Source organism: Carica papaya, chromosome 2 (genome assembly GCF_054855325.1).
Source record: "Carica papaya isolate Zhongbai chromosome 2, ASM5485532v1, whole genome shotgun sequence".
In the NCBI taxonomy this organism is placed as follows: Eukaryota; Viridiplantae; Streptophyta; class Magnoliopsida; order Brassicales; family Caricaceae; genus Carica; species Carica papaya.
In genome coordinates, this window is record NC_142310.1 from 23,365,046 (window position 1) to 23,430,136 (window position 65,091).

Here is a 65,091-nt window from a genome sequence, read left to right on the forward strand (position 1 = left end):
TTTAATTTTAATTTTTTATTATATTAAAAATAATTAAAAATTAAAATTCTTTTCTACGTATAACATAAATGACATTTAGCGACAATGACTAATATACATATTGTTTGAAATAGATTGACAAAAAAATAAAATATTAGTACAATGACTAATTCGAATAGTGTAAAAACTAACTTAGTGTATATATATTATTCTACATCATATTTCTACACTATTATTATTTTATTAAACAAATTCGATTACTTTAAAAGTTTATTTCAAAATTTTGGAAATAAAAAAGTTCAAATAAAAATAATAAATTAAAAATTTAAAAGTTAACAAAGAAAACAAAAAGAGAAATCTCCTTAAAAGAAGAAACTACAACCGGATAAAGGTTATAAAACTTTAAACTTGCTAGGGTTTAAGAAATCCTAGCAAGGGTTCTTCTTTTTTTAACCTAATATTATTATCTCTTAATTTTTTTACTAGACATCATATAAATAATTTAGTTTGTTATCTTTTTAAAAAGAGTTTTTTTTTTTCTTTTTTCGTAAGTTGAAACACATAAACATAACCCTTATCAGTAAGATTGAAGTTTACATTACATGTGAATTTAATCTTTATGATTCAAACATGCTTTGTCTGTTTGAATAGTTTTAGAGAGAGGTCAATTTAAGTTCTTGTATCAAAGTTTTGGATACCCATGTGCATTTGAGTTATTAGTTCTCACGCGTTTGAGGATTAAATTTTAAGTTTAGTTCATTAAAATTCTCTAATTGATTATTATAATAGATGTGTGGTTCACTTGCTTCAAGATCAATACCCCTAATCGTCTGTGACTAAAAAACTTATGGTGAGAAATATGGTAGTTATTATTATTATTATTTTTATCGAGGAAAAAAAATATGGACTTTATTAAACAATTTAAACTTTATATTATAATTAAATGATTAAGATAATGATCTTAATCTTCCTTTATGATTAAGTTAGAGGTTACCATATCTACATAACAAATGTGTAACGACCCCAGAAATTTAAAATGAAATATGTGTATTAAAAATGTCAAATGCGGAAGCGAAGTCAAAATTTCGATTAACATCCCTTACACTAAAACCAAAAACGTGCTCAAAATATAAAAGATCAAACTAACTAAAAGAGAAACTCGAAAGTAAAAGCTATGAATATGACTATGGAGTCTTTAGGCGTCCCCTTCGTCCTGTGGAACGGGCTCGGGAACAATGTCTTTCTGATCTGAAATGATTAAATAAGGAATGAACTACACTAGCCCGTAAAGACATCACGATATCTCACCGTCACAGAGGTAAAGGTGGGTAGAAAACACAAAAAGACCAATGGAGCATAATTTACAACAAATCCTTTTATCAATAATAAAACATTTACCATCCACTTACCTCGGTGAAATTCATAAAACAATATACGAAAGTAATAACATTATCATCATCATGAAATCATATAAACTGTATAACATAATACTTATCACGCCTTTTGTAATTCAATCATTACACAACATATTTTTCCTCTTTTACCAACCTACTAGTATCCGGGGGGATCCATAGGGGTCCCGCTACCCGTGAACCTTTAACATTTACAACCTGATTCCAGGGCCGTCCCCATACCCCGACCGGTATGGGCGCCAAAACTATAAACCTCAATACCCCGTACGGTATGAGGGTGAAACGGGCCGTCCCCATACCCCGTCCAGTATGGGCGCCAAAACACATAAGGTCTCCATACCCCGTCCGATATGAGAAACCATAATCCCGGTAGGGTTCCCTACGGACCCGGTCCGTCCACCATCTCCCAGGATATCTAGTCAGGCTGATCACATTATACAATTATCAATTTACATAACCTTTCATTCCTATTTTCCTCAGTCAGCATCATCAATTCACACACAAACAAACAAAACAATAATTTATGCCAAACAAGACAACATACAGCATCGGTTACTCAGTCATTCAACCCATAATCAATAAAACAGTAAAATATGCACATGAAACTATGAAATGAAAACATCAGACCTCATACTGCATTAAAAACTATAAAATAGGCCAAATAACAGTTAACCGACAAACACACTAGACTCGGGCTCCATTAGCGACCTTAAGCAATTTCACACATTCGTTGATTCAAGAAATACCGTTTTATCATTATTGAACTTTAGTACCGTGATAGGAAATAGGGTGAGGGGTCCTTACCCGTTTTGGGGTTCGAACACAGCTTCACAATGCGCCTACAGGTTGTCCATAATTTTCCCTAAATTTTTTCCGGGGAATTGAAACGCACTACTGGTACCTGCACGTGTTCCAAAAAATCCCAAATTAGACCCAGGGCCCCTTTCGGCCAATATCGCAATTCCGGCACGGCGGCTCCGCTGTGCTCCAGCGACGGCGCCGCCGCTTGCGGCGGCGATTCGCCTCGGATTGACCGTTTTCGGCCGAATTTGGCCACACTTACATCGGTCCCTGTGATAAAACAACCCTAGGGCCCTTGAGGGGCCAAAAAATTACGAAAAACTGAAGCTTACCGGCGGCGGTGCTCTCGGGTGCGGTGGCTCTCCGGCGAGGTTCGTGTTTTGGTGATTCGGCTCCGATCAACCTGTAGAGAAAAGAATGGTGATCACGGTGATATAAAAATTGCATCAAACGGAGGCCGGGAAGGGCCTCATCGGAGGCAAAAATCGAGGAGGGGTGCGGCAGCGCCGCTGGGTTTCGACCGTGTTTTCCGACCGTTTGGCCGGGATTTTGGCTCCGATTTGGCCACAGGGGAACTCAGCGTGGAAAAACGAGTCGGGGGTATGAAATTTACCTCGATCGGCAGTCGGAAATCTCCCCGATGCGGCGGCGGGTGGCCGTGGCCGGCTCCTCCGGCGTTTGGTTCGTCTTCTCCGGCGAGGGCAGGCGGCTAGGGTTTTTGTGGTCAGGTGTGGGGGTTCTATTTATACCTTTTTGCCTTTTGATCTCAACCGTCCGTTTTTTATTGAATCTGGGCCGTCCGTGCGCGTGCATCTGGGCCGTCCGTGCGATTGCATCTGGACTGTCCGTGTGCACGCTTGATCTGGGCCGTTCGATCCGCGCGCACGCGGATCGCCCACGTGGCCCGTTCCCTCGACGTGGTCTTGCCACGCGGCAGGTCCTGGTTGGCCAGGGCTGCTGACTGGGCCGCTGACGTGACGCTCTCTTTTTTTTTTTTATAAATTAAACTAAATAAAATTAATATTAACAAAAAATGCCCAAATTGTTTGGGCGTTACAAAAGGTGATCTCTCATTATTCATGTAACTTCATGAATTTGTTTTTCATATTGAAATAGTATTCAAGAAGATGGTTGACAACACAATGATACTTGAATAGTTTAAATAATCAATTGATTTGTTTTTTTTTTTTTTTTTTGGCACTGTATTTTTAAGAGTTCTGATTATAATTTGAAGAGACTTTCCAATATTATTAAAATTTATGAATTAAAAGATAAATATACATTTTTTCTGGAAGTTCATATCTAGTAAATTTTAAAAGATGTCATAAGAGAGACTATTGTTACAACCTTTATGGAATTGATGATGGCTTGTTATTGCTTGATTAGGAAAGGAGATTAAAGGTAGAGATTTTTACAAGGGGACTAAATTCTTCCAACGTACTTGCCAATCTCTAAGTTATAAATCAGAGTCATAAATTCTTCAATATCCACCTTTAAGATTTGAAATCTTTCTCATTCAGTACTAAACAAAAAAAAAAAAAATTTCAAAATGCACCGTTTTAAGAAAATAGATTAGGTTCAGAAAACTGGATTTATAATTTTTTTTAAAAAAAATAGAAAATGTTTAAATTGAATTAGATTTAAATATTTTTGTAAATGACGGATTTAGATAATAAATTTTATTTTATTTTCTTTCAAAACTTAAACAAAACAAAAATTACATTAGATAAAATAAATGTATTATAAGGAGCATAACAATTTAATTACTTCAAGATGATGAAACAAAATTATTCTCACCAAATAATTATTTTTTTTTATCTTTTTATTTTACATCAAATAATTATTTTTTTCTTAATTTTTTCAAATTTTTAATTTGCATATTAACTTTTTTATTTCAGGACTTTTATTGAAAAAGGTAGAATTATTTTTATTTTATTACATCTTATAATTTTAGTAATTCAACTTTTCATTAACATTCTTATAAATCGATAATTAATAATTAACATACTATTCATTATTCATAAAATAATATTATTATCGTTCATAAATTAATCTTAATGAAATTTAAATATTATTATTATTGTTCTCTGCTGATAAAACAAAAACCTAGATTTCTGTGTAAGAAGAGACTGTAATTCCCCTGTATAAGAAATAAACTGAATACTGCAGAGAACGATATACTACGAGAATGATGAGAAATTGGGGATTAATCTGTCGTCTTCATCATCATCGTGCTTCATGTCTACGTTCAGTTTCCTCTTCCTATCATTTCACTGAAGCTCGAAAGTCACCTCCAATCGCTGTCTCATCCACCAATGGAACCCCCGAAAGGCCCTTCTCCACTGTTTCATCTTTTTCCAGCTCCCTACAATTTCATCCCTCCAATCTTTCTCCTCAGTGCCCTAGAACTTTCAGCTCTTCCTCAGCAGGTGCTCGACTCTTTTTCGTCTCTCTTTTTAACTGTTTGCTGTGTTTTATAATCGCGGCTGATGTTTTTTCGTTTCGGGTTTTGCTATTCTGTTCTCTTTCGTCTCATTTCCGATCGTTCTTGAGTCATTTTGCATTACCTTCGTTTTCTAGATGTTAAAGAAACCAATGCTGCTATCAATAGTTTATTGGAAGCTGATAATTTTATTTCAGGTCCATCCAACATTGTTCTTGTTAAATCAGAAGAAGATATGAATACTTCACTTAGCAAAGCTCAAGGTGCCTGTTCTTTTGTACGCATTTTTCACATTATTATTAAAATTTTCTTTTAGTGGTTTTCAATATATCTTTTTGCTTACTTTATTTTCTTCTTAAATTCAAAATCACTGTAACAGATGGATCTCTGCCAGCAATTTTCTATTTCACTGCTGTTTGGTGCGGACCTTGTAAGTTTTTGTTATTATTTCCTTGAACTATCATTTGCTTCATCGTTGCATGCCATCTTAAAGAAATTATTGTAGTGGTTTAAAGAAGAATCTTTTTAATAACCTTATGTTTTTTTCTTTTGAAAACTTTTTAGTAACCTATGTTATGATGACGTTCCCCAGGCAGGTTCATAGCACCAGTAATTGAAGAACTCAGTGCGAGATATCCTCCAGTAACGATATTTAAGATCGATATTGATGAGGTATGGGATCATGATGTAAACCCTGATCATTTAAGCTCCAGTTCACTGTGATTTTGTTTCTCCAAAAACATCTAAATATTACATGATCACCTTTTATATTATTATGCTTTGGATATAAAGGCCCAGTTTTGATTGCAAATAAAAAATTTGTGGATTAATTATTTGTTTATTCTCAATGTTATTTTGTTGGAAATTTTAACTGTCTTCAATTGAAAGCAGTATTGTGAAAGGAAAAAAATTGGAACATGAAATTTCTATTGCATGTCTTTTAGTTTTATATGCAAAGTATGATATCGTATGATTTCTTAGAAACTTCAAAACCTATTTCTGTGGAACACACTCATTGCTTATAAGTGGGGTGGGCTTTAAATTCTTTGGGTATTCTTGGATGTATGATAGGTTCTAGTCAGAAGCCAATGGAAATTATAAAGAAATTCTCTTAGGGTGAGAATAAACTACAAGTTTTTATTCAAAAATTGTCTTCCCCATTGCTGTTCATCAGCAGTTTTAAATACACAAAAAATATAACTGATGGTTCCTACTTTTCAGCAACTAAGATAATGGGAAAAGAACATGAATTTCAAAATGGAATAATGGCTTCAACTGCTTGCTTATCTAGGCTACTGCAATGGCTGGTCTACTGCTGCAGATACTTTAGGTTCCTCTTGGCTTTCGGTGGGGACATCATAGTGTAACATTACCTCCCCCTTTTTCAGGAACCTTGTTCTCAAGGTTCAGATAGCCAAATTTTTCTTACAACTCTGCTGCCAGTTTCTTTAATTCGTCCATAACCTAATCCATGGTGGGTCTAATTTCTGAACCCTCCTGTTGTAGTGCAAGACTGCTGCATGTCGTCCCTTTTCTGGATCCCTCGCCTCTCACTTCAGTTCTTCTGTTTCATTCTCTTCTGTTTCTCCCTCGTTTTGCCAACCTTTTTTTTTGCTTTTCCGATCCTCTCCCTCAGTTTCGTTCTTCATGTATTTGTCTACAAGCCAAGGCACTTGTGAGCGGCTCTTAAAACCACCAAAAGTTGTTTCTTTCCAAACGCGCTCAGTTACCAACTGGAAAGGATGAGTTGATATCTCCTGACCAGATGCTGCAACCCCCACAATAATAGAGGTCCCCCATTCCTTGTGACAACAGCCTAAAGCAGCTCTCATTACAGAGACATATCCAATACACACAAAGTTGTAGCCAATCCCACCATCAATGAGATCATCAAGAGCCTGCTGAATTGGTTTGTCATGATCTTTTGGATTCACAAATTCTGTGACTTTGAAATCGTTTGCTCTATCAAACTTCTCGCTGTTAATATCTATACCAATGATCCTTGAAGGTCCTGCTGCTTTTGCACCCTTTGCAACAACAAAAATTAAATTGTTGGGATTTTTTCAGGTGGAGAAAAAATTAAATTTCCATTGACTTCACTTCTTCAAAATTAACAACTTAAAGTGTCTTTAAATCCAAATTTTTTAAAAATAATCTACCACTATTTAAAAGATAAATACAAATCAAATTTTCTAAAAGATAAACTCCTACTAATAACATAATTTTTAAAAAATAAATATGTTCTAAATTTAACTAAAAATAAATTCTATTTGAATTCAAACTAATAAATAAAATAAATTATAATTTCTACATTTATCTTCAACACTCTCTCTTAATATAGAAATTATAATCACCAAATTTATTTTGTTGAAGCACTTTTCTCCAATATTTCTTGTTTGATATTCATATTCCGAATCACTTTTTTTCAATTGTTGATGTTCTTCTCACCAATCTCTGATTATTGATGCACTTCTCATCAATTTTCAAATATTTATTGCTCTTCTCATCAAAATCTTTTGTAGCATTTCTTTCCAAATTTTAAAAAAGAGTTTCTTCTTCTTTTTCCACAACATTTGCTTGCTCATTCTTCAACCTGTAAATTTTTTGTATATACCTAAATATTTTACAATAAAAATATTATGATTTACCTTTAGGCCAATAATTTTTTTCATCATGATTGTTTTTCTTGCATACTCTACATGGTGGAAATTTTTTTCTCTTTGATATTGACGAAGACTTGTTTGACATCTTAGCAATGAAGACTCCCTTCATAGTTTTTTTTTCTTCTTTTCCTCATTGTTCTTATCTTTACATTATTTTTTCATATACTCAACCAATGAAGTCTCTGATACCACTTGTTAGGATCTTTTCAGGTGAAGAAAAAATTAAATTTTCATTAACTTCACTCCTACAAAATTAACAATTTAAAGTGCATTTAAATAGGTTTACATCAAATTTAAATTTTCTAAAAATAATCTATTATTATTTAAGAGATAAATATAAATTAAATATCTTAAAAGATAAACTCCCACTAATAACATAATTTTTAAAAGATAAACGTGTTCTAAATCTAAGTAAAGATAAATTTTATTTGAATTCAAACTAATAAATAAAATAAATTATAATTTCGATATTTATCTTTAGTAGATTTGTCATGATCTTTTGGATTCACAAATTCCATGACTCTGAAATCCTTTGCTCTATCAAACTTCTCGCTGTCAATATCTATACCAATGATCCTTGAAGGTCCTGCTGCTTTTGCACCCTTTGCAACAACAAGACCAACAATCTCCATTTGGGCATCATCAAAACTCGCAGAAACTGTTCAGAAATAACATCCCTTTCATCCATATACTATCAATCTGGAGGTTACCATCTTCACCAGTGCCTCCCTCTCCATGTGCAAGAGGTCTCCACATATCTCCCGCAAAAGGAAATGTTTTTGCATTGGAGTAGAAAGGTGGTTGGCCCCCGTCGCTTTTCTTTGTGCCATCATCGCGGTTCAATCGCGTCTGGCCCGGTCTGCCTGGGGCATTGCATGTGGATCCTCTCTATTCAACACCAAAGCGTTGGAAAACTGTCGGAGGGTGTCCTCAAACTGATGGAATTTGTCAGCAAAACCCATCTTTATTATGCTCAAACTGTTCTATACCCCTCCCAAACTGATTTTCAAGTTTTCTATTCTTTCTTTTTTGGTAGTAATAACTCTGATACTAATTGATAGGTCCAAATCAGAAGCCAATAGAAATTTGTAAAGAAATTCTCTTAGGGTGAGAATGAACCACAAGTTTTTTATTCAAAAATTGCCTTCCCCATTTCTGTTCATCGACATTTTTAAATACACAAAAAATATAACTGATGGTTCCTACTTTTCAGTAACTAAGATAATGGAAAACGAACATGAACTTAAACATGGGTTAATGGCTTCAATTGCTTGCTTACCGAGTCTATCGCAATGGCTGGTTCTACTGCTGCAGATACTTTGGGTTCCTCTTGGCTTTCAGTGGGGACATCGTAGTGTAACAATGCATGAGCTGCAAGTAGTACGGTGGTTATTCAGGACACGATTTGAGGGTCCAGTTCTGTCTAATCAGTTTATTATGAGTGATTCCATATTCAAATAGTCTTATGAATGTTTGAAATTGTTTATCGATATGTCAATACATTTGTTTATGGTATTACAAAGATCTAAATTCTAAATTAACCTTTTAAATGAAATATTTTTTTTATTGTTAATGTAAATAATTAGATGATTGCATGATTTTTGGGCTGGTCTTGAGACAGATCACTTTTAAGGTGGGCTGGTTGATGGATTTTAGTTTTGATAGAGTGAAAACAGAAACAAAATTCACCTTAATCAATGATGTATCTGAGTGATGAAAAACAGTTCACATGCTTAATCTTGCAGCTTATTGGATCAAGTGTTTAGCTGGCTTGCTGGGTAACAAATTCTAGTTTCTGAGCTTCAAACTAAATATATAAAGCTTCTTCCTAGATCACTCAGTTAAGGTTAAGCAATTTCTACTGTATAAATGTGCATGTTCATTTGACTATACATTTTTCAAATAGTTTCCTCCTAAAATTATGATTTAATTTGTGAGCTTAAAAGTAGTTGGGTTAATATAAATAGTTGTAGAAAAGATCTTCAAGAGCTAATCTCAATACGTGTATCTGCAGGAGAGCCTCCAAAGCGGTTTGAGGAGGTTAAACATTACCTCAGTGGTAATTTTTTTGATCCTTCTTTTGTTTTTATGATTTTATTTTTACTGTAACATCACTAGGAAACAGAATGTTTTGTTGTCTGTGTATTCTTTTTTCTTTCTCTTAATCTTAATTGGTGTTGTCAATTTGTATTTCTCCAATTGCTCCTTATATTTGAACTTTTTTCGTTTGACAAGTTTCTGAAATGGATGGTGCTATATCCTCCTAGGTTCACGTTTCTTTGGATCATGAAATCATGAACTGAAAGCAAATTGTCAAACCATTTTTTTACATGATTACATGCCAATTTCTTTGTAGTTTTTACTGTTTGGTTGACAGTTGTTTAGTTAATAATTGTGCAAAGTTGATTGCAATGATCGCGGCTATTCAAAATTGTGGTCCACATTTATATTTTGATAAAAGGTTTTCGCTCACTCTAGGTTTACGGCCACGCAAAGTTTATATTTTGTTTCAAGTTTAGTGCCCATACTAATTTGGGTTTGAACCAAGAACTCTCACAAACTAAAGCTCTAAAGTGGGGAAGAATATATTTAGGGCCAGAGACTGCTAATTGGTAAAGGAAGACGAAGGTCGATATCTAATATTTATGCTTGTGCTTGAGAGAGTGGGGCATACCTAGAGCCACATGTCTAATGCAGAACATGTTTGAATTGATTTTTTTTTTCTCTAATTTATGGTCTTGGTTGTCTTATGCTGCAGCCAACATTCCATTTCTATCAAGGTGGGAAAAAGGCAACTGAAGTTATTGGTGCTGATGCTGCACGTTTGAGGGATACAATGGAGCAGCTCTACAAGTAATTCTTAACTGGTTTACTTTGCACGTGACTATTTCATCTGTTTCCTGAGTATCACAGCAAATTGGTTGGGGTATCCATTTACAAATTAGTATTGGGGGTTTCATATGGTTGACGAGGTGTCTTGTTAAATACCTCTTTCTATATTTGATTCCAACTTTTATATTCTGTTAGGAACTAAATAGTATACAATCACTTTGTTTTGAGACAAATCTTTTTTCTTTCAAGGAAAAAATAAAATTGTTTTGCTGTACTGGGGCTAACTTACCACTTGAAGGATTCACCATGCATGGGCTTCTGTTTGTCTGAAATGGCAGTACACACCTGGACCCATCTTTTCGCTGTTTGACTCAAACGTAGTAATGGCATAAAGTAGGATTAGGAATATAGTAGCTATTGATGGAATAAGGTTAGAATGTAAATAGTAATTTGTTCTTTTTTTCTTTTTTTTTTTTTTTATTAAAGCTGGGTGAATTACTAATAGTTAAGTAGAAATGAAAATTGAACTCCAAAAAATTGAAGGTAGGGGTGAAAATGTCAAGTGATGAAGACCAAATTAAATATTTATCAATCACATCTGCTATGTGAGTGGTTATGTGACGTTTAAATAGATATCATAGTTGCCTAAGTAGAAGCTCTTAACAACGTGAAAACAAATTATTTGAAAGCTTCTACGTAGAAGTGTGCGCCTACACTAAATGTTTTGGTTTTTTCTTTTTTGTTTGAAGAATATTCTATCTATTTTGAACTTGTTAAGTGAGCTCAATATATGGCCTTACAAATGGACTGAATTTGATGTTTTTTTGACGAGTAAGAACCAATTTTGTTGTTTCAAGTCAAGTGACTCTGGACTTAATGAAGAGCTCCCACATCCCATGCTCGCGATGGGACTTCTGAAAAGTAAATCAATTCTATGCCCACTTCCCCCTTTTTTTTTTTTGTCAGTGGTCTGATCCAGTACTTTTATAGGTCCTTTTCATATTGCCTTTAGGCTATTGACCTGCTTTTATAGGTGATGAGGAAGCATTCATGCTGCCAAGCTAAGGGGTTGACATTGGGCTTCACAATCATTTTCTTGCTTTTCGTTTTCCAGGAAGGGTTGAATAGACGGGAGCTGGTTACTGAGACCTGATTGATGGCACTTTATTTTGCTGAACTTGTAACCAAGTTAATAGACAAATAATTAACGCAGTGAAAGAAAATAAGTTGGTTGGTGCGTTTTGGGCGGGGGAGCCATTAGAGAATTAATTGCCTTGCCTTGAGCTTCACTCACTCTGTATTCTATATGTTAAGCATGCGGCATGTGGAATTCATATGCATTAGCTCTTGAGTTCCCTTGGCACTATCTTGTGAATGTTTTAATCTACCTTTTTTTTTTTTTTCTGTAAGCTATCTTTTTCAGTCGTCTCTGTTGAATCCGGCGGGTATTTCCTGGTTTTAGACCCATACTCAGAGTTAACGAAACTCAAGTGTGTATTTGATTTTGGAGTTAAAGACTTCTTTTTATTTTCATAATATACAGAAAACTTTTAAATATTTAAACAGTTTTAACTATTTAACGAATGGTTTGAATTGAGTTTTTAAATCTTAAGACTTCAAAAGAAATTTTCCAATCTCTTCTTTTATTTACTGTTCAGCCAAAGATAATTTTCTATTTTTGTGTAAATTTTTTTATCAATTTATATAGGAAATATAATATAAATTAATTCTCAAAGTTTTTAGAGTATGAACATGAGATAACAATGAGGTTACTTTCTGATTATGTATGAAATGTGAATGAGTATATAATATCAGGTAATGATGAGCCAGCAAATAAAGTAAAGAGGGAAGAAAAGAGAACGTATACTCCTCGGATAGGTGGGGGGGGGGGGGGGGGGGGTGGGTTTGGCCGCATCATTTGTGCTTATATTCTCTTTTTTAAGTCAATCATTTGAGATTTAATTGTTTTCTTCAAAGTATTACATATGTTTAATTGTTCACAATATCCAACTCATTACTCATTCGTGTTTTTTGAAATATTATTCATTTATTTATCAAGATGTCAATTTCACCTTTCACTCGCGTTCCTTCGAATAGTATTGTCTGTTTATTAAGATATCAAACTCACTTTTTATTTACATTCCTTTAAACACTAAAATTTTCAAATATTTCATCACACATTTCTTGCAATGTTGTAAAAAATATATATATAATGTTTACAACGTTTTCCTCTCAAATAGTATATTTACAAATGATAAGCACACTTAGGACTCAATAGTAAATTAAGAGAATAAGATTTTTTCTTCTATTTTTTGAAATTGATTTTCTTCTATATTGTAAAATATGTAAGAATGAATTATTTAAATGTATAAAAGTCAAATATAGCATTGGAAGTCTTTTTTGTGAATTAAATTTGACATTTAAAAGAGTTAAAATCATATTATTTAAAAATTCAAAATTTTCTATGTGACATGATGTAAAGTCCCAAAATCTTGGGTAAAATAAATTTAAATTAAAGATGCAGAAGCGTATAATAATGTTAAGGTTTACATTCCTTACATATAAATTAGAATGCCCAATAGGGTTACAGAAAATGTTTCTTTTATAGCGGTTCATAAAAAAAAATAAATAAACGTATGAAAATAGTAAATAAATGTTGTAGAGAGGTTAACCTCCAGTACCTCTTGATAGGATTCGGGGGACACCTATCACAGCCCTTCTGCTGGTTAGGATCTGGATCTGGATCTTGATCTTCTTAATCTGAAATACTTAATAGGGGTGAGCTACACTAACTCAATAAGAGTATCACACTACTCACCGATACAGAAACTGAAGGTTGGTAAAAAAAATATAAAACGACTAATGGAGTTCTTAATTAAAATAAGTTTATTTATCATAAGAAAAACCATTTATTGCATACGTATCATTATGAAATTTTCAAAATCGACCTATAAAGACAATAACTCAAATAACATTATGATTTCATATACAAGTGAAAGAGAACAATAACTTTTTCTTTTATCTATTTACTGGTACATCTAGGGGTACATAGGGATATCCCTCTACGCGTGAACTCAACATCTAAACTCATCAATTAACCGGTCGTTCTCATACTTCGTCTGGTATGAGCACAAAAAATGTCATCCCTCGATACCCCGTCTACTATGAAGGTGAACCAGGCCGTCTCTATACTCTGTCCGATATGAGCACCAAAAATGTCATCTTTCGATACCCCGTCCGGTATGAGGGTGAATGCCCGCATCTCCATATCCTGTCTGGTATAAGCGCCAAAAATACCATCATTCGATACCCCATTCGATATGAAGTAACGTTCACGATAGGGTTCTCTATGTATCCAATTCGTCCACTATCCTCCAAAATATTCAATAAGACAACTATTTATTAATTCACATAATCAAGCAATTTTTCATTCATATATTAATTTCACATTTTACAAATCAACCGTAAATCATGCAAAATAAGCGATGTATGCATTAAGGAAATACAACTGAATTATTTAACTGTTTCAATATATTATCATGTATTTAAGCTATACAAGTAAATAATCAGTTAAACAAGACAAATAAATAACTAACTGATTTCGGCTCCATTAGTGACCTGTAATTATTCTCAAAAAAAATTAAATTTAATAAAATATCATATTATTGATTATTAAGCTTCAATTTCATAACAGAAAATAGGGTGAGGAATTCTTACTTGAATCGGTGTCTAAAACACCGTATTCTCTACCGCGCCTCCTGACGGTTCATGAATTTCTTAATTTTTTCTATGGAGATTAAACACGTTCTACGTACTTAAAAAAAATACCCCAAAAATTCAAAATCGGTATTAAAAATTTATTTCGGCTAATTTTGGAATTCCGGCACAGCGGTGCTGCCGTGATCCGAAGACAACACCGTCGCTCATGGTGGTGGTCTGCCTCTGCTTGGCCATTTTCGGCCAGTCTAGATTGGTTTCGGCTGACTTTACACATATTCCTGCGAAAAAACACATTAGAGAGCCTCGGTTGGTCGAAAAAAATTAGAAAACTGAAACCTACCGGTGGTGGGGTTTCCGGGTGCAGTGGCTCCGCGGACTCTCCCTTACGGCTGAGATTCCTTTTTCGGTCAACCTGCAGAAAACATAACGGTAAACACAACGGTAGAAAACTCACACAAAACGGAACCGAAAATGGGCTCATCAAAGGAGGTTGTGGGTTTTAGGCCAAGACGGTCCCGCCGAGCTTTACCCGCAGTTTTTGACTCACCCGCCGTTCGTTTTACTCCGATATAACCACATGGGTGCTCAGAATCAAATTCTGAGCAGGTAGAAGAATTTTTTATCTTTTTTGATGGTCAGATGTGGCTCCGGTGTCGTAGCGATTGGCGGTCGACTTCCTTCTCCGGCGAGAGGGGCTGGCGGCTAAGGCTTGGGTTCCGTGTGATGCAAAATATTTATACCCATCCTGCATTAATTTAGGCTGTCTATCGCGATCAATCTCATCCATCCTAAAAAGCTTAAGGAGGAACGAATCTGAACCGTTCATTGCTATTAATCTCGACCGTCCGATTGCACCTAAGGTGAAAACGGATACAGGTCGTTCACACGCACGGGATCGATCCTAGGCCATCCGATCGCAAGGCGTGCGGATTGCCAGTGTGGCCTTCCGCGTGGTGCCGATGTCAGCGCGTCTGGCCACGCAGTGCGCTCCAGTTCGTCGAGACTGCTGACTGGGCAGTGTTACGTGGCCGAACTTTCTCTCTTTATATTTTGACTGCCGATTTTTAATTTTTCTTTCAAAAACATTCTCCAAACTCAAATTTTCACCCATTCTTCCCAAAGCTATTTTCAATTTCGTCTCTAATTCATTTTTTCTCAAAAATTTAATCAAATTAAAATAAAATAAATTTTTTTAGTTATTATATATATATATATTCTATAATCTGTAAAATTATCTCAATCCAATATTCGAGTTTGGGTATTACACATGATCTTGTAGATCAATTTTATAATAGTTTTTCTAATTTCAAAATCATAATTTATTATACTTATTCATCATCTCTCTTGCGTAATTCACATACCTTTAATCTTGTAAAGAACATTCTCAAAAATCCTATACATCAACCCCCACCATTAAATAACCATCACCTAGTTCATACACAAACAACCAACATCCTAGAGCATCACTACTTTCAGCCTTTGTACTTTCTAGGTCAATTTTTGCACACCTCAATGACAAAAAAAGATTAGCAAATGTCTTAGTTGAACTTCTTAAGAACAACTATAATGTGTTAATTGATATATGACGCTAAATTTATATTTACAACATGACATAAGTATTCATCTTAGTAATCGAGTCAAAGAAGTGTCATTAGACAATTGTGCTATCAAATTAGGTGCATATGATAGTTATTTTTCTCTTTTATTACTCTTGTAATTATTAAAAGTACATTACAATATCATCAATATATACGTGAACATCGTGGTGTTATTTGCTTCTATAAGTTTGTACAAAAAGAAAAGTTGAAGAGTAATTAGTCTTTGCGCAAGTATATAATTAAATATTTAATATTTCTTTTATTATTTTGTTTTACTAACTTAATAACAATTATAATACATTAAAAGAATATAAAATATGGAGTTTTGAAGTTATATATTATATATAATAATTGAAGTAATAAAAGAAGAGGGGAGGAGGGTCAAAGGGTAGAAGAATGGTCAAACATTAGTACAATGATAGGCTGTAGAATATCAGATGTTGGGGTCCATCTCTATCTCCTCCTATTCCTTTCATTTCATCCAATTTGTAAAAATCCCACAAACATAAAAACAAAAACTTATTTCTCTTTTATTTATTGTCTGACCAACCATTTCCTGTCATTCATTTATGCTCACACACATATACATATACATATACATATATATATATGTATAGGAGATAATATTTGTACTCATCCTCCTTCCAAATGTGTGTGTATATATATATGTATAACCTCAATCATTCAATACCAACCCTCTTTTCTAAAAAAACTATACTATTCTTTGTAAATTTATTTCAATGGTAAATTTAAGTGGACAGACATCGCATAATCCTACTACTACTGTTATTGTTATAAACTTTTAAATATATGTATATGTATATGTACATAGGGTATTATTAGCATTGGAAATCAAAATGGAGGAGACAATGCAAAAGAGGGTTCCAAGTATCCAATGGTCACAAGGTGGTAATAACAAGCCGCCAGAAGAGAGGGAAAAAAAAAAATTATGTCAATGGCGGTGATTCTGAAACTTGAAAAAGCTGCACTGCTGCAGCAAATTGTGAATTCATCATCTTTTTTTAAATATAAAACTAATAAAATTACAATAATAATAATAATTTAAGATATATATATATATATATATTTTTTTTTTTTTAAAAAAAAAAAAAAAGAAAGAAGAAAAGATTGCAACAATATTAGTAATTGTTGAGCATGTCAACTCTTCCGCCATGTTGAGACTTTTTAACCCCTCTTTTTTTTTTCCAAGAGAAATTTTTATGTGGTAAATTATGAAGTATTGTAAATTAATTAATATTAGAAATTATATTGTAATTTAATGGTCTATAAAAGATATTGGATCTATATAGAATTCAAGTCATACATAATCAGTCTAATAAATGTATATAAAAGTAATATTAATCTCGTAATATTAAAATGATCTCTTTACAAGAATGTATTTTTAAATTCTAATAAACTTTTTTAATGTAATAAAAAATATATATATAACTCGTATAGTATAGTGTTATTAACAACAATATTTTATGATATTAAATATCCTTAAAGAAATAGTATATTGTCTACTAATATCTTATATTAAACACTTCTTAAAAAAAAAATTAAATATATTATATTAATCTTATAACAAAAAATTATTATAAACCATAGTAGTAGTAGAAAATAAGTTTATGTATTGCTATCACATTTTCATTGCATAATTTTTAAATATTTTTCTATTCATATGCGAACAATAAAATAAACAAACAACAAAGTTATTGAAAATAATAATTAAACTATATATTTTAAATAAGATTATTACTGTAGTATTTATCATATCTAATTGAGTTATAGACTTTGTTACTAATAATTATATTTAAAAGATTTTCTTTGCTTATCAAATGTATGAAAAAAATTAAAATAATGTTAGAGTATAAAAGCTGTTGTTCTAGCTTTAGATTAACTTATTTTAAGGTGAAATCATATATATTTTTTTTAGCAAATTAGATTTTCATCTCATATGATTTGATTTATTAAAGTTCAAATTGTACGGTCTTTTTGTGATAATTTATTATTTGTGGGTTCTTTTATAATTTGGTACAGAATCTTTTTTTAAAGGTTATATATATATATATATATGTGTGTGTGTGTTATGATTCCAAACTAAATAATGATGGAGAACAGTGTATTAAAATGAAGAAGAAGAAGAAGAAGAGTGTCTTATAGGGAGAGAGAGAGGGGGGGGGGGGGGGGGGGGGGGAGGTCCCATTTTTAGTGTCAAATTGAAGGTCCCATTTCCGGTAAGTGTGTCTGGGAAAAAAAACCATATTGTTCCCCGAACCTCCCACACTTGTATTAAACTTCATCACCAGTTTATTTATACAAATAAAAAGAGAGAGAGAGAGAGAGAAAGCCTTTGAAAATGAAATTCCATTTCTTGGTTGCAAGAAGAATGAACGAATGTCTGTGTATTTAGCAGAAATTAAGATTCCAAAAGTAAATTGTAAAATAAAATATGAAAATTAAATTTCAAATGAATTTATTAGTCCAACCAAAAGCCAAAAAAAAAAAAAAAAAAAAAGTTGATAGCAGCACTCCCCCCAAATGCCAAGAATTTTAGATTTCCTCGGAAGGCACCCACCCACCCACCAACCCATTGTATTAATTATAATGAATACATTGGAATGCTCATTTTTGTGACACGGTGAAATTGCTGCATGGGACACCATCATTTACAGCCATGCCCTCTCACTCTTTTTGTCCATCTCACAAATTTCTCTTAATGCTTTAATACATAAATATTTTGTTCAATTCTATTTAAAATACATCAGTTATTATTATCTAAAAATTATATTTCAGTTTCAATTATATAAAATAAATTATATTTTTTTCCCAAATAAGTCTGAGAAGAGAAGCTTTGGAAATGGGTGTTGCAGTGGGTGTGAGAGAGTTTCAGCCTTTCAGGTGTCAAATAACTAACAAAAGCCAAGGGATATTTCATATATACAAATGAATTCCAGTTATGAGAATATATATATATATATGAAATGGGAAAAGCAGATGACATGATAGAATGTTGAGGGGACAACACACCATGTGATTTTAGCAGAACTCTTTTTTTTTCTTTTTTTTTTTTTTTTTTTTTTTGCCACGTCGTCCAATTATAAACTGATCTGAATTAAATGTAATTCGCCCCCGTTCAATCATTTCATCAGGAGTCTTTTGTGTTAATTTTCGACTTCGTATTTAGTTTTTTAAAATAACATCATAATAAGAATTTCAATGTTTAAGAGTTAAAATTTATACTCTATTATTAATTCTCTAAGGACTTTGTAACTCAAAAAAAAAAATGAATTTATATTTTTAATACGAAAGCAAATAATAAATTTAGAGTTTACATTCATTACACAGTAAATTAGAATGTTCAATAGAATTACGAAAATATTTCTCCTACATTAGTTGATAATAAAATACAAACGATAATTAAAAATAAATAAATAAACATCCTACGGGTTAACCTCAACTAGCATTTGAAAGAAGTTCCGGAATGTGAACTACTCACAACTTTCTTATTGATCGTGTAACGGCTCCGGAAATTTAAATAAAGATGTATGTATTAAAAATTCTAAGTGCGGAAGTGAAATAAAAATTCTGATTAACATCCCTTACACAATAACCAAAAACGTATTCAACGTATGAAAGAATAAACTAATTAAAAGAAATACTCGAAATAAAAACTATAAATAGAACTATAAAATCTTTAGACGTCTAACTCGCCGTCTTCCTGCGGAACAGGCTCGGAAACCACATCTTCTTGATCTGAAATGGTTAAGTAAGGAACGAGCTACACTAGCCCAATAAAGACATCACACTATCTCTCTGCCACAGAAGTAAAGGTTGGTAGAAAACAAAAACGACCAATGGAGTATAATTTATAACAAACTCATTTATTAATGATAAAAACCTTTACTTTCCACTTACCTCGGTAAGATTCGTGAAAGTAACATATGAAAATAATAACATTATAACCATCATAAAATCATATACACTTTGTAACATAACACATGTTATACTTTTGCACATCAATAATCATACAACAAATTCCCTCTTTTACCAGCCTACTAGTATCCATGAGGATCCATAGGGGGTCTCCGCTACACGTAAACCATTAACATTAATAATCTGATTCCAGGACCGTCCCCATACCCCGTCCGGTATGGGCGCCAAAACCATGAACCTCAATACCCCGTCCGGTATGGGCGCCAAAACCATGAACCTCAATACCCCGTTCGGTATGAGGGTGAAACAGGCCATCCCCATACCCCGTCCAGTATGGGCGCCAAAACTATAAACCTCAATACCCCGTCCGGTATGAGGGTGAAACGGGCCGTCCCCATACCCCGTCTGGTATGGGCGCCAAAACACATAAGGTCACCATATCCCATCCGATATGAGAGACCACGTTCCCGGTAGGGTTCCCTACGGATCCGGTCCGTCCACCATCTCCCAGGATATCTAGTCAGGCTGTCCACATTATCCATTTACCAATTCACATAACCTTTTTTCCATTTTCTTTGGTCTCAATTTTTCAATCATACACAAACACGTAAACCAATAATAACACCAAACAAAACAATACAACATCGGGTTCACCATAATTCAAACCATAATAAAAGAAACCATGATTCATGCATACGAAACCATAAAATAAATACATCAAATACCATACTACATTTAATACTGAAAAATAGATCAAACAACAATTGACCAATAACATATCAGATTCGGGCTCCATTGGCAACCTCAATCAATTATACATATCTATAAAGTCATAAAATACCGTTTTATCATTTATTAGGCTTTAATGCCGTGATAGGAAATAGGGTGAGAGATCCTTACTTGTTTCGGGGTCTGAAATCGGCTCTACAGTGCGCCTACGGGCTGTCCCTAAATTTCTTGAATTTTTTTTAGGAAACTGAAACGCACTACCGGTACCTGCACGTGTCCCAAAAAATTCCAAATCAGACCCAAGGCCCCTTCAGCCAATATCGAAATTCTGGCACTGCGGCTCCACCGTGTTCCGGCGACTGCACCGCCACCCGCGGCGGTGATCCGCCTCGGGTTGGCTGTTTTCGCCCAAATTCAGCAAAACTTGCATTGGTTCCTGCGATAAAAAAACCCTAGGGCCCTCGGTGGGCAAAAAAATCACGAAAAATCGAGACTTACCTGCGGCAAAGTTCTCGGGTGCGACGGCTTCTCCGGCGCGAGTCGCGGTTTGATATTTTGCTCCGGTCAACCTGTAGAGAAAAGAACGGTGATCACAGTGGTGTAAAAATTGCATCAAACAGGAACCGAAAAGGGCCTCATCGGAGGCAAAAACTGAAGGAAGCTACGGCGGCGCCGCTGGACTTCGGCGGTGTTTTCTGGCCGATTGGCCGATGGTTTGGCTCTGATTTGCCAAAGGCGGATTTAGCTTCGAAAAACGAGCCAAGGGGAGAAAATTTACCTCATTTGGCAATCAGAAAACCCTCTGGTGCGGTGGCAGGTGGCGGCGGCCGGCTCCTCCGGCGACTGGTTCTTCTTCTCCAGCAAGGGCACTGGCAGCTAGGGTTTGGGGTCGGGTGTGGGTGAGGTTATTTATAACATTTCCCTTTTAATCTCAGCCGTCCATCACGATTTAATCTGGACCATCCGATCGCGATTAAAATAGGAGTAAATCTAGGCCGTCCATCGCGATGTGATCTGGACCGTCCGTGCGCGTGAGATATGGGCCGTCTGCACACGTGAGATCTGGACCGTTCGATCGCGTACACGCGGATCGTTCACGTGGCTTCGTCCGCGTGGTCTCCCACATCAGCTCCCTTGCCACGCGGTGTGTTCTGGTTGGCCGGGGCCGCTGACTGGCTGCTAACGTGGCTGCTGACGTGGCACAACTTTTCTAAATTATGTTTTGATCCCCGATTTTTAATTTTCTTTTCAAAAACACCTCCAGAATCCAAATTTTCACCCATTTTTCTCAAAATCAATTTCAATTAAATCCCAAAAATAATTTTACCCTATTTTATCATTATTTTTATTTTTATTTTCATTAAATTAAATTAAATTAAATTAAAACCTTATAAATTAAATATTAAAAAATTAAACTAAAATTCTAATATATATTAAAATAAATAAGAAAAAAATAAAAAATAAAAAAAATAAATTGGGTGTTACAGATCGGGATCTGAATTTTGGTTTTCTTGATTTGAAATAGTTAATAAAAGGATGAGTTACACTGACCTAATAAGAATATCACACTAATCACTACAGACAACCAAAGGTTGATAAAAATCACAAAACAACTAATAGAACCATTGATTTAAGTAAATACATTTAACTCTAAAACGTTTTATTCAATACTTACCGTTACAGATTTTTTCGAAAATAACCTATGAAGACGAATAACCAAGTGACATTTTATTTTCATACATAAGATCAATAATTCTTCCTTTTAACCTACTTATTAGGACGCTTGGAGGTCCATAAGGATATCCCTCTATTCGTGAACCCAGTATCTAGATTTGACAATTAACCCAGCCGTCCCCATACCTTATCTGATAATGAGCGCTAAAAATACCATCGCATCGATACCCCATTCGATATGAGGGTAAACCATATCTCTCCAAACTCTTTCAGTGTAAGAGTTCTCAGTTCCGTCCGACTGAGGTAATGTCTACGATAGGATTCTCTATGTACTGGGTCCGTCCACCCTTTCCTAGGGTACCCAGTAAGCTTTCATTTATATAAATCCTCATCGTTTAAACAACCACCAAATGTATACCAACATCTCATTACATATTCACAAATTAATTTAAACAGTATTTAAGCGAACGATATAGTTTAACATAATCGAATAACCAAATAACCAGATAACCAAATAAATAATATAAAGGGAACCAAATAAACCAAATAATCGAGAAGACCATCAACACTATTAATTTAATACACACAATATAATAATAAGCAATTTAAGCAGTGTAGGAAAATAAATAAGGAATTAGGACAAATATGAACTAACTGGTTCCGCCTCAATTAGTGACCTATAATTATTTTTAGAGTTTTTCTAACTTTTACAAAACACGATTATTAATCCTCAATTTATCGTAATAGAGAATAAGGTGAGAGATCCTTACTCAAATCAGTATTTCAAAATATCGTGCTACTCACTACGCCTCCTAACAGGACCCGAGTTTCTTGAATTTTTCTTGTGAAAATTAAAATATTCGTCACATACCCAAAAATATCCCAAAAACCCAAAATTGGTGTCGAAAATACGTTATGGCCAGAAAAAACCAAAAAATGAACCTACTGGCGGGAGGGGAGGCATCTCCTGGTGTGGTAGCTCCGTCGGTTCTCTTTCGCGGTTGGGGTTTCTTCCTCAGCTAACCTGCACAAAAAGAGATGGTGAACACAAGGGTCAAAAAAATGCGTGAAACAAGAAACAGGAAGGGGGTCACTAGAGAGGGTTTAAGATTTTGGCCGCGGCAGCTCTGCCGGGCTTTACCCGCGATTTTGGCTCTCCCGCCGTCCTATTTGCTCCGATATGACCACAGGGAGACTCGGAATCAAATTCTAAGTGGGAAGGAAAAACTTTTACCTTTTTGGTGATCGATGATGGTTCTAGTGTGGCGATGATCGGTGGTCGACCTCCTTCTCCAGTGTCTAGTTCTTCTTCTCCAGCGAGAGTAAGGCGGCTAGGGTTAGGGTTCCCTAGAACGTGATGCTTAAATACTCATCTCGTGTCGATCTGAATCGTTTATTTGAGAAGACGTGGCCCTCTCTCATTCGTTGGATCTATCTTATTCGAGGAATGGATATGGGCCGTATGGTCAGATTGAATCTGACCGTTCGATTGTGCCTAAATAGAAAAACACATATGGGCTGTTCACGTGCGTGGGATGAGATCTGGGCCATCAGATAACTGGGCATGCGGATCGCTTGCGTGGCTCCCTGCACAGTGCCGATGTCAGCCGGGTTGCAGATTGGGGTATCCTACGTAGCCAAACCCCCTGTTTCCAAATTTCCTTTAAAAAACACCCCCAAATTAAAAAATTCACACATTTTTTTCCAAAATTAGCCCCTTTTTTCCAAAATTATTTTTAATTTCATCCATAATCCATTTTTTCTCAAAATTTTAATAAAATTAAATTTAAAATAAATCAATTGAATTATTCATATAATTTTTTTATAATTAAATTGAAAATTTCGAGTCAATTTTTTAGACCTGGGTATTACAACTCTCTCCTTTAAGAAAAATTTGGTTCCTCAAATTTGTCACCATCTCATTCAGTTGAACAATTGGGAGTACTGAGTTCTGAAATCTTATTCTAATTCCCAAGTGGCTTTTTCCTGAGTATGATTCTGCCATAGAACCTTAATGAAGGAAATTTCTTTATTGCGAAGCACTGTACTATTCCGGTTTACAATGCCCATAAGCATATCCTCATAGCATAGATTCTCTTGGAATGAATGGGGCTCGTAGGATAGGATGTTTGAGCAGTCCGGGTTGTACTTACATAACATTGATACATAAAATACATTATGGACTCTAGATAACTCTAGAGGTAGTGCTAGTTTATAGGCGGACGTACCAATCATATCTCAGATTTCAAATAGCCCAATAAACTAGGGATTTAATTTCTCTCTCTTTCCAAACCTATTGTTTTCTTTAATATGAATGACCTTAAGAAACACTCGATCTCATTTTTCAAATTCCAAATTCCTCATCCAGGTTTTTGCATAACTCTTCTGCCTACTCTGAGCTATTTGGATGTTCTTCCTAATTATAACTACCTTGGTTGTAGTCTCCTCTATAAGATCCGAACCAAAAAAATTTCTATCGCCCACCCCTTCCCAGTAGATCGGTGACCTACAAGGTTGGCCATATAATGCCTCATACGGGGCCATGCCAATACTTATTTAATAGCTGTTATTGTATGTGAACTCTTTCAAAGGTATGTGATCATCCTAATAGCTCCTGAAGTCTAGAATACAAGCTTGGAACATACCCTCTAATGTGCAAATCATCTACTTTGATTGTCCGTCGATTTGAAGGTAAAATATGATGCTAAGGGACAGTTTCGTTCTCATAGCTTATTGAATACTAGACCAAAACTGAGAAGTGAATCTGAGACCTCTATCGGATACTACTGTCACCGAGATTCCATGTAACCTGACTATTTCCCGAATATAAATTCTTACTAGCTTGTCTAAGGGGTTATTCATCTTGATAGTCAGGAAGTTAAAAGACTTAGTGAGCCGGTAGATAATTATCCGGATAGTATTATGTCCTGAGCGTGTCTTAGACAAATTTGTCACAAAATTCATTATGGTATATTTCTATTTCCACTCTGGGATCAATAATGGCTAAAGTATCCCACCTAGGTGTTGATGCTCTACCTTAACTTGTTGATATATCAGACATTTGGAGATAAAATTGGCTATCTCTCTTTTCATCCCACTCCACTAAAATTGGGATCGCCTACTTTGATACATCTTAGTACTTCTTGGATGTATGATGAACTTTGAGCTATGAGCCTCTGTCATGATGTCCTTTTTAGTTCACTATTATCTAGAACACATACCCTATTTTAAAATCTGAGCAACCCATCGGCAGAGATTTGAAATTTTGAATTTACTCCCTATTCTATATCTTTCATGAGAGCTGGTAGAGTAGAATCGGTTGATTGAACTTTCTTTCTCTGGATCAATTAGGGTTGGACAGTTAGGTGGGACAAGAATGTAACTCTCTTCAAGTCTTGAAGTTATATCTATTGTGCAACCCCTATCACCTTGCATTCAGAAACTATTAAGTGAACTAACATACCTGCACTTTTTCTGTTGAGCGCGTCGGCTACCACATTGTCCTTACTCAGATGATACAAAATATTACAATCGTAGTCCTTAAATAGTTCTCTATCTAACACCTCTGACGCATGTTGAGATCTTTCTGAGTAAATATATGCTTCAAGTTTTTATGGTCAGTATAAATCTTAAAAGTCTCCTTATACAAATAGTGGCACTAAGTCTTTAAGACGTAGATAATCGCGACAAGTTCTAAGTCGTAGATGAGATAATTCTTCTCATGACTCATCAACTACCTGGACCCATAGGTTATGACCTTCTCATTCTGTATCAGAATACAACCCAACCTCAGGTAGGAGGCATTACTATACACTGTGTATCTACCTGTCCCACTCGGTAAAGCTAACACGGGTGTAGTAGTCAACCACTCCTTGAGTTTTGTAAAACTCTTTTCATAATCCTCATTCCATTCAAACTTTCTGAGCCGGGTTAAATGAGTGGTTAGGCTAGAAAATCTTTTCACAAACTTACTTAATAACTTATCATTCTTAAAAAGTTACGAATCTTCTTAACTGAGGTCAATTTCTCCTAACCAAGTACTATATCAAATTTTACGAGATTTACTGATACTCTATCATTTGATATGATATGCTTTAGGAAGGTAGTCTACTCGAGGTAGAACCCACACTTGCTCAATTTTGCATACAATTTCTTTTTCGTGAAAATCTGCAAAACTTGAGTCAAGTAGTGAACGTGTTCCTCTTTTCTCTTTGAATAGACCATGATATCATCGATAAACACAATGATGAACTAATCCAAAAATTATTAGAAAATCATGTTCATCAAGTTCATAAAAATGGATGATGCATTGGTTAACCCAAATGACATAACTAATAACACATAGTATCCGTACTTGGTTCTGAAGGCTGTTTTGAGAATGTCCTCTACTCTGATCTTTACCTGATGGTAACCTGAACGCAAGTCTATTTTAAAGAAAATATGAGCACCCTACAACTGATCAAAAAGGTCATCAATCTTGGGCATAGGGTACTTGTTCTTGATTGTGACTATGTTCAATCCCTTGTAATCAATGCATAATCTTAACGTCTCATCCCCTTTCTTTGTAAATGTGACTCCAGCACCCCAAGAAGATACACTATATTGGATGAAGTCACTATCCTATAATTCATTGATATATTTCTTCAACTTTTCTATCTCAACACGACTCATGAGATAAAGGGCAATCGAGATAGGTTGGGTGCCAGGTTGAAGATCTATAGTGAACTCAACTTCTTTATCCAATGGCAATCCGGGTAGTTCATTAAAAAATACATTTGAGAAGTCTCGGACTATCGGGATCTCTTAAATACAAACTTCTTTATTAGGTTTGCCTAATATAGAGAAAACAACCGAGTTAAAGTGTTATGTAATAAGGAAATTACCATGAGGGAATAATATTTAAAACTCTTATTAACTTGTAAATGATTCTTCATTAGGAAGGTTAAATATAAGTTTCTTGTGAAAATAATTTACGATGGTGTGATACGCTACTAACCAGTTCATTCTCAAAATTACATCAAAGTCCCCCCGTGTCAGTCTCTATCAAGTCCACACTCAATTTCTTATATTTTATGTCTATGATATAAGTTTTGTGAATAACCTCTCCTAGTAGTGTCCAACTTCCAAAAGTAGACACAAGCATCACAATATCAAGTTTTTTACGTAATATATTCAAGTTTTATGCAAAAGCATATGAGACAAACAAATGTGAAGCACCAATATCAATCAAAATATGCACAAGGTGATTACAGATAGTGTAGATACCATGTATCATGTCTGGGTTAGCTTTAGCATCTTACTGGGTGAGGTTATAAGTTCTGTCCTAGATAGGAGGTCTGGCCTGATTATGATTTTGCGAGCAATCTCTTGCTTAGTGTTGGACACTCCCACATATGCGACATGTATTTTTGAAATAATAGTAGGGTCGGTCCCTATGATTCTTACTACAGTGGTGGCAATTCCTACCGTGTCCTGTTGTTGGAGACTGAAGAGGAGCTTGAGTCACTGGTTTAGGCCTCTTGTTCTGCTGAACTGGTGTAATGGATGCTGGTCTGCAGTATGAAACTGGGGGTCTAGGATTCCCCACTGTTGGAGGGAAGATACGAATGTTCCTCTCCACTAGTTGTGCCTTAGCCAGAACGACTGAGTAGGTGCTCAGCTCAAATACATACAGCTGTTGTGTGATCTCAGGACGAAGGCCCTTTTCGGACTTCTTTGCCTTTTTACCTTCATCCATCATACTCTCAGAGGAATACCGGTCCAATTTTAGGAACTTTTGGACATATTCCGACACAGTCATATCACCCTAGAATAGGTGTGCAAACTCCATTTCTTTCAAATGTCGAAGGTGCTCTGCGAGGTACTCTGTATTGAAGGTCATCAGAAACTGTTCCAAGTGATTGGAACGGGGAAGGTGGCTTGCTTGAGCTACCAGTGACCTGCCTCTCCCACGAGCATGCAGGTAACAAGTATAACTTTCTGTTCATGAACTACCCCAAGAGTCGCGAAGATCTTCCCTGTCTCATCTAACCAATATTCGGTCTCTTCGAAAGAGGAAGCCCCTACAAAGGTAGATGGGTTTACTTTTTTATACATTTCAACGTAGATTGGGTCCATCATGGGTGGAACTGGGTTCGTGGAAGAGGGACTGGATTGTGCTGGGGAGGGATCAGGTGGCCCTGTGGCGGTGCTGGATGATACGGTTGAGGCACCATATTGTATTGTGGCGGTGCCGAATGATACAGTGGAGGAGCAGGGTTGTACCCGATGGGTCTAGATTTTCTCGCTGTAAGGGTGGCTCAAACTGTGGCAACAAAAGAGGGTCAGACAACTCCCTCATTTCCTCCCGAGACTGTTATGCGGAGATGAGTCTCTCTAGCATCTCAAAGAATCGATCAACATCCTCTCGAAGCGAATCATCCCGGGCTGCTCGATTTAATGGGCATGTTCCTCTCCTCATATCCTTGTACTGACATTTCACAACGAATGGTTGAACAATAGTTTATATTTGGTATTTTTGACTCTTTGTATAAGAAATAGTTTCAAGGAGTGCGAATTTGATACCAACTGTAAAGATCCGAACTCAAAAGAAATAAATTTATATTTTTAATGTAGAAGTGAATAATAAAGTTAGCGTTTATATTTCTTACACAGTAATTTAGAATACCCAATAGGGTTAAGAAATATCTCTTCTACATTGGTTAATAAAAAAAGACAAACGATAATTAAAAATAAATAAATAAATATCCTAGTGGTTAACCTCCACTAACACGTGAAGGGAGTCCGGGATGTAAATTATTCACAGATCTCTTACTGATCGGGATCTGGAGCTTAGTCTTCTCGATCTGAAATGGTTAATAAAAGGGCGAGTTACACTAGCTTAGTAAAAATATCATACTAATCACTTATACAAAAAACTGAAGGTTGGTAAAAATCATAAAGCAACTAATGAAGCCCTTGATTTAAGTAAATACATTTAACTTTAAAATGTTTTATTCTATACTTACCATTAGGGATTTCTTAAAAATAACCTATGAAGACAAATAACTAAGTGACATTTTATTTTCGTGCATAAGATCAGTAATTCTTTCTTTTAACTTATTTACTCCCTTGGGGGTTTATAGGGATATCCCTCTACTTGTAAACATAATATCTAGATTTGATAATTAACTCGGTCGTCCCCATACCCCGTCCGGTAATGGGCGCCAAAAATATCATCGTCTCGATACTCCGTCTGGTATGAGAGTAAATTAAATCTCCAAAATCTCTTTTGGTATGGGAGTTCTTAGCCCTGTCCGACTGAGGTGATGTCCACAGTAGGGTTCCCTATTTACCGGGTCCGTCCACTCTTTCCTAGGGTACCTAGTAAGCTTTCATTTATATAGATCATCATTATTTAAATAACCACCAAACGGATACCAACATCTCATTACATATTCAAAGATTAATTTAAACGGCATCTAAGCGAGCGATATAGTTTAACATAACCAAATAATCAAATAATCAGATAACAAAATAAACAATGCAAGCAGAACCAAATAAACCAAATAATCGAGAAGACTACTAAAACTATCAATTTAATACGCACAATATAATCGTAAGCAATTTTTGTAGTGCAACAAAATAAACAGGGAATCAGAATAAATATGAACTAACTGTTTCCGGTTCCACTAGTGACCTGTAATTATTTTTAGAGTTTTTTTAATTTTTATAAAATACAAAATTATCGATTATTAATCTTTAATTTATCGTAACAGAGAAAATAGTGAGGGATCTTTACCCGGATCGGTGTTTTGAAACGATGTACTACTCACTACGCTTCCTAGCAGGGCTCGAATTTCTTGAATTTTTTTTGCAAAAATCAAAATACTCGTCTTATACCCAAAAATACCCCAAAAACTCAAAATCGGTGTCGAAAATCCTTTTTGCCCAATTTTAAGGTTTTGACATGGCATGAGCTTTGTTGCCCATGATAGTGGTTCGCCTCGACCTAGTTGATTTTTGCCAATTTTGGTCAATTTTGATCGATTTTACACGTATTCCTGTGAAGAAACACATTAGAAAGCCTCAATTGGCCAAAAAAACCAAAAAACAAACCTACCGGCTGTGGGGGAGCGGGTCTCTAGGTGCAGCGGCTCCACCGGTTCTCCTTCATGACTGGAATTTTTTCTTCAGCTAACATGCACAAAAAGGGACAGTGAACACAAGGGTTAAAAAACCTTGTGAAATGAGAAACGGGAAGGGGGTCATCGAAGAGGGTTTAGGGTTTTGGCCGCGATCGCTCCACTGAGTTTTGTCTACAATTTCTAACTCACCCGCCATCTCATTTGCTCCGATATGACCACAGAGAGTCTCGGAATCAAATTTCGAGGGGGAAGAAAAAAATTGTACCTCTTTTGACGGTCGGCGATGGCTCCGGTACGGCAGCTGTTGGTGATCAGTCTCTTCTCCAGCGTTTAGTTCTTCTTCTTCGGTGAGGGTAGGGCGGCTAAGGTTAGGGTTTTCTAGAACACGATGCTTAAATACTCATCCCGTGTCGATCTAGGCCGTTCGTTGGGAGAGATGTGACCTTCTTTCGTCCGTTAGATCTATCCTATTCGAGAAATGAATTTGGGCCGCACAATCAGATTAAATCTGACCGTTCGATCACGCCTAAAGAGAGAATACATCTGGATCGTTCACGTGCGCAAGATAAGATCTGGGCCGTCGGATCGCTAGGTACGCAGATCGCTCACGTGGTGTTGATGTCAGCAAGATTGTCACACAGTGTTTTGGTTCGACGGGATTGCTGACTGGGCTATCCTACATGACCAAAGTTTTTCTTTTTGCGTTTTAACCCCATATTTTCAAATTTTTGTTCAAAAACACCCCCCTAAATTCACAAATTCACTCATTTTCTCCAAAATTATTTTTAATTCCGTCTCTAATCTATTTTTTCTCAAAATTTTAATAAAACTAAATTTAAAATAAATCAATTCAATTATTCATATAATTTTTTATAATTAAAATGAAAATCCCGACCCGATTTTTCAGACCTGAGTATTACAAATTCAATAAATAAAAGGTATATCTTCCTCTTTATTTTCAATTATTCATTCACGATAAAAGTTCCTCGTGTAATAACCTGAAATTATGATTACGATGAAAACATAATAATGAAACCTAATATTGTCGTATTTAGCTGTAAATAATCACAATCATAAGATCAATAATAAGGGACATCAATATTGTTGATCTAGGTTAGATCAATACATATAATGCATACTTGACAATGTGTGTCATTGATCTCATTGATCATTTGAACATTTGAAAAATGAGCAAATATGTAGGTGTTAATTAAAGAATAGTTCATCGAACATGCTCGTTTAATATTTTTGCAATCTATGGAATAAATCATATATAATAGTTATAAAGAGTAATCCTTAAAATTGAGCAACAATGAGTGTTATTCTTGCTTTAGTATTTCTCATATATGAATATTTTTCATGAGTGGTACGGAGGTAATCATTAAGTATTACATGAAACTCATGAAGATAGATGTGTGCCAGTAGAGAATCCAACACTCATTGTAAAAGGAGATTTTTCCTATGTGATTGATCTAATGTTAATATCTAAATTCTATTGTCAGAGTATTATTATAATTGGAAAGAAGTTTTTAGTTGTTAATGGAGAATATCATTATCAATCAAGTAGAAATATGAATGGTTGAATGATGTATGATTGTATTGCATGGTAACTACTGGGGAAAAGGTTCAATGATTATGAGATGAATCATTATTGAAGTAAGATTGCCATGAAACGTTTAGCTTTTGGGTCTTATTGGTTGATTAATTGTGAGTTAATTAATCATATAAAAACCTCATGTATTTTCATTATTAAGCCTAATGTAACATGTCATCACCAATTAATTTTCAAACAAGCTACATGTCATCACCATATAGGCTCCATGTGTCATACAACATTAGTACACACTGTTGGCACATTATCGAGCAACACACAGTCAATAACCATGTATATGTGCTATCATTACCACCTTTGTCTATGTTTTTAGGCATGTGGTTTTAGGATTTCAAGTTGATTTCGGCTTCTGATTCTTTGCTCATTTCGAATTTTCACTATCTAGTCTTGGTAAAGTACATTTCTTATTACCAAGAGTGGGATTGATACAAATTTGAATTGAAGTCAAATTCTAAAGCCAATTTTTATAACTTTGGGGTGTAATTTGTTAAAAACTATATATGTCAATTTAGAAGTTCAAATAACAAAAATAAAGTTTCGATATAAATCTTTTATTACAATTTATAAATCAATGATAATTTTGGGTTAAGCGATGAGGTTACTATTAGATGAAAGAGACCTGTTTATGAGGAAACGTTGTATATTTCTTACGTAATTCACAAACTCAATTACAATATATATATATATATAGGTAACATAGGTTCATACCATAACATTGAACTTAACCCGTACATAAACTTAATTTATTATATGTACCTTAAGAATAACATATAAATGAATTAACACTTGCAATGAATCTAAACATTCATGAATCCTCAAAATTCAAATTAATCTCAATACTCCCCTTTAATTTGAAACTTCTTCCTTATTTCAATAATCGTTCGTTATTTTTGAAGCCTTCGAACTTTAGAGGCTTTGTAAGACTACATACAATTTGAACTCTAGTCTTCACATATTTGAGCTTTATTTCATTGTTTGGAAATGCATTTTCTAATGAAATAGTACTTTGTGTCTATGTTTTTGCTTCGATAATGAAAAATAGGATTTTTGGCTATTGTTTTTGCAGACTTGTTGTCAATACATATCTCAATAGCTTTTCTTAAGCCATGTGAAGTTCCTCAACAAATTTCTAAGATAAATAGTATGAAAAGTGCAGGAAGTTAGATCCATATATTCAGATTCATAAGTCGAAAGTGTGACAATGGATTGTTTCTTTGAAGCCCATATAATAACAACATTACCATGAACAACAAAAAATACGACAATACTCTATTATTAATATCTCCAGTTAAATCACTATTATAGGATCCAACTAGCTTGTATTTCTTAAAATATGAATAAAATAACTCGAAATCCAACAAACTTTTTAGGTAGGTAAAGAATTTTTTTATACCAACTTTTATATGAGTAGTTGTAGGAACTTCTATAAAATGACTCACCACTCTGACTACAAATAAAATATCAGGCCTCATTCATGTCAAATATCTCAAGCTTCCCACTAGGCTTTTGAATATAGTTGGACATTACTTCTTTCCTTCATCAAGCTTTGATAATTCTAATTCGCACTCCATGGGTGTGTTCCCTCCATCGCACTTAAGTATTTTGAACTCTTTAAGACTTTTTTTGCATAGTCTTTTTGTGAGACATGAACCATACATTTGTCATCTCAAACTCGGTCACCATAGCTTTCTTGAACTTTTTGAACAAACTAGGATTGCTACTAATAAAATAAGATAATTTACATAGAGGCAAACGAATAAAATATCCCCACTATCATAAGACTTAACATAAAGAGCATACTCATGATTATAACAACTAAACCCATTATTTTGAAAATATTTGTCAAAGCGATTATTCCCTGCTCTTGGTGCTTGTTTTAGTCAATATAGTGTATTTTTTCAATCTTAAGACTTTATCTCCATGTTCCTTAGCCAAAAAACCCATAGGCTATTCAATATAGAATTATTCTTCAAGATAGTCATTCAAGAAAGCTTACTTCACATCAAGTTGAAAAATTTTATCTCTTTTGAGTTACCAAATAAATAAACGAATGAATTGTCTCCATGCAAACAACAGGTGTAAAAACTTCTTTATAGTTTATTTCATGCCTTTGCTTATTACATTCAACAATAAATTTTTCTTTATACTTTTCCATATATGCGCTTATATTTTTCTTTGTCTTGTCACACATTTTACTCCAATAGTTTCATGGTTTTTGAGGAGTGTTGACAATCCCCAAGTATTATTCTTTCTGATAGCTTTGATTTCTTCTTCCATTATTTATCTCCGTTGTTTGTCTTTCATAGCTTCTCCAAAATTTAAAGGCTTACTGTCAATAAAAAACAAAATAAATTATTCACATCAAAGTTAATGATTTCATCGATTTCATCATAGATGTCATGAATACTTTTCATTTTCTGGTACATCTACTTGAACTTTCACCATGGATAGAGGGACTATGAGGGGTCTTGAATTGATGTAATGGTATCCTCATCTTCATATTCAAAGTAAAAGAAAAAATCATGTCTTTTCAATTCGTTTATCCTAGTTCCTCCATGCTGCCCCTTCATCAAATTCAACACTTGACCCACCATAATTTTTTCAACATTCTTCTAGTCATATTAAGAATAGTTCTATTCTTTCTTTTAGTGACACCATTTTGGTGGAGAGATCTATGAACAATTAGAGAACGACGAATTCCATGCAATCACAAAATGCATGAAACTCATTAGATGCAAATTCACTTCCTCTATAAAACCTCAAGGATTTAATTATGTAGCCACTTTCATTTTTTATAAGAGCCTTTAACTTTTTAAATGATTTAAATGCCTTGATTTTGGCTTAAAAAATAAACCTAAGTCTTTTGGCTATAATCATCAATAAAGAACAATTAAGTATTTATTTTTACCAAATGATAATGGTGTCGTGGGTCCACACACGTTAGTATAAACAAGTTGAAGAGGCTCGGTTGGTCTTGATATGGCTATTTTTGAAAAACATTTTCTTGAATATTTGCCAAGTAGACATGCTTCACACAAATGATGTTCATGATTGATGAAAGGTATTCATTTCACCATGTGTTTGTCTCCTAAAATTGAGTGCTCCAAAATTCAAGTGTTCATACCTCATATGCCAACACCATGCTTCATCTTCAAGAAGTTTGCGTCAATTATTTTGAGATTTAGTAAAAAAAAAAAATAATGTTCTTTGACACGAATAACTTAGTAATCAAATTAACATATTAATCTCTAAACTAAAGACATTGATCTTTCATATGAATCTCATATCTTTTTTCAAGTAGTTGTCTTAAATTCAAAACATTGTTTAATTTAGCTATATAGTACAGATCAGTAATAAGTTTATGACATTCATTCATTACTTAAAGAGATTAAAATAACACATTTTTTTTTGAAAATTTGAATATTTGAGGAATCTTCGAAAGAAACATTTGCATGCACCTTTTTCATCAAGCTTTATGAACTTATCTTTGTCTCCACACATGTGATTGTATAGACCATTGTCCATTCACCACTTTTCTTGTCATCTTTGAGTGCCAACAACAAAGTGGGTTCTTCAAAATCTTTCATGTCATCAATAATGTTGACCTTCTCTTCAACATGATTGGGAGCACCATAATATTCCCATCAATAGTGCCCAAACTTGTGACAATTATTATAGTCAACATTTGACTTATCATATCTTCTCTTAATTTGGCCTAAAACTGTTACCTCTTCCTCTTCCTCTTCCTCCTCCATTGTTTCTATATTATTGAATAAAATAAGATAAATGACTTTTTTTTTTTTTTTTTTTTATATTACATTTATACATATTATTTATTTTATAATATCTGTAGAATAGAAGATTTACAATCTACTTAATACTTACTATTTTTTGATGTTTTTTTTTTTTGTGAACTTTATGAGAAATGAATAGTTCATAAAAATAAATAGAATTTACAATTTAAATTAAATGAAACTGAGTAATGCACATATATTTATATTTTTCAATTTATTATATTACCCAAGGTTATTATTATCCGATCATAACTGGATACATAATTGAATTTCACTATAATATCTTATAGTCAAATGATGCGTACTTAGTGGATCTTTGTAAAATCTGCATGCAATGCATGAAGGGAATCATCCAAAGAAATCTATATGGTCCCTAGCGAAAAAGAGGAAGTCTGGTCAGCAACAGCGAAATGGATCTGGGTATTGGGACGTTATAGGGAATAGAAGGCCAAACTTGGAGAATGAATGTACATACATATATATATATATATATATATATGGGTAGGTAGCTTAACGTACTTAAAGAAAGCTCAATCCATTCCTCTTAGCAGCAAGGTAGAAGAGTTTTAGGATCCACCACCCACCTACCAACAATTACTTGCAATACAAGTTATGCGGATCCCTAACAAAGAACAAACCTAATTGTGGGTAGCGGATGATGATGCTCTTTGGCAATGGGTCACCCTACGGGGTACTACTAAAATTGTACCTCAATACGCAACAGCTCTACTAAATAAATACCTACCATGTAAACCTATCATCGAAGAAAATATACTGCAGGCGACGATGCAAATATATTATAGATATGTATATATGATATATCCATATACACGGCGATGCAAATTCCATTACATTGATACAAAATTGGTGGCGTACGAAGAGCCTTGCAAACCCATTTTAATCAAACCCCCTTCACATATTCCACCTATATAAATTGGGTAATGGAAATGCTCCTCCCAAAATCCAAATCCATCCGCTCCATGCAAATTCCCATCAAAACACACACAAACAAAAACTTATACATCCTCCAAATCATTCCATTTTTATTTTATTTTATTTTTTGCTCATCTCTAGACTTCTTTCTTTTTAATTTTTGATTTGATTCAAGAGAGTGGAGCCCTCTGAGGAGCACCCTTCCTTCTATTGCCGAGGGAAAGATTAACTATACCCGGCAGGAACCCACTGTTTTTCTTTTTCTTCTTCTTTATAATTTCTTCCTGTTGTGAAATTCCAGAATTACCCGTCGTCTCGCTGGAGCAAGAGCAAGATGATCCTCTGTACTGCAATGGATCCTCCAAGATGGAGTTGGGAGTAATTTGACAATCGTCTTCTGCGATCTCGGAACTGTCCACTCTCAATCCCTCAAATTGCGAGAATGCCAAGTCTGATTCATCAATCTTGTAGAGAATACCAGATAGATCCTCGCCTTGACATACCAAGTGATCAACCTGCATGAAAAAGAAAATTATCCTACACTCCTCAGCTAAAATAATTTGAAATATTTACAGCATGTGACTGGTTGATTTCAAGTTTGTATAAGATAAAATATGAATATCCCATTGAATGTACAAACATATGTTTATATTCTGTTATAAATATTAATTTTAAGTAGAGTACAGGAACCACTATTTTTTTAATAGCTAGTAAGATGGTTAAAAATAAGAGTGTAATTGAACAATTTCTATGTCTAATTAATTGGTTCTAAGTATTGGCAACTTCATTGGATTACAGCTACCAGCAATTTGCAATATCCCAGAAGATTAAACAAGAAAAGGACACAGTTGAAAACACACACAAGCATATTGAGAGAGAGAGAGAGAGAGAGAGAGAGAGAAAGAGAGAGAGAGAGTGAGTGAGATGAGACCAGCTGTGTATTTTATTAAATATTAATAAAGTCACATCCAAGTGAAATTAATATCTGAGTGAATTTGCAACTGGTAAAAGCAATTACCCACAAAGAGAAGTTTTCCCAGAATGGCAACTAGAAAATTGACCTAATTTGTGTAAAGGGTTTATGTACTAATTATATTGTAAGTGTGATGAGGAAGAAGCACTAAAAAAAACCCTAATAACACAAGTTACCAAAAGATCTCCACAGCCCCCAAAAGGAAAAAAATTTAAAAGAAAAGAAAAAAAGGAAAAGGAATCAATCAATCAATAAAGTAAGAAATTAGAAATGGACCTTGCAGGACAGAGAACAGAAGTTGAATGGCTCTTGCAGAATCCTGTCACAAGTGAAGCAGATATTTGCAGAGCCCTTGGACCTGGACTGTGGCCTCTGGTTCAAGAATATCACTTTGGCTCCATTAATTGTATAGGGCTGCCACACAACAAAACTTACTAATTTTTTTTACATATTATTGACAAAATTAATATCTTTTTCATATAAAAAGAAAAACCCATCAACAAGTTTTTCTATTAGAATTCCTAATTTTTTTTTTTTTTTTTACCTGAATATAGGAGCAGTCAATGAGCTTCTCAAGATCACCCAGTCGAATTACATCATGGTAAACATATCTTCTCACCTGCCATTGAATTCCAAGTCAAAATATCTGAACTGGGTTTTTGTTAAAACAAAAATTACTCCCATGATTCTATAAGTTCAAAAAAAAAAAAAAAAAAAGAAAGGGGATGAGAAATTAATTGTTTGTGGTAAAACAGTATGTGAGAGGAGTAGAGTAGTAATCAGCAATTAATTGTTTGTGGTAAATAGATAAAAACTCCTGTTTCCACGTTGAAAAAGTTGGGGAAAACCTACTTGTATTTCCATTGGAAGAAAATAAATGAACTGGGATAAGAATAAAAAGTGAAGATGGTAAAAAACTGAAAATTTTCCTATCAATAACAATAATTGAAATAATAAATAATTGAGAGAATGAATATTCATGGATGAAAACTGGTCAAACTTTCGCTTTCTTTGAAAGCAACAGCTGAGAAACCTTTGCAGAGGAAATGGATAGAAAAGAAATCTACCAAATATGGGAAACAAACCAAATCCAAAAAGTAAGAATCAACCCACACATGATAAAACTCTTTGTATACAATTAGCAAATGAGATTGTTTAAAAAGGGGGAATCCAAAATCTTTAAGTAAAACCAACACAGTAGGAAATTTTGGAAGGATTGAAAGAAACAGCAAGAATGAAAAGATGAAGGGAAAAGCCGAGGTGACTGGAATTACAAATTGGCAAAAGGAAAAATCTGAGATGTGCATGAAATTATATTAGCAATAGTTGAGGACTGTGTAGAAATGGAGCACATGCTTGTTGATAAGTTCAAGGATGAACAGTGAATTGATTTGAGGAAAAGAAAAAATTGCATGGAGAAAAATTCAACGAAACAAATTTATGATTATATTTCATTGCATTTTATATCATAAAACACCATTCTAAAAGATCAATCTCCGCGTATTCAAAAACGTGGGATTGTTGAGTGGATATTGAATTCAAAGACAGCACAAGAAGCTAGCAGCAATTAAATTACAATGACAAATCATGGGTGGAAAAAGAGACAAACGGAAAAAGTAACTCACGAGAGAAGATCATTATAAAAAATTAAAAAAAAAGCTCAAGAATTCAAAACCAATTTGGCAAATTGCAATACAAAAGTTAACCAAAGAAAGAGCTTGAGTGTGAAATCAAATCAAAGAATTGGGGTAGAAATTGTCTTTTTCAATTCGAGAAGAATCATAAGAACAAGATCCCGTGAATTCACCCGTTTTAAGAATGAAGAAGAACCCTTCTTCACCTTCAATGGGAATTCAACAAGAACAAAACTATACTCCAAAAAAATTGATGGAAGGCTAACAAGAAAAAACAAAAAGGACCAAGAGAATTGCCGCTTAGTAAAAAGCAAAAAAGAAAAACACAAAATTTGCAATGACCCATCTGAGAATTGAGGGTGGAGGCCCTTAGGAAAACCTGTTTTAACACAAGAAATATATATATATAGATATATATATATATATATATATATTTGTGTGTGTGTGTGTGTGTGTGTGTGTGTACATGTATGTATGAGATTGTACCTGAAGGAGAGGATGGGAACGATGAGAAGGGAGGCAGTGAGGGCAGATACTAAGGCAACAGAGCAAGCAAAAGACATTCTTCTCATTCTTCCTGCAATTTTCATGGAGTCCACAAGCCCCAAAAAAGGTCTGTGCCATTAATCCCTCAAGCCATGCAGGCTTGACCACCATGTTCATCAATTCATCAACATCACCTGTTGTAGTGCTACTGCTCTCTTTCACCATTTTCTTGGGGTTGTTGGTGTTTTTTCTTTTTCAATTTGTTTAAAGAGTTGCAATTCCAACGAGAAATGTTTTTGTACGAGTTCAAATTGATTTTTGAAAACCCTACCAAAAGGCTTTTACATGGTTTACTTGGTGAGGTTGTGTAGTATATTTATATGGATACATACACACAGCAGGTTCCAGAATTATTGTCGTTTATAGAGAGCACTGCTGCTCTAGAGCGTAGAGTGAGAGGGTGAGTGGCAGAAGAGTGAGAGTGAGAGAGAGAGAGAGAGAGAAAGAGAGAGAGAGAGAGAGAGAGAGAGTATATATGTCTTTTTTTATTTTTGATTTTTTGAAAATCAAGAATACCCTGATGTAATTAATCATATACATATTTGCATATTTTGAGAGAAAAATTTTATATATTTAAATAAATAAGTGATATTTATATACTGGTAAATAGTAGAGTTTAGAAGAAAAAAAAAAAAAAGAAGCAAAAACACACAAAATATAAAATTCAACTCAAATTTTTGTCTTTATAAATTATATGAAAACGATTATTTTTTTAATAAAATAAAAGTACAATTTAAGACTCACGTTATGCATAAAAAAAATATGGTGTTAATTGAATTTATATTATTTTTAAAATATATATATATATTTTTTTTCCCTTATAGAAAGGATTGGGGGTAGTGCAGAGAGAAGGTAATGGCGGGAAGGCATGCAGCCCACCAATGTGTACCTTTTCTTTGGGGTCTTATGGCTCTCCGTATCGGTACCATACCCTACGCCTCCTTTATTTTCGCCACACCTTTTTTTTTTTTTTTTTGTTACGAGCACTCCCTCCATTACTTTTGCCACCCACCTCTTTTATTTCTCTTCTCTTCTCTTCTCTCTTTCTTTCTTTTACTAATTTTATACTTTAGCCCCATCCCATCCCATCCCATCCCATCCCAAGTTCAATTTTTACCTCTCCACAACACGCTCTAATAATATTTAAACAACCATTTACAAATGTACAAAGTTATCCCAATGGATTATATCTTTTAGATTTTGTTTTACCCTTTTATTCTCACATTCTTTAATTTAAAGTAAACAATCATATTGTTAACCTTATAATATCCTAAAATATAATATTATTTAATTTTTTTCATCTTAATATGTCTATTATTTTTATTTTATTTTATTTATGTACCGTTAAATTTTTAATAATTTAATTATTAATATTAATAACGTCGTTAACAGTTCAATAAATGATGAATTAAAATCATACATGTCAATGATCAAGTCGTTTATATTAGGCATGATTGATGGTTAGTGAGAGTTAGTGTCTGAGAGTCGAATGACTAAAAATTTAAAATAAATTATTAAAATATATCAAAAAATTATATAAGAACTTAAATTAAATATTGCTGAGAGTTATAAAGTATTTAACATATTTGTAAATATTTAACTTTTATAATTAAAATTATCTTATAAACTTATAAAATTTAACTTTAAATAAATTTATACAAAAAATATTTTAACAAATATATTTTAAAATATTTTCTTTATTTTTTAAAAAAAATTAAAAAGAATTTATGTTACTAGCTAACTATGTATGAATCATATACATATAATTCATGGTCTTAACTTTTCGGTTGTGCTCCATTTATAACTTTACTAAAAAAAATATAAATAAAAACTAAAGAAAAACAAAGAATTGCACGTTTGACTTTTATTTATAATTTTTAATTTATTTAAAAATTACAATTTCAAAGTTTTACTAAACTTATAAAATTTATTATTTTTAAGTGTTACAATGCATAGTGTTTGATTTAGTTGAAAATATAATTTGAACTCATTAGTTTGCTAGTGAAATTTAGTAATTCTAATGAAATATAACATATTCAGATTAAAAAATAAATAATTAATTAATTTTTTCAATTGGGATAACTCAATGAACTAAAAAATGCAATATAATTTTATTTTTATTTTTATTAATTTCTTGTTCAATTCAATGCATGTGTTAACACTGCACAAAAATATATTTCATATTTCTTAATTATTTTTTTATTTTTTTTTTGGTTATGCAATTTGAATTAACAAAAATGATAAAATAAAAAATATGGTTCAAATATGTTATAAGTTTTGTACTATTATTTTATATATTTTATTTTTAAATTTTTAAATTTTTATTGATTTAACCCTCATAATTAATTTTTAATTTTATTACGTCATATCATAATTTTGATACATCATCGATCACATTCTTAATGGTTAAAATTTTTTGAATAACAGTTAGTAATAATAATTGAATCGGTAAAACAAAAAGTAAATATCTAAAATAAACCAAAAGTAGTATTAGAGGTTGTATGAAAAAAAAAAATCAAACAGTATAAAAGCTCATTGAATATTTTTGCCCATTTAGCATGATTATTTATGTGAATATTTTGTATTTGCACAACTACTTAATTAATAATAAAATGGATTAGAGGGTAGATTTAAGATTGTCTTAAATTTTAATTTTATAAAATAATAACATAAATACAACAAAAAATAATAATAAATTAAATTAGGACTTTAATTTCAGTCTAATTACATTTCCAATTCAAATTATGTGTTTTCATAATTTTTCATTGACGAATGGAAAACAAATTCCATAATTATGAGACTGAAGACATAGATAAAGTTATTTTGCTTATGCATTAAACTTGTAAATTATAAATAATTTTAACATATTAAATAGCTGAATTTTGGTAATTGAATTATAATGTAACAGGTTTGAACCAAATACGACATTTTAATATACTCTGGCAAAGCAAAAAAATATAGTCTGATAATACAATAAGAAAATTCTTATAACTATAATTTTCTTTTCATACAAAAGCTTTGAATTCTAATGTTAGGCCTTTTTAAAAAAAATTAAAAAAAAATTATTTAGCGATCCATTAATTTTTTCCCAAACAAGCCGTAAAAATTTTCTTTTATTTTCTGTTAAATTGACTGTACTAGAATTTTTGAAAAAAATTATAAATTTTGAACCAGTTTATAGTGAAAAAATATTTAAATTTTGGACCAATTAATAATTTAAAAAATATATATTTAAAATTAAATAAAAAATAGATCAAAATTTAAAAACTAAAATATTAACTCAGTTCTAATTTTTTTCTTTTACTTCCTTTAAGTATGGGTTTGAATTTTCTAGATTAATTCTTTTACTTCCTTTAAGTATCTTATTTTTGAATTCTCCAACAAAAACAAAAAAATCAGAAGACTGTTGTTTACATACTGTCTAAAGTACTTTATGTTTCAACATATCAGTGTGTCTTTAATTACTTCCTCTTACAAATTCCTTTTTCTCATTATTCCAAATTAAAATACAACAATTAACTTATTATTGGATATAATTTATGATTATAATAGTTGGCCTACATATACAAAATAATAATTGTATGTTGAATATTATCACAAAGTGATGTCCATTTAGAGTAATCTAATAAAGTTTAAGACAGACTTTGCAATATCTCATAAACAATAGTATTTTAATATATAGATACTAAAAATTTCAATCTCCGATTTTATGATGAATCAAATCAGAAGATAGAAAAATTATACAATTAAAAATAGTTATGCTCCTCAAGTTATATATATGAAGAGGTATCATTTTATGAAATTTAATTAGTCATAAAACAAATAAGAATTTTGGAAAAAAAATCAATTGATTCTCTAATGAAAGTCCTCTATATACCAACTTAGAATATCAAAGCCACAAAGCTAATATTCATAGTATTTTCTATGGATTCAAGTATGTTTCTATTGTAATATTTATCTTAACTACTTATAATAAAATATTTTTATTTGATAATGATTTTCATATCTAAAGTTTAGCATCTCATAGGACATTCTAACAAGTGTGTGAGATCACTTCCATTTTGAATCATTGAGTGTCAATTTTTTTTTATATATAATTCAATATTGTGGATGTCTTCCGTTGTTGAATTAAAGATAGAAAACGTGTTAGGTATCGGAAATATATTTAATTAGCGACAAATCATTACTTTCTCACCTATAGATATTGATTCCTGATGACTACTTAGATAAAGTAATCAATTCATATGTCCACCTCGATGGATCCTGGCAATGGAGCAAGTTTTCCAACATGTTGCTTTAAATAATGTACCTTAAGATTATCCACATCAATGTCTAGATGAATAATCATAACTAGATAAACCTAGGTGGCCTCATACTAGTGGACCTATTTTGTTGATATGGTGTGCTCATTTTTGAAGTCCTCCCATATTTCTTTCCCTAAGCTTCATTGGAAAACAATTAGTCCCTCAGAGTCTCCAAGTAATTTCAACAATTTATATGACTGCTAACATCAAATTGTCTCCTCACTAATGCAAAGTAGAAATACGAATGCATAAGGAATGAGGATCAATGCTCCATATGTCATCTTAGTAAGGAGGAAACCATTCACCATCCATGATTACCTGTTGGAATCGTAAGGCTAACATAAACACATATGGTATTATTAGCTAAAATATAATTTTTCTTCATATAGCTTGAATCATGTAAAAATAGAGAAATAAAGAGATATTGAATATTAGCAAAAGGATGACTCGTCCTTATAGCTCTAGCATTATCACATTGGCTTTAAATTTCAAACATCTTGTATCAACCCCCATGTCCCCATCAATTATGGTATTCTATAAGATTCCCTTAGGTGGGTTTTAAAAGTTCATATACTGAAGTAATTTAAGCTTAACACGAATAGATTTGTATGGAATAACATGAGCATAGTGACTCCAAGCAAACTTATTAGAAGTAGTTAAGAAAACTAAATGGTTGACTTTAAGAAAAAATTTGGGTACTAACAATCCGATAGTTGTCGATGTTTAAAGAGTCTTGAAAAGACATAAGCTTTTTTATTATGCACGAATTAGAAAGTCTATCATAGAAGTCGATTCCTTCTATGTTAGCTAACTTCTTTAATAACAAGAGAGATGGAACACATTTGGTAGAAATATTGAGACTCAAATTAGTATTCTCTTAATTCTTGATTGACACATTCAAATTTTGTCATCTCTATTGCAAAAGTAATTACTTATATAAACTAATTAACACAATAGACTCATCGTATTCCCCTAAGTTACACTAAATTGCCTTATGAACTCGAGGCTCTCCATCACTATTTGTTCATAGAGCATTGTGACACCTTTTCAAACTGGTTAAATGGGCATTGAATTTATTATTCTCTAATTTGTTTGTAACTCCCCTTTGTAGCAAATATACATAGAGAGAGAGAGAGAGATAGAATCTGCCAAATGACAGGAGCCATAGATTTTTGAACGAATAATTTTTTCATTAACTTAATATGGTGAGTCGTACGGTAAGTTAGGTTCTTGTATATTATTTATATATATATATATATATATATACACATATATGTGGTAATATACTAAAGCAAACAAAGCATGATGGAGAATTAGGTACGGTAATAGTCTAATTTGCCTCGATTTGTAAACAAGTCATATGATCAATATGTCCTTTAATATTTGTATACCTGTAATTGGTGTCTTGTTCTGTCTCCCTCCTATTCCATTACGCTCTTGTTTTTCCTTATATTAGTTTTGTAACAAATATTCTTTGTGCCTCAATTTTTATATTTCTCATTTGCATCGAATTACTAAAATTATATATTTTGTATGTATCGAATGACTCAACACACCAAATTGTAGTCTTTGCTGTCTGTTAATTAATTTTGGAAGTTGTGCATTATTTTTTTTTTAATTAATTAATTTAGTGAATCCTGAATAAGCATCGCGGTTAAGTTAATTAATTATCTCTAATCCGTGATTCACTTGTTTAAAATATATTTCTTAATCTTTTTATTTTAATTTAATTAATACAAACAATATTTTAAAAATAAAATCTTAAATTATAAAAAAGCGTGTTCTTAAAATTATCAAAATTCCGCTAATTAATTAAGTAAGAGTAAGAATTTAGTTATTTTTATTATCTGAGTAACTATTTATCTTAATTACATCTTCATGAAATAATTTAGTTAGAATAAATTATCATTTTAATTTTTAACAATTTTCTAATTCAATTTTAATGTTTTTTGTTATAATTTAATTCTTGAATTAAAAAAAAAAAATTGTCTCAAGATGTGACTTTTAATAAATTTTGTACTAGAAATAAAAAAAAGTTCTTTATATAATTACTTTATTTATGATTATACATTAAAAAAAATTGAAAAATAATAATTGAATGTCTCTTCTTATTTTCAATGTCCGTTACCGTCATTTGCATAATTTAAATGAAATAAATTTATTTTGTTTGTTAATTTTATTAAAGTTAACTTTATCTTGTAATAGCTTTTAAACTTTATTAAAAATAAAATATATTAACTATACAATATAAATTCATACAAGTCCCTGTTCTATTATTTTTAAATATGGTTTTACTTGAATTAAAATACAATTTATAGTTTACATTTATCTTTTATCCACTATCAATTATATTCTAACATATTCTGTAAAAATTCGAAACTTAAATTGAAACAATGTTATAAATTAAATGCGAAAGCGTATAATAACGTTAGAGTTTACATTACTTACGCATAAATTAACATGCCCAATAGGGCTACATAAATGTTTATTTATCAGCAGTTTATAAAATAAAAAACGTAATAACATATGAAAAGAATAAATAAATATTGTACGGAGGTTAACCTCCACTAGCTCTTGATAGGATCCAATGAGACACCTATTTATAGCCCTCCTGCTGATTAGGATCCGGATTTTGGTTTTCTTGATATGAAATGGTTAATAGGAGAGGAGGTGAGCTACACTACCCCAATAAGAATATCACACTACTCACCGATACAGAAACCGAAAGTTGGTAAAAATCATAAAAACAACCAATAAAACTCTTAATTTAAGTAAATTCACTTATCATAAGAAAAATCATTTATTGCATACTTACCGTTGTGAGATTTTCAAAACCGACCTATAGAGACAATAACTCAAATAACGTTATGATATCATATTCAAGTGAGCAAGAACAACAACTTTTCCTTTTTATTTTACTTACTAGTATCCTTAGGGGTTCATAGGGGTGTCCTATTACGCGTGAACCTTATATCTAAACTTGTCAACTAACCGGCCGTCTCCATACCCCTTCCAATATGAGCGCCAAAAATATCATCTCTCAATAACCCGTCCGGTATAAGGGTGAATCGGGCCGTCCCCATACACTGTCCGATATGAGCACAAAAAATAAAACCCCTTGATACCCCATCCAGTATGAGGTAACGTTTACGGTAGAGTTCTCTATATACCCGGTCCATCCACCGTCTCCCATGATATCCAGTAATACAATCATTCATTAATTCACATAACCAAGTAATTTTCCATTTGCATATTAATCTCAAATTTTATAAATCAACCGTAAATCACACAAGACAAGCAATATATGCATTAAGGAAGCACAACTGAATCATTTAATTATTCTAATATATTATCATGTAAATGATCATCCCAATGGCCCCCAAAGTCAAGAACATAAACTCGAAGCATATCCTCCAATGTACAGATCGTCCTTTCTGATTGACCATCAGTTAGATGGTGGAATACGGTATTAAAAGATAATTTTATTCTCATGACTTGCTAAAAACTAGACTAGAACTGAGAAGTGAACTCGTGGTCCCTGTCGGATACTACTGTCACTGACACTCTATGTAACCTGACTATCTCTCGGATATACATTCTTGCTACTTTGTTCAAGGGGTCGGTCATCTTAATGACCAATAAGTGAGAAGAGTTGGTGAGCCAGTCAATAATTACCTAAATGGCATCATGTCCCGAGCGTACTCTATGCAATCATGTCACGAAATCTATTGTGATGTATTCTCAAATCCACTCTGGAATCGGTAATGATTGAAGTAGGCCGCCTGGGCACTGATACTCTATCTTAACCTGCTGACACACTACACACTTGGAAACAAAGTTGGCTACTTCTCTTTTCATCTCGTTCCACTAAAATTGGGGTCGCATACTTTGATATATTTTAGTGCTTTTGGGATACGTGACAAACTTTGAGCTATGAGCCTCTGTCATGATATCCCTTTTCAGCTCACTGTCACATAGAACACACACCCTATCCTGAAATCTGAGCAACCCATCGGCAGAGACTCAAAATTCTGAATTTACTTCCTCTTCTGCATCTTTTTTGAGAGCTGCTAGGGTGAAATCGGCGAATTGGACTTCCTTTATTCTCTAGATCAACTCAGGTTGAACAGTCAGGTGGCCAAGTATATAACTCTCTTCAGGTCTTGAAGTCGTATATGTTGTGCGACCCTTATTACCCTGCATTCTAAAACCATTAGGTGAGCTAACATACTTGTACTTTTTTTACTGAATGCGTTGGCTACCATATTACCCTTACCCAAGTGATACAAAATATTGCAATCATAGTCCTTGAGGAGTTCTATCCATCGTCTTTGACGCATGTTGAGATCTTTTTGAGTGAATATGTGTTTCAAGCTCCTATAGTCGGTATAGATATGAAAAGTCTTCCCATACAAATAATGCCGCCAAGTCTTCAAGGTGTGGATAATTGCGGCAAGTTCTAAGTCGTGGATGTGGTAGTTTTTCTCATGACTCTTTAACTGCCTGGACCCATAGTGTAACGGCTTCGGAATTTAAATGAAGATGTATGTATTAAAAATCTTAAATGCGGAAGCGTAATAAAAATTTTGATTAACATCCCTTACACAATAACTAAAAACGTACTCAAAACATGAAAGAATAAGCTAATTAAAAGAGTTACTCGAAATAAAAATTATAAATAGGACTATAAAGTCTTTAGGCGTCTAACTCGCCGTCTTGCTGCGGAACGGGCTCGGGAACCCCGTCTTCTTGATCTGAAATGGTTAAGTAAGGAATTAGCTACACTAACCCAGTAAAGACATCACACTATCTCACTGTCACATGAGTAAAGGTCGGTAGAAAACGAAAACAACTAATGGAGTATAATTTATAACAAACTCATTTATTAACATAAAAATATTTACTGTCCACTTACCTCGGTGAGATTCATGAAAATAACTTATTAAAATAATTACATCATAAACATCATAAAATCATGTACACTTTGTAACAGAACACATGTCATACTTTTGCACTTCAATAATCAGACAACAAATTTCCTCTTTTACCAGCCTACTAGTATCCATGGGGATCCATAGGGGGTCCCCACTACACGTGAACCATTGACATTAATAACCTGATTCCAGGTTCGTCCCCATACCCTGTCCGGTATGGGCGCCAAAACCATAAACCTCAATACCCCGTCCGGTATGAGAGTGAAATGGGCCGTCCCCATACCCCGTCCGATATGGGCGTCAAAACACATAAGGTCTCCATACCCCGTCCGGTATGAGAGACCACGTTCCCGGTAGGGTTCTCTACGGACCTGGTCCGTCTACCATCTCCCAGGATATCTAGTCAGGCTGTCCACATTATCCATCTATCAATTCACATAACCTTTTTGCCCTTTTCCTTGGTCTCAATCATCCAATCATACACAAACATGTAAACCAGTAATTGACACCAAACAAGGCAACACAGTATCGGGTTCACCATAATACAAACCATAATAAAAGAAATCATAATTCATGCATACGAGACCATAAAATAAATACATCAAATATCATACTGCATTTAATACAGAAAAATGGATCAAACAACAACTGACCAACAATGTATCAGATTCGGGCTCCATTGGCAACCTCAATCAATTATACATATCTATAAAGTCACAAAATACCGTTTAATTATTTATTAAGCTTTAATGCCGTGATAGGAGGTAGGGTGAGAGATCCTTACTTGTTTCGGAGTCTGAAATCGGCTCTACAGTGCGCCTACAGGCTGTCTCTAAATTCTCTGAATTTTCTCCGGGAAATTGAAACGCACTACTAGACCTGCACGTGTCCCAAAGAAATCCCAAATTAGACTTAGGGCCCCTTTCGGCCAACATTGGAATTCTGGCACGGCGGCTCCGCCGTGCTCTTGCAACGGCGCCGCCGCCTGCGACGACGATCCGCCTTGAGTTGGCCATTTTCAGTCGTTTTCAGCCGAATTCAATCAAACTTGCATTGGTCTCTACGATAAAACAACCTTAGGGCCCTCGGTGGGCAAAAAAATCACGAAAAATCGAGACTTACCGGCGGCGGTGCTCTCCGGTGCGGTGGCTTCTCCGGCGCGAGTCGCGTTTTGATGTTTTGCTCCGGTCAGCCTGTAGAGAAAAGGACGATGATCACAGTGGTATAAAAATTGCATCGAACGGAGACCGGGAAGGGCCTCATCGGAGGTAAAAACATAGGGAAATTGCGGCGGCGCCGCTGGACTTCGGCGGTGTTTTTTGGCCAATTGATCGGTGGTTTGGCTCCGATTTGACCATAGGTAGATTCAGCATCGAAAAACGAGCCATGGGGAGAAAATTAATCTCGTTTAGCACTGGCGGCGGGTGGCGACGGCGGGCTCCTCCAGCGTCTGGTTCTTCTTCTCCGGCAAAGCACTGGCGGCTAGGGTTTTGTGGTCGGTTGTGGGTGAAGTTATTTATACCCTTCCCCTTTTAATCTCAACCGTCCATCAAGATTTAATCTGGACCGTCCGATCACGATTTATTTGGGATTAAATTTAGACCGTCCATGCCTGATTGAATCTGGACCGTCCGTGCATGCAGGAACGGATCTGGACCGTCCGATCGCGCGCACGTTGATCGCCCACGTGGCCCTGTCCCACGTCAGTGTTCCTTGCCACGCGGCGTGTCCTGGTTGGCCGGGGCTACTGACTGGGCTGCTGACGTGGCTGCTGACGTGGCACAACTTTTTTAAATTACGTTTTGACCCCCGGTTTCCGATTTTCTTTTCAAAAACACCCATAGAATCCAAATTTTCACCCCTTTTTTCCAAAATCAATTTTAATTAAATCCAAAAATAATTTTTCACCATATTTTATCATCATCATTATTTTTATTTTCATTAAATTAAATTAAATTAATCTAAATTAAATTAAATTAATCTAAATTAAATTAAAACCTTATAAATTAAATATATACAAAATTAAATTAAAATTTTAATATAAATTGAAATAGAAAAAATAAAAAATAATAGTAATAATATATATATATATATTTTTTTTTCCGGGTGTTACACATATGGGCTATGACCTTCCCATGCTGTATCATAACACAACCCAACCCCTAGTAGGAGGCATCCTATAAACTATGTATCCATTTGTCCATCTCGGTAAGGCCAACATAGACGCAGTAGTCAACTGCTTTTTTAGTTCCGAAAAGCTCCTTTCACAGTCCTCGTTTTACTCAAACTTGACTTTTTTTTTGTGAGCCAGGTCAAAGGAGTAGCTAGGCTAGAAAATCCTTCTACAAACCTATAGTAATAACCTGTCATTCCTAGAAAGCTATAAATCTCTTTGACTGAGGTCAGTTTCTCCCAACCAAGCACTGCCTCAACTTTTTCGGGGTTCACTAATACTCAATCCCTTGATATTATATGCCATAGGAAGGTAGCCTACTCGAATTAGAACCTATACTTACTCAATTTTGCATACAAATTCTTTTCTTTGAGAACCTGTAAAACCTGAGTCAGATAGTGAAAGTATTCCTCTCTGCTTTTTGAATAGATAAGGATATCATCGATAAATAGTATGAAAAATTGATTTAGGAATTGTCTAAAAACCATGTTCATCAAATTCATTAAGATGGTCGGTGCGTTGGTTAGTTCAAACGGCATGACTAGGAACTCATAATGTCCGTACCTGGTTCGGAAAGCTGTTTTCAGAATGTCTTCTGCCTTGATCTTTACCTGATGGTAACTTGAATGCAGGTCTATTTTGGAGAAGAGCTGGGCACCTGCAACTGATAAAAAAGGTCATCGATCTAGTGGAGGGGGTACTTGTTCTTGATTGTGACCCTGTTCAGTCTCATGTAGTCAATACATAACTTTAATGTTCCATCCCTATTCCTTACAAATATGACTCCAGCACCCCAAGGGGACACACTAATTCAGATGAACCCACTATCCTACAATTTATTGATATGTTTCCTCAGCTATTCCATCTCAACACGGCTCATGCGGTAATGGGCAACTGAGATAGACTGGGTACCTGGCTGAAGATTTATGGTGAATTCAACTTTTCTGTCCACTGACAGTCTGAGTAGTTCATCAGGAAACACTCCGAAAAATCTCAAACTACCGAAATATCTCGAATGCAAATTTCTTTCTTATGTTTGCCTAACTAGAGAATCCAACTGAGTTAAAGCACTTTGTGGTCGAAAAATTGCCATGAGGGATAATGTTTAAAAGTTTTATTAATTTGTAAATAACTCTTCATTAGGAGGGTTGAATACAAGTTTCTTGTGAAAGCAATCTACAGTGGCGTGATACGCTGTTAGCCAGTTCATTCCTATGATTATATCAAAGTTTTCCGTGTCAATCTCTATTAGGTCCACACTCAATTTTCTATCTGTTATATCTGTGATACAAACTCTGTATATAACCTCCCCTAGTAGTGTCCTACTCCCAAGAGTAAACACAAACAACATAGAATCAAGTATTTTAGGTAATACATTCAAGTTTGGTGTAAAAGCATGTGAGACAAATGAATGTGAGGCACCAGTATTAATCAAAATATGTGCAAGATGATTACAAATAGTGTACGTATCCTGTATCATATATGGATCGGCTTCTATATCTTGCTGAGTGAGGTTGTAAGCTTTGCCCTGCATAGGAGGTCTGGGCTGGTTCTGATTCTTTGGGCATTCTTTCGCGTAGTGTTGGGCACTCCCATATATACGACAAGTATTGTCGAGACAATAGTAGAGTTGGTCTCCATGATCCTTGCCACAGTGCTGGCAAGTCCTATCGCATCCTGTTACCGGAATCTGAGGAGGAGCTTGAATCACTGACCTAGGTCTCTTGTTCTGCTGAACAGGTGCAGTGGGTGTTGGTCTGTGGTATGAAACCCATTGCCTGAGGTTCCCCACTGTTGGAGAAAAAATGTGAAGGTTCCTCTCAACTAGTTGTACCTTGGCTAGAACAACTGAGTAAATACTGAACTCAAACACATACAATTGTTATTTAATCTTAAGACGGAAGTCCCACTCGAACTTCCTTGCCTTTCTATCTTCATCCATCATGCTCTTAGGGTAATACCGACCCAACTCTAGGAACTTTTGGGTATATTCTGACACAGTTATATCACCTTGGACTAGGTGTGCAAAATCCATTTCCTTCAAATATTGGAGATGCTTTGGGTGGTATTCAGCATTGAAGACCATCAGAAATTATTCCTAAGTGACTGGAACAGGCAGGGTGGCCTGCTTATGCTGCCACCAGCGACTTGCCTCTCCCACCAGCATGTAGGTGGCAAATATAACTCTCTGTTAGGGAACCACCCCAAAAGTCGTGAAAGCCTTCTCTATCTCAACTAACTAGTGCTCAGACTCTTCAAATGAGGATGCCTCTGCAAAAGTAGATGAGTTTAGTCTTTTGTACCTCTCAATATAGCTTGGGTCCATCATGGGTAGAACTGGATTATGTGAAAGAGGGACTGTATTGTACTAGGGAGGGACCGGATGACCCTGTGGTGGTATTGGATGATATGGTGGAGGCAACAGATTGTATTGTGGTGGTGCCAAGTGATGTGGTAGGGGTACCGAACTATATTGTGGTGGTGTCAAATGGTACTGTGGAAGAGCAAGGTTGTACCGGAGTGGCTCAGGATCCTCTCGTTGCAGGAATGGCTCAAACTGTGGTAGCGGGGGAGGGTCAGATAGCTCCCTCCTTTCCTCTTGGGCCTGCTGGACAGCAATGAGTCTCTTTAGCATTTCAAATAGTCGGTTAACATCATCTCGAAGTGAACCCTCCCGGACTGCTTGGTTTAGTGGGGTCTTCCTCTCATCATCTATCTGTGCCTGTATTTCATAAGGAATAGTTGAGTGATAATTTATTTTTTTGGTATTTCCTTAGGTCTTTGTGTAAGGAATGGTTCCGAGAAACACGACTCTGATACCAACTATAAAGACCCGGAACTTAAATGAAAATAAGGTCATAAATTAAATATGGAAGTGTATAATAACGTTAGGGTTTACATTCCTTACACATAAATTAGTATATCCAATAAAGTTACAAAAATGTCCATTTCTTAGCAGTTTATGAAACAAAAAATATAATAACATATAAAAATAGTAAATAAATATTGTAGGGAGGTTAACCTCCACTATCTCTTGATAGGATCCGAGGGGACACCTACTCACAGCTTTTTTGCTGATCAAGATCTTGATCTGAAATGGTTAATAGGGAAGGGGGTGAGCTACACTAGCCCAATAAAAATATCACACTGCTCACCGATACAGAAACTGAAGGTTGGTAAACATTATAAAAATAACTAATGAAGCTCTTAATTTAAGTAAATTTACTTATTATAAGAAAAATTATTTATTACATACTTACCATTGCGAGATTTTCAAAACCAACTAATATAGACAATAACTCAAATAACATTATGATCCCATATTCAAGTGAGTAAGAATAACAATTTTCCCTTTTTATTTTACTTTCTGGTATCCTTGGGGATTCATATGGGTCTCCCACTACGCATGAACCTAATATCTAAACTTGTCAACTAATCGATCATCCCCACACCCCGTCCGGTATGAGCACCAAAAATACTATCTCTTGATACCCCGTCTGGTATGAGGGTAAATCGGGCTGTCCCCATACCTCGTCTGGTATGAGTACCAAAAATATCATCCCTCGATACCCTGTTCGGTATGAGGTAACGTTCACGGTAGGGTTCCCTATGTACCCAGTCCGTCCACCATTTCGCATAATATCCAGTAAGACAATCATTCATTAATTTACATAACCAAACAATTTTTTATTTACATATTAATTTCAAATTTCACAAATCAACCGTAAATCACACAAGACAAACAATATATGCATTAAGAAAGTACAACTAAATCATTTAACCATTTCAATATATTATCATGTATTTAAACCTGTAAATTCAAATAATTAGTTAAACAAGACAAATAAATAATTTACCAGTTCTGGCTCCATTAGTAACCTGTAATTATTTTCAAAGTTTTTCTAAATTTTATAAAATACCATATTATTGATTGTTAAGCTTCAATTTTATAACAGAAAATAGGGTGAGAGATTCTTAATCGAATCGGTGTTCGAAATATCGAATTTTCTACTGCGCCTACTAGCAATCTCCGAGTTTTATGAATTTTTATGCAGAGATTAAAACACGCTTCACGTACCTAAAAATATCCCAAAAATCCAAAATCAGTGTTAAAAATCCTTTTTGGCCAATTTTGGGGTTTCGGAATAGCAGCACCCCTGTGCTCCAGTGACGGCACCACCACCACCCGCGATGGCAGTTTGGCTTGGTCTGGCCGTTTTCGACCACCTTTATACATATTCCTATGAAAAAACATACTAGGGAGCCTGGGCTGACTGAAAAAAAAAATCAGAAAACAGAAACCTATTGGTGATGGAGTTTTGCAGGTGCGGCGGCTCCACCGGCTCACCTTCGCGACTGAGATTTTTTCTTTAGTCATCCTATAGAAAACATAATGATGAACACAATAGTGAAAAAATCGTATGAAACAGAAAATGGGAAGGGGCTCATCGGAGGAGGTTGCTAGGTTTTGCCCGTGATGGCTCCACCGGGCTTTGCCCGTAGTTTTCTGCTCACTCGCCATTCATTTTACTCCAATATGGCTACAGAGGTGCTCAAAATTGAATTTCGAGTGGGTAGCAGAATTTTTACCTTTTTTGGCAGTCAGAGGTGGCTTCGGTGCAACGACGGTTGGTAGTTGGCTCCCTTCTCCGGCAAATGGTTCTTATTCTCCGGCGGAAGGCTGACGGCTAGGGTTCGGGTTCAATGTGATACGAAATATTTATACTCTTCTCCCATTAATCTAGACCGTTCATCGCGTTTGATCTCGACCGTTCGATTGCACATAAGGAAATAATGGATCCGGACTGTGCACGCGCGCGGAATCGCTTATGGGTTGTCCAATTGGGGGGTACGCAGATCGCCAATGTGGCCTCTCGCGTGGCACCAAGTCAGCGTGTCTTTCCACGTGGCACGCTCTGATTCGTCGAGGCTACTGACTGGGCGATCCTATGTGGCCAATTTTTTTTTTTTAATTTGTATTCTGACCCCTAATTTTTTATTTTTCTTTTAAAAATACCATCCGAACACAAATTTTCATCCCCTTTTTTTCAAAATTATTTTTAATCTCATCTCTAATTTATTTTTTTCCAAATATAACAAAAATTTCATTAAATTAGTTAATAAAATATAGTTTTTTATACATTTCTAAATTAATAAAATTTATCCCAGGCCAATTTTTCGGGCCCGGGTATTTTATATTCCATTATCTCTAAATAAAATATAAAGTATTTATTAAGTTACACAAATTACTAATTTGGACTAATGAACTATATGTTATATTGCAATCCAATTTCAAAGTTTTCTGTTAGAATTTAGTTCATGAACTTAAAAATAGTTTTAACTCGAGATTTTTTAATTAGTTCTTTCTATTATAAATATTATTTCTCTTAATTAATATAAAAATAACTTAAAATGTAATTATTTTAGTTCTAACTGTGAGTTAAAAATTTTAAAACTATAATTGCATGCCTCTTCCTTTTATATTTTTTCATAACTATTTGTTATTATCATCTTACTATACCTAAATAAATTAATTACTAATTTTATAAAAATCAAGAATTGAAAAATTGTTGTAAATTTAAAAGTTATTATAATGGAAACAACTTTTTTTCTTGACCTAATTGTACCATGATATATGATAAATGGGTTAAGAACTAAAGTAGTAGTTATATTTTATGTTGTAATTGTAATCTATTAATATATATATATATATATATGATGTTACCAAATTTTGACTTTATAAAAGCTTAATGAGCTAATAACTCACTAAATATCTAAATCCAATTAAACTTTAATACCATATAAAGAAAAAAAAATGATTTATTAAAGAAAATTTAGGCTAATGTACAAAAAATTCCTATTTATTAATAACACTTAATTCGTTTTCATCTTTTTATTATTGTCGCATCACCACATTTTATTTTGACTATACAACACCCTTTTATCTTCCTCTTTACAATTCACGCTATTTGACCCTCATCTTGCTATATAACTCCCTCCTCCATCTTACTCTATTTTTCAGAGTTAGTGTTTTGTTTATTAGTAGGAAAATCCCAGTATATGAACAATAATCTATCTTTATAATTCTAAATAGAATTTTTTATGTGTAACCCATTCAAATAGAAATACTAATTGGCAAAATTTTAAGAGAATAAACACATCAATATTGCAGTAAAATAACATAAAAAAGATGAAGTAACTGTTATTAATAATGCATTTAGCAAGCTAATTGCACTAAATATGAATAAACTACTAAATATTTTGTTAAAAATTTTATACGAATGTAAGACAAAAAAAAAAACTTTTGCCATTAGTTATTTTAAAATGATAAAATATATAATGGAAAATGCAACACTAATATATACTTAGACTTCAAAAACGTAACTCGTAAATATTTCTAATCATGGAAAATAATGTGGATATATCAAATAATGATACACTCATAACGTCAGAAATTATTCATTAGATTTAGGTTCACCATAATTGACTTTACATAGTAAATAGTACTTTGATGTTAAGAGGTTATGATTTTTTCATGTATCTTAATCGAACTTTTATAAACATTATATAAATTTATCTATATTGTAGCTAAAAAAATATGTTACTGATAGTAAAAAAGTATCTTTTAATATGTTAAGTAGACAATTTAAAAGTATATATGTAACGATCCCGGAATATCCAAATGAAATAAATTATAATTTAAATGTAGAAGTGAAATAAATAGTTAAGGTTTACGTGTCTTACACAGTAATTTAAGGTACTCTTTTTAAAGAAATATAAAAAAAATAAGGAAATAAGCACAAAAATAGATAAAACTAGCATTCTAGTCGTAATCCTCTTGTGAATCGGGCTCTAGGTTCTGTTCTTCTTGATCTGAAATGGTTAAATAACAAATAAGCTACACTAGTCCAGTAAGAATATCACACTACTTACCGACACAGAAATAAATGTTGGTAGAAAATTAAACAACTAATAAAGTATTTAATTAAACAAATGTATTTATTAATAATAAAACCAGTTACTGTCCATTTACTGTATCGAGATTTATGAAAATAACTTATAGAGGCAATAATATAGCACTTATCATGATTTCATATGCAATCAGTAACATGCACCCATTATAAATTCATATTCAATAAATCACACAACAAATGTCCCTTTCCATCGGCCTGTTGGTATCTATGGGGATTCATAAGGATGTCCCTACTACGCGTGAACCCTTTTCTTTAACGCTCTCAATTAACAACCGTCTCCATACCCCATTCGATATGAGCGCCAAATTGCTAAACTTCAATACCCCGTTTGGTATGAGGGTGAAACGGGCCGTCCCCATACCCCGTCTGGTTTGAGCGCCGAATTATCAAGTCTTGATACCCCGTCCGGTTATGAGACAACATTCACAGTAGGATTTTCTATTATATCCAGTCCGTCCACTATCTCCCAGAATATCCAATAAGGTTGTCGTTTCATCCATTCACTTAATCACACATTTATTCGTTTTTCTTTAGTCTCCATTTTCTAATTCAATGGTAATCACATAAATCAAACGACACATGTATTCAAAACTATAAAATCGATCAATGAAAAACTATCATGCAATTAACTGTAAAATAATTCAATAGAATCAACAATAGATAATTTCTAGTTCTGCCTCTATTAGTACTTGTAATTAATTATAAATACTTTTTAAATTACACAAAATAACGTTTTATTATTTATTTAGACTTCAATTCCATAACAGAGAATAGAATGAGAGATTTTTACTCAATTTGATACCCGAAAAGCTAAGCTGTTGACTGCGCCTACAGGCAGTCCCCGGGTTCCCTGAATTTTTCTTCGAGAATTAAAACACACTATAAGTACCTAAAAATGTCTAAAAAAATCTAAAATCAGTCTCAGGACCTAATTTTTTCCAACTCTAAAATTTTGTCACTGCGACTCCGCCATGCTACGGCGACGGCGTCGCCGCCCATGGCGGCGGTTTACCTCGGGTTGGATGTTTTCAAATATTTTTGACCAAATTCAGCTGAATTTGCATCAATCCTTGTGAGAAAATATGTTAAGGGGTCTCGGTTAGCCGAAACAACATAAAAAATTGAAACTCACCGGCGACCGAGGCTTTCCAGTGCGGCAGCTCCTCCGGCTCACGTTACGGTTGGGTGTTTTACTTTGGTTAACCTGTAGAGAAGGAAATGGTGATCATAATGGTGAAAAAATTACGTAAAACGGGAATCGGAAAGGGCTTCATTAGAGGCATTTTGTGAAATTTCCTACAGCGGCGTCGTCGGGCTTTGCCTGTAATTTTTTGCCAATCTGTTGGTCTTTTTGCTCCGATTTAGCCATGGGGGTGTTTAAAATTGATTTTCGAGTAAAGGAAGAAATTTTTACCTCTTTTGATGGTCGAAAGTAGTTTCGGCGTGACGACGGGTGGCGGCGACTCTCCTTCCCAGCGGCTGGGTCTTCTTCTCCGACGAGGGTGTCTGGCGGTTAGAGTTAGGGTTTAGTGTGAAGAAGGTTATTTATATCCGTTCCCATTTAATCTGGGCCGTCCATTGCATTTAATCTTGACAGTCCGATCGTGATTAAATAAGGAGTGAATCTGGACCGTCCGATTGTGTTTAAATAGAAAGTAGATCTAGACTATTGATCACATTTGAATCTGACTGTCCGATCACGTTTGGGGAGGGAACGCATCCAGACCATCTGTGCGTACGGGAACAGATCTTGTTCGTTCGATCGCGGGCACATAGATCATTCGTATGGCCTCCCGCATGGCACCGCATCAGTGTTCGTTGCCACACGGCGTGTTCTAGTTTGTTGGAGCTGCTGACCGGGCATCCTACGTGGCACAAGTTTTTTAAATTGCATTTTAACCCTGTTTTCTGATTTCTCTTTCAAAAACACCTCTAGAACCCAAAATTTCACCCATTTTTCCCAAAATCGTTTTCAATTTCATCCTCCATCAAATTTCTTTCATTTTTACACTAAATTAAAATTAAAAAAATAAAAAATAAAACAAAAATTACATAAATTAATTTAATATACATTAAATTAAATTTGGGCATTACAATATCAGAATTACATGATGTGACTTGAGAAATTATTTTTTCAAATTACAAGTGACTTGTCTACAGTAACATAAGTTATTAGAGATTGACTAAATGTGTTTGACACATCGCATATCTAGCGCCACCTTAGGCTATAATTAGAGGAAAAAAATATATTTATATAGTAATTGTCATAAAGTCGTAATACAATGTTAAACATTACTTATGATTGATAAATTTAACATAACTAATAGATATAATGTGACAACCCCTCAGTTGTTTGACGAAAATTGCAGATTATTTTTATGTTTAAATTTTATTTTCAAATTTTTAAATATATTTTAATGATCTTGCAAAATGTTTGAGAAAGTTTAAATGCATGATAAAATTTAAAAGGGGATGAAAAGAGAAAAAAGTCCAATAAAATCACATGGGGGGTTTAAACTAAGAAGCCAACCTGCACGGACTCACGGGAAAGCCTCGCAAGCATTTGCATGCCTCGTGGATAAATTCCCCGCTCGCATGACATGACCTACGCATTTGCACATACACGGATAGGTCCTGTCCACTCCTCCACTAACCGGCTACTGTTTGAACAGACCCTCACCTACCTCTATAGCAAGATGTTGCCATTTGGTGTGCACCAGCCATGCATGACGACCATTTAGCCGATCAACAACCGCTCTCTCTTGTATGTGATCCGATGGATCACATTGCTCCGATCACACATATTTAAACATGATCTTCTCTGCATTCTTCTATTTTCCTCCACCATTCAAAGAGAAGAAAAATTCCAGAGTGAAAGAGAAAGGGAACCCGAGACTATGAAAAGAGCTTTGAGCGGTTGTCATCTCCTCTGCTGCAACAATCCTCTTACCGAGCTCATCATTTTTTTTAAAGGTAAGCATCAACCTTGCCTTGTTACTCATTTCTTTCGATGCCAACGCACCTTACAACAACCACTTCTTTTTTCAAGATCAAATACATACAAGTTCTGCATTCCTGGGAGTTACCCTCGCTCTTTGTTCCAACCTCTTCCTCTCTAAAAACTACAAGGTTTTTACAAATATTTGGAAGTTAAAACACTTATAGTATTTAATAAGGATGGAAACAATATTTTTATTGTTTTTAACGGCTTTTATACATTGTTTGGAATGATTAAAATTTTAATAATATTTTCATGCATGAATGGGTGTGATATACTTGTGTTTAAAGTAGTTTAATCAAATATTTATTTGATATTTTGCCTTGACTTGGTTTAGAAACGTAAATAGGTATTTTTACATGGTTGGAAATTGATTTTGGGAAGGTAAAAAGGTGAATTGGTGCTTCGAAATAGTAGAGAGGCGTCTGCCTCGACCCGATGCAATGAAGGCACTGACGTGCCGAGACAGGTTACAGCACATGCATCGTTGTGGGCTGGATATGCAAGGAACACTATCCAGGCACGCATATGTGCAAGGAAAGGGCTCCGAGCATATAGTGCGCTCGCACAGGAGCACACTCGTATGTGGGCTTCCCCAGATGCGCATACGCATTGAGAGAGTCTGCGGAAGACATGCGTGTGCATGTGCGGGGATTGCCTTGGCATGCCCGCAGTGTAGTGTCAGTCCCTGCCATGCACAGTGCGCGCACAAGTGTTCGCTTGATCGAGCACTTAGGCATGGGTGAACGTGTGCAAGGGTACATGGTGTTTTGTGGAAGAGGGAGCACACACACTGTGTTAGGATGGCGCATGGGTATGCTGTGCTGCACGAGCATGCATGATTGTGCCGATGTGCACAAGCGTTTTTTTCGGCATGTCGTGTCGTGTGAGCACGCTGGTAGGATTCCCTACACATGAGGGCTTGTTTTGACACGTCGAAGGTGTCAAGACTACTTGCCTTAGGTGCACTGCAATGCACGGTCTGCTAGGTTATGGAACCTTGCCAAACACAACCATGTGCTGAGAAGGCCGCACGGCTGGCCTTGTCTCACCTAATTAGTGGATACAGTAAGGGATCCCCTCGCTGACCTTAGATCGATGGTGAGCCCAAATGGGTCGAGTTGCTCAATAGGCTTTAAGGTGCCTCAAGGATGGTTGATGGGTCTCCTATAGGCCCATAATTTATTTACTGGGACTTGTATTATAAAATGGGCCTTATTATGCCTTCTCATATTAACTAGGCCTTATTGGGTTTTGTCCTATTAAATGGGTCTTATTGGGCCTTGTCCTATTAAATGGGCCTTATTGGATCTCGTCATGTTAAATGGGCCTTGTTGGGCTGAAAAATAAAAGAAAAGCATAGTTGTGAGCCCAAAAGGGCCGGATAGTAAGGAATGATACAGTTAATTATCAGTCAACTATGAAATTGGGAATCAATTTTAGGAACAGTTATTGGTTGGGAAATAAATGTAAATTAACAAAGAATGTCCTAAATCCATTTAACTATTATCATAAAAAGGTTACTGTTATCGATCTATTTACCAACAATTCCCTATGAATGGGTACTGTACTGGCATTTCCTCTGATAAGAGTGGATCGTGACTGACTGTAGGGGTCAGAATGGCGAAGTAATACTGTGATCATAGAATTTTTCTAAATTATTGTCTTTTGAACTGAGGTGTTTGCCCCATTCATAGTAGCAGTTGGGGATCCCATCTACACTTTGTTGATATAGATCCAAATGACTTCGTGTGAAGGTTTATAAATAGTGAAAATTAAATTGAGTCAAAATAATTGGAATAGTCAACATTATCTAGTTGTCCTATCATTGGTTAAGTTGTAAATTGCTTTAAATGATTTGTTTCGCCGTGAATTTAATCATCTGATCATATTGTTAGGGATATATCAAAATTGCTATTTTAAATAAATTAAAATTAAGTTTTATTACGAAATTTTTAACAGTCGCTATCATGTAGTGCAGTATTCAAACAATAAATGTGTTTCATTGATTGCCCTAATGAATATTTAAAATGTTAATAGTATTATTATAATGACGTTTCCTTATTGAGTTTCATGAAACTCACCCCAATCCATTTTCCCCCATATGATGTTGAAGAAGATGATTTGCTTCTTGACCTGCCCCTTGATGCTTGTCTGGATCCGCTTGTGGATCCTTAGAGTGTTGAGTGCGAATGTGGGCACTACTCTAGAAGACAAATATTTTGTAATGATAGAAGTAACTTGATCATGGTTTTGTAAATATTTTGATAGTTAACTTTAATGCCTTAGAAGTATAATTGTACTATGATTTTGTAAGGGATAAATGTAACTTCTGCGTATAATTTAAATTTATTTGCACTCGTATCTACTATGTATTGGACATCACTTCCTACCAGGTAGCAGGATGTCGCATATAATTTATTTAATTATATTATTATATAAGATTATTGTCTACAGTGAGTTCTTTTACCATTAAAATTGTTTTATTCTAAAAACCAAATAGTCTCTAAGGTTTTTACTCCATAAAAAGGTTTTTACAGTAATCTTCTTCCTTTGAGAAAAATACTTTCATAGCGAGTTTTTTTTTTAATATTCTTCTTTATCTCATTTTCCAATCTTTAATTGAGTGTCTAAAATAGAGTTTTAAGTTCTCATCAACCTAAACTTATGGTTTTGACCTCATTAACTTAAAGCTTAGAAATGTTCATGACATTAGGCATGATACTTAGGTTGTGTAAAGCATTAACATGATCTTACTTTAGATCCTTTTCTTCAATAGAAAGTATAAAATGTTGATTATACCAAGGTAATATAATGGATTTTTAAGAGAAATTTTTTTTCGTTAGTACACACCAAAGAATGGGGAGTAAAAAGAAGAAAACAAATTTTTTCTTGGATTTTCACCTCTAGTTTCAACCAAAACATTCGTGAATTAAGAAAGTTAGGAATTCATTGTTTGAATTAAAACTTCAATAACTTTAAGGTTTAGTTTGATTGTTCAAATTCTAATATATAAACTAAAATGCTATAACAAGATCTAAGTTGTGGGATCGAATAGCAGAAATGAAGTTAATTTAATCGTATATCAAATGATAACTAGCTTCTATATAAATTAAATAAACAAAATTTATGGATTGAATGAGAATAGAATATGATAAGTTTGAAGCATTTGGTTTTCTTATAAAGTATATGTATTGCATTGTTTAGGTTTATATTCACATTACTACTTTTATGTTATATATTTGCACAATCACATTAAAATACAATCTCTAGGAAATAATTGAAAGTTTGGGTTTAATTGTATGAGATGTGACAAAATGTAAGAGATGTATAATTTTAAGCACTAAATTTTAATAATAATTCAACATTCAATTCATCGGCATTAATTCACCAAAATTTCGAATAAATTTTCATAAGTCTAATATTCTTATATATATGTTAAGAACAAGAAATTTACATGGTAACTTTACCAAAAGGAGACCAAAATTGAAGTCCATGAGTAGCTTTGAAGCTTTTCCTTTTCCTTTCTTCTTAACTTTCTTTTTAGGTTCCTTTCCTCCCTACCTCTTATGCTCCATTCTCCATTCTGCTTTCTATACTTTCAGCTCCAAATTCCTTTTGAGGATAAAGAAATATTCTCCTTGTTCTTTGTCGAATCATCTTTGCATATCTCTTACAATTGCATTATTGTCTTTCTGCTCTTAAAATTGCATTCAAGCCCTAGAAAACTCTCAATGTTTCCTCTATTTTTAGCTAATTTCATGCTTGAGATACCATATTTTCCTTTCCCCCGCTCCCTGCTCTTTACCATGGCTGACATCATTTTTGCCACGCATACTCGTCTAATCTTTAGTTGTTTAATCTACTTCATTTTATCCTTACCTTCAGTTTTCTCTCTCATCCAGCTCACACATTACAAAAACAACCTCTAGCATTTCTTAGCCAAATTCAAGATAGTAAGCTAGCTCTTCGTATAATGTTAACAGGCCCATGTGAAATGGGCTGTGTACATTCGACCCGATTTTCATGGGCCCACATCCGTGAGGAAGCTAAAACACACTGTTTCCTTAAACAATTCATTTTGGCTGTTGTTGCACCAGAAGGTCTTCTTCTCCAGACCTCTTCCTTTTATGCCGACACTAAAAACTCTAGGTTTCTGCATTTTTTTCTTTGTTTTGCAGATTCTACATTTATACATCACATGAAGGCACAATAGTGAGTCCCTTATTCAATGGAATGAAGGTAATATACATTGATTTATTCATATTTTACTGACGTAATGTATTGTTGTTCGAAAACTTAG

General features: G+C 34.1%; 2 protein-coding genes across 8 annotated transcripts; one reads left to right on the plus strand and one right to left on the minus strand.

The window, feature by feature from the left end:
• The first annotated feature begins 4,288 nt into the window (after positions 1 to 4,288).
• Positions 4,289 to 11,481, plus strand: TO1 (thioredoxin O1). Of its 7 annotated transcripts, none has more exons than XM_088213711.1 (8): positions 4,289 to 4,621; positions 4,833 to 4,898; positions 5,015 to 5,065; positions 5,228 to 5,307; positions 9,313 to 9,357; positions 10,057 to 10,151; positions 10,967 to 11,051; positions 11,164 to 11,481. In XM_088213711.1, exons 1-7 carry the CDS (start codon positions 4,381 to 4,383, stop codon positions 11,046 to 11,048), a joined length of 660 nt encoding a protein of 219 aa, XP_088069837.1. In that variant the 5' UTR covers positions 4,289 to 4,380; the 3' UTR covers positions 11,049 to 11,051; positions 11,164 to 11,481. The 7 variants fall into 7 exon arrangements, with proteins under 7 accessions (XP_088069837.1, XP_088069838.1, XP_088069839.1 ...); XM_088213712.1 differs by having other exon boundaries at positions 11,245 to 11,481; XM_088213713.1 differs by having other exon boundaries at positions 4,290 to 4,621; positions 10,988 to 11,051.
• Positions 11,482 to 36,394: 24,913 nt separating this feature from the next.
• On the minus strand, positions 36,395 to 39,717 carry LOC110817422 (PLATZ transcription factor family protein). Its single transcript, XM_022045956.2, has 4 exons — positions 39,346 to 39,717; positions 37,770 to 37,844; positions 37,502 to 37,639; positions 36,395 to 36,767 (listed from the first exon to the last, which is right to left on the minus strand). Exons 1-4 carry the CDS (start codon positions 39,568 to 39,570, stop codon positions 36,423 to 36,425), a joined length of 783 nt encoding a protein of 260 aa, XP_021901648.1. The 5' UTR covers positions 39,571 to 39,717; the 3' UTR covers positions 36,395 to 36,422.
• Between the last annotated feature and the right edge of the window lie 25,374 nt (positions 39,718 to 65,091).

What these genes read in the sequence shown, in the direction of transcription:
- LOC110817422 (XM_022045956.2), bottom strand. Translation starts at nt 39,570, where the DNA reads ATGGTGAAAGAGAGCAGTAGCACTACAACAGGTGATGTTGATGAATTG. An exon ending in TTGACTGCTCCTATATTCAG is followed by an intron (nt 37,640 to 37,769) that starts GTAAAAAAAAAA and finishes GTTGTGTGGCAG; the next exon opens with CCCTATACAATTAATGGAGC. An exon ending in TCTGTTCTCTGTCCTGCAAG is followed by an intron (nt 36,768 to 37,501) that starts GTCCATTTCTAA and finishes TTTTTCATGCAG; the next exon opens with GTTGATCACTTGGTATGTCA.
- TO1 (XM_088213711.1), top strand. Translation starts at nt 4,381, where the DNA reads ATGATGAGAAATTGGGGATTAATCTGTCGTCTTCATCATCATCGTGCT. An exon ending in GGTTAAACATTACCTCAGTG is followed by an intron (nt 9,358 to 10,056) that starts GTAATTTTTTTG and finishes CTTATGCTGCAG; the next exon opens with CCAACATTCCATTTCTATCA. An exon ending in ACAATGGAGCAGCTCTACAA is followed by an intron (nt 10,152 to 10,966) that starts GTAATTCTTAAC and finishes TTGACGAGTAAG; the next exon opens with AACCAATTTTGTTGTTTCAA.